This window comes from Odontesthes bonariensis, chromosome 20, assembly GCF_027942865.1.
Source record: "Odontesthes bonariensis isolate fOdoBon6 chromosome 20, fOdoBon6.hap1, whole genome shotgun sequence".
In the NCBI taxonomy this organism is placed as follows: domain Eukaryota; kingdom Metazoa; phylum Chordata; class Actinopteri; order Atheriniformes; family Atherinopsidae; genus Odontesthes; species Odontesthes bonariensis.
Window position 1 is genome coordinate 4,075,356 of NC_134525.1, and position 72,089 is coordinate 4,147,444.

At 45.3% G+C, this 72,089-nt stretch overlaps 4 protein-coding genes across 4 annotated transcripts in view; all 4 read left to right on the plus strand.

Moving 5' to 3' along the window:
* The window catches only part of LOC142370460 (GTPase IMAP family member 9-like), a 10,307-nt gene extending 6,815 nt beyond the window's left edge, over nt 1-3,492 (plus strand). The window contains exon 2 of the mRNA XM_075453039.1: nt 2,711-3,492. Within this exon, the coding sequence (XP_075309154.1) occupies nt 2,711-3,408 (698 nt within the window). The 3' untranslated portion in view covers nt 3,409-3,492. The remainder of the gene's footprint in view (nt 1-2,710) is intronic.
* Nucleotides 3,493-12,896: 9,404 nt separating this feature from the next.
* LOC142370461 (GTPase IMAP family member 9-like) lies at nt 12,897-23,230 on the plus strand. The gene is made up of 2 exons (XM_075453040.1): nt 12,897-13,098; nt 22,449-23,230. Exons 1-2 carry the CDS (start codon nt 12,897-12,899, stop codon nt 23,144-23,146), a joined length of 900 nt encoding a protein of 299 aa, XP_075309155.1. The 3' UTR covers nt 23,147-23,230.
* A 9,016-nt stretch (nt 23,231-32,246) lies between these two features.
* On the plus strand, nt 32,247-46,195 carry LOC142370462 (GTPase IMAP family member 7-like). Its single transcript, XM_075453041.1, has 2 exons — nt 32,247-32,379; nt 45,496-46,195. Exons 1-2 carry the CDS (start codon nt 32,247-32,249, stop codon nt 46,191-46,193), a joined length of 831 nt encoding a protein of 276 aa, XP_075309156.1. The 3' UTR covers nt 46,194-46,195.
* A 9,095-nt stretch (nt 46,196-55,290) lies between these two features.
* LOC142370463 (GTPase IMAP family member 7-like) lies at nt 55,291-69,236 on the plus strand. Its single transcript, XM_075453042.1, has 2 exons — nt 55,291-55,423; nt 68,539-69,236. Exons 1-2 carry the CDS (start codon nt 55,291-55,293, stop codon nt 69,234-69,236), a joined length of 831 nt encoding a protein of 276 aa, XP_075309157.1.
* Nucleotides 69,237-72,089: the final 2,853 nt, after the last annotated feature.

Below are 72,089 nucleotides of genomic sequence, written 5' to 3' on the forward strand. Positions count from 1 at the left end.
GAGTCTCTGTATCAAGGGGAGGAGTCTCTGTTTTAGGGGAGGAGTCTCTGTCTTAGGGGGAGGAGTCTGTCTCAGGGGGAGGAGTCTGTCACATGTGTGTGCACGTGCACATGTACACATGCACATGCACGTACGTTTACGCACAAACACACACCACTACACATGCACACGCAAACATGCACAAACACACACATGCATACGCACGTGCACACACACAAACGCACACTTAGACACGTCTCTTCTGTAGTTCAAACTCCTTTGTCCTTCATATGTATACTTTCGAAGTAGGTTCCACGCATAAAGCCCTTTAAATGACCCTTTTGGAGAAAGAAACACAGGAATAGCCTTCTTTTGCGGAGTTAAGACGAAATACGGATTTTTGCTATAAAAGGAATTCCTTCAGTCAAAACAAGTTCAAACTCCTTTGTCCTTCATATGTATCCATTCGAAGTAGGTTCCACGCATAAAGCCCTTTAAATGACCTTTTTGGAGAAAGAAACACAGGAATAGCCTTCTTTTGCGGAGTTAAGACGAAATACGGATTTTTGCTATAAAAGGAATTCCTTCAGTCAAAACAAGTTCAAACTCCTTTGTCCTTCATATGTATCCATTCGAAGTAGGTTCCACGCATAAAGCCCTTTAAATGACCTTTTTGGAGAAAGAAACACAGGAATAGCCTTCTTTTGCGGAGTTAAGACGAAATACGGATTTTTGCTATAAAAGGAATTCCTTCAGTCAAAACAAGTTCAAACTCCTTTGTCCTTCATATGTATCCATTCGAAGTAGGTTCCACGCACAAACCCCTTTAAATGACCTTTCATTGAGAAAGAAACACAGGAAATCAAATGTAATGTAAAAAAATGACACATGAATGGAAATAATGTATGTCCATTTAAAATTTCAAATAATGTCATGTAAATCGAAATATAATGTAAATACATAAAAAGCTTGTTGCATATCTGCAACTGTGGGTGCTACAAGTTTAAACACTCACCTGGCAGGCCCCTAACCCTAACTCTAACTCTAACTCTAACCCTAACTCTAACTCTAACTCTAACCCTAACTCTAACTCTAACTCTAACTCTAACTCTAACCCTAACTCTAACTCTAACTCTAACTCTAACTCTAACTCTAACCCTAACTCTAACTCTAACTCTAACTCTAACTCTAACTCTAACTCTAACTCTAACCCTAACTCTAACTCTAACTCTAACCCTAACTCTAACTCTAACTCTAACTCTAACCCTAACTCTAACTCTAACTCTAACTCTAACCCTAACTCTAACTCTAACTCTAACTCTAACCCTAACTCTAACTCTAACTCTAACTCTAACCCTAACTCTAACCCTAACTCTAACTCTAACTCTAACTCTAACCCTAACTCTAACCCTAACTCTAACTCTAACTCTAACTCTAACTCTAACCCTAACTCTAACTCTAACTCTAACTCTAACCCTAACTCTAACCCTAACTCTAACTCTAACTCTAACTCTAACCCTAACTCTAACCCTAACTCTAACTCTAACTCTAACTCTAACTCTAACCCTAACTCTAACTCTAACTCTAACTCTAACCCTAACTCTAACTCTAACTCTAACTCTAACTCTAACCCTAACCCTAACCCTAACTCTAACCCTAACCCTAACGGGTCCCATATATATTTACATTATCAATTAATTAATAGCTTAAACCTAATTTTATAACGTTTTGTTTCATTATTGACATTGTTAAGCCCTTATGATGAGTAAAAATGCTGCATGACAATGCTTTATAAATCAAAGTTTTATTACAACCAGTTCAATGATCACAAAATAGCACCACTTCCACAAAAACAACTTCAGATCAATTCAACAGTTAGAAATACCAACAGCCACCACAACACGAAACAGTATCAAAGCAGCTTCATCACCAAAAAAAAGAGGGGGGCCACCATACAGTGATCCAATACGGCGCTATTAAATGAAAGTATGAAACTCTGAAGGATAAAAAACATGTCAACCACTCGAGAGGAAGAACTGACTGTATTAAGCCACTCAAAGAGCGTTGAGAAACACCAGCTGTTTGAGCTTGGAGGGAGAGGGAGAGAAAGGAGAGGGGGGGGGGGGAGAGAGAGGAGAGGAGGAAGAAGAGGAGAGGAGAGGAGAAAAAAAAGAGGGGGAGAGAGAGAAAGAGAAAGAGATTCAGAGCGGAATGTAGCGATTTGCCGAGACGAAGTGGAGGCACATTACGCTACATCCCGCGAAGGGACACGCCCCCGCGCGTGCGGCAGGGTCTTCGCCAGCCGCTCGCTCTATTTATGTCCCTCTGAGCTCGCGCCCCTCTGACTCACGGTTGCGCCAGCAGAGCGGGAAAAGGCTTCAAACTGCCTTTTCATTCACACACAACAGCTCTGCCCCGGCTGGCTGGGAAGTCCTCGCTGGGGCTGCTGCTGCTGCTGCCGCTCCTCCTGCTGCTGCTGCTGCTGCTGCTGCTGCCGCTGCCGCCGCTGCTTCACCTCCTTCGGCTTTTCCTCTGCCACACACAGGCATGATGGGAAATGTAGTCTCTTCTTCTCTTCTTTACAATTGAATTGAGTAAGGTAAGATTGTCCCCCCATCTGTACAAGTCATTTGCATTTTAAAATAATGAACTAACATTCAGTCAGGTATTTATACAACAACCAAGTCACACTGTGAGAGAATTTAAACTGAGTTTGTCCATTGTCTTGCAGCTCTTGATTTGAGAATTGTGATGATTGGAAAAACTGCTGTGGGCAAAAGTGCAGTTGGAAACACCATTCTTGGAGAAACAAAATTCAGATCTAGTCCCGCTGCAAGTTCAGTGACAGAAGCCTGTGAAAAAGGAGTCGCTCTCTGGGGTAACAGAGTAGTTAGTGTGGTTGACACGCCAGGGATCCTGGACACTTCCAAAACGGAAGATTTCATAAAAAGAGAAATAGTGAAATGTGTCAAAGTCTCTTGTCCTGGTCCACATGTCTTCCTGCTGGTGATCCAAATTGGCCGATTCACCAAAGAAGAGAAGAACTCTGTGGAAGCACTACAGGAGCTGTTTGCTCCAAAAGCCAACCAGTTCATGATTGTGCTGTTTACCCGTGCTGGTGATCTTGGAACCATGACCATACAGGAATATGTACGTGAAGGTGACCCGGGGCTTCAACGAGTTATCCAACGTTGTGGCGGAAGGTTCCTAGTCTTTGACAACATGAGCAAGGACAGAAAACAGGTAACGCAACTTCTGGAGATGGTCGACAACGTGGTGGCAGCAAACGGGGGGACACATTACACAGATGCAATGTATAAAGAGGTAGAGTTAGCTCAGAGAATGGGGCGAGGTGACATGGATGAAGAATTCATGATGGCTCTGATCCAACGCATCTTACTTTTTCATTTGATTCTTGCAAGAGAATAAATGACCATGGTGGATTGTCTAGACTCATAATCAAGACCTAGAAAGATTTTGTTTGCTACCTTTGTAAGCAAACAGAGGAGGTTCGGCAAAGTTAGAACACACTGTGTAGACAGAGGGGGAGTACAGCATTGCTTTAAATCATTTATTAGTCAAAATTGAGGAAACCTTAAGCTGTTGATTGTTATGGGGGAAATATGTGGTTTCTATTATACTGAGAGTGTGATATGCTGATAATAAAACATAGTTTAGTTCTGGTAGATATAATGTTAATTTGATAAGAAGCCAATAATCATGGCGGTTTCTGGTATTTTATAATCGTGGTATTCAATATGTTAGGATTTAGCTTTGTGGTGTAGAAAATGACTTATTGATAGAATGTATTCCTTACAAAGTAATACATGATGATGGTGATAGAAAAGTATTTACTATTAATGTTTCTTGTTATTAAATTGAACTGACAAAGTCACAAAAGCAATTAGATTTGATCTAACTGTCTTTCTTTTCCCATATGTTGTAATTTTATCATCCATTCAGCAATAAGAGTAACTGTAAAACTACACGTGTATAATATGTAGATGCAAGTGATGTCAAAGCTAGCAGCTTTTTTAATACGTTGGCTCTGAGCAATTTAAACAATGATCCTTTTTTAAAAAAGTTAGCGAATGCTGTGGCAGACGTCACAAACTTTCACCGGGAAGGAAGCGACCAGAAGTGTCTCCTCCATAGTGATTTATCCACCTCACATTACTGAGCTTCATCCAACCTTCTTAAAGGAGAAGATTTGTGCTTAGCATTGCATTTGAAAATCCTTCAATTTAAAAGACCTTTTAAAGATCAATAAGATAAAATAAGTTTTTTTAAATATTGCATGATAAACTACAGAGAGTATTTTATGAACGCACTTGCATGCACATATACACAGCACAGTGGGATTACACTGATTTGGTTGTTTTAGCTGAGAAACATGTTTATTTTGTTGTACTCATGATTCTGTGATTATTAAAGTCATGTCTGATTTACCTGCTTGTTCTTTACCTTTAAACTAAATAAATGTGAGTGAATATTCAGCTCTCCTACTTCATTTTCTTTATTTGCAATAAGACACATCATTGCACTTGTTCATCAGAGAAACCAGTTGAACATCATGAATCAATTAACTGTTTTGTTTAGAGAACTTTGACATAAACACAGTTATGCTTTGCTTTATGGGTATTTATTTATAATATATTTTGAATTAAATCTTAAGAGCATTATTTAAAAAAGATCTCTCATAAATTTAATTGTTTTATGTATTATTGTCTTTCACAATATCATCTACACACTCAAAAAAAAGATCTGGTTGCCAGTCCAGGGTCACACTCACACTCACTCCCAGGAAGCCAGAGAACCCACGCTTACACGGGGAGAACATGCAAACTCCACACAGAAAGGTCCAAGCTGGGAATCAAACCTTTCTGTGGCTTTTGTTTGTTCTGTTTGGAAACCCTTATTATTGAAATATCAAAGCCACTGCTGCCATCTACTGGCTAACAAAACATTGACATGAAAAAGGATTAGCAGGTGATTTTGTTATTTAGAAAAGCATCTCCATTATTAATCTGATTATTATTAAATAATAATAATAATCGTAATAACACAAGCAAACTATCATAAAACAAATACAAACAATCTTAACCTAAAAGTGCCAAAGGTATGACTTCATCTTGAGGTACAATTGAACTAATAAGATTTTTGTGTCGCAAACGGTTTATTGTTTTGATATTTACAATTTACTATCGGCAAACAACTATTTCATAAACATTCTTTATCAACAATAATGTAATATTTTGTAATATATGACACATATTATATGTAATATAATGCAAAGTTGCCGCTGCACATTTGAAAGTGATCAGTATAAACAACAAACTCTCTCATCTGTCCATCTGCCCACACACTTGATCAAATTCAGGGTTACTATGGTGCTGGTGCATGTTGCAGCTAACACTGGCCGATCTAAATGAATTCAAACTTCATTTCTAATAGTCCTAATATATCAGTCCTTATATTTGTAACAGCTCCCACAGTGAAGTTTAAACATTAGCTAAAGAGAGCAATCACCTACAGACTGAAAGTTCACAGAAAAAGACTCAGTGAGTTGGATTCTTAGTCGTTTTTAATAGCATTTATTTAATTATGACACTTGACATCATGAAACATGTTGCCCAGATAAGTAGAAATTCTGTGCTTTGTCTTATAAAACAATAAGCTCTCCACATCAAACAATGATTTACTGACCAAATTATCTTTATGATCCAGGAATAAATGCCCAGGCAACGTTTGACCTCATGGAAAATCCTGGAAAAGTTACTTTATGTTAATGGTGGACAGTACAGGAAGTCACTCTTACCTAAACTATCCTTGGTGTCGTATTCAAGGACACACAGTAGTGATGTCCATGCAAAGCTTCTTGACATTGAGAGAAAAAAACAACAACAACCAGTTTTCAAGCATTGGTAACAATAACCACACCAACTCCTTGTTATAGGCTTTGTGGTGCAACTTGTTGCGTCTCTCCCTGGAAACTACAGACAATTTTAAGAGCGAGCCAAAGAGGTTTTTACATGTTGAAAAGATTCACCATTGTGAGGAGAAAAATCAGGGAAAACAGACAGACTAGTACTGACTAATCCACCTCGAAGGATGTGTTACTCACCACTTCCTGTTGGGTCAAATATACATCATTAAACATAAATGCAGATCAATTTGGCTTTATTACTGTCCTATATTACCAGTCCTTAAAGTCATCCACCACATTTTGAGCAGGAACATGATTTATTTCAGGCAGTTCATCTCTGTTTTTTTTTTTTAGAAGAGCAGCAACCTTTTAAGGCCAGAAACTGATTTTGCAGGAGAATTCCAGCGCTGGTTCGTCCCTGTGAAATGTAGATTCATCCGCTGGGATCTTTACAAGGAAATATTCCCCAGAGAGTTTCTGAAATACCTACAGATGATCAGAGGCACTGTCGGGGTTCAGAAACCCCTCATGAAGATGTTGAGAGCCATTTATACTTTGTGAGTTTGCGTTCCAGTGTTAGCGTGACGAGTCTGAAATACAGCCGCTCCTCTGGGTTTCCTCCAAAATCCAAAGAATGCCCATTCTGAAATCAGTCATTTTAAGGCAAAGCTGTGATCCTTTTACGAAAAAAATTAAAATAAAATCCTAATGAGACTTTTCTGTTTCTCAGAAACTTGCAGTTCCTCATAAGTGTGTTTTGTTAGTGCCTTGTTAGTTAAGGTGTTTCAGGTTGTTGTGCCTGATAGTGCTCAGTGTGATCGAGTGCCAGTGAGGAGGAATGAGCGTCCATCGGTGCTGCAGACGGCCGAACATGTGCTCTCGTGCAGGTTACTGTCCTGCTGCTGCATCTGAAACACGGCGAACATGTTTAGCATTAGAGGATGAGACACAGAGGCCATAAAGTTCAACAGGAAAATGAATGAAATAAGACCTTTTAACAACCCCATTTCAAAAAGATTGGGATGCTGCGTAAAATGTCAATAAAAATAAATAAAACAAGCTTTTTTTGACATTTGAAGAGGTTTTTAAGCTAATTTTAAGATCACTTTTTATCCCAAAAGTCCTAAATATCACATCTTATTTCAAGAAATCTTTACAAGCCGATTTTCACTAGTTCCACTGGCAGATTTTTTTTGCTTATTTCAAGCAAAAACGTCTTGTATTTGTTGTTTTTTTTACTTATTTTTGGAGGGGCATTTTTAAAAGCCTTTCTGTTATTTGTTTTCTCTGTTTTCAACGGTTGGGCTTGTAAACAGTTTATCAGGAGCTAGCGGAAGTGAACCTCTGGCTCCATCTAGTGTCTGTTTTTATCAGCGCATGTGATGTTTAGTTTTGATGACCAACCTTTGACCAGGTTCAGCTCCGTCACCTCTTCTGGGTCGTTTCTGGGCTTCGAGGTTCTTCCTGCAGATGGAGAGAGATTGAGATTGTGATTGAACCTTTTCATTAAATGCCAGCCTTAAGTAGAAATCAGCCAGAAAACAAGGGGGACCAGAAACAAACAGTGTGACTTGTACATGTATGTTGCAACTGTGCAATTGAAAATCTTTTCTCTCAACATCTTTTACCTCTCAGCTTTAGGTAGGTCAGCATTCCTGCCAGAGCTAGAACCAGCAGTGCAGCCACCAGACCGACGACCCACCAATAAGAGGTTTCCTCTGATGCTCTTTGCTGATCTGCAAAAGGTAACAAACACACACACACACACAGACTTCTAAGAAAAAATGCACTCTCCATCCAAAGGTATATTTCTGTTGGAGCATAAACATCCCCAGAAGCAGGGCTAAATCTCACCAGACTTTCAACTATTCTACTCGGCAGCTCAGTCCAGAACCATTTGGATTATTAAGAAAAAACCCATGGATGGAGCTGAGCATTGAAGCTTTTATTATATACTCCTGTCATAATCTAAAGAAAAATGTTAAACTCTAAAATATTATATGAAATCAGTGTGAAGTCTCTCAGTATACAAATGTCCATTTGAATTGTTTGCTGCCTGCAGTACTGAGAGTTGGTGTTCCTAAAGACTGCTTCAGCAGAGGTTTATAATAACCGTAATCACTTCAAATCCTTCAAACAGACCAGATCCACTTCTGGGTTTCCCTTTGTACTTTCTTAAATACGTATCTGTCATTTAGAGATTCTATAGCAGTCCAACAAGAGTTCAATCATGCAGAGAATTTTCTGATTGTTATTGTGATGCAAGAAAAGTGTAATCCCAAAGGTTTTCTGTCCTTTCAATCTGCTGAGAATCTCAAAGAAAATGAAGCTCCTCATGCTCTGGAAAAAATGCCCCTCCAAAAATAAGTTAAAAAACAGCAAATAAAAGACGTTTTTGCTTGAAATAAGCAAAATAAATCTGCCAATGGAACTAGTGAAAATCGGCTTGTGAAGATTTCTTGAAATAAGATGTGAAATTTAGGACTAAAGAGATAAAAGTGATCTTGAAATGAGCTTAAAAACCTCTTCAAATGTCAAAAAAAAGCTTGTTTCATATGTGACTCAAAACAATTTGTTTTCAAGACTTTTTCATTTAACAAGACATTCCAGATGTATTGTCTTCCAACAAGTCCCTATATCTGGCTGAAATGGTGCTTGTTAGGCAGGTGTGTCTGATATTAAGTGTAATGAGATACTTTGACTAGAAATGAGACAAATATACTCGGTAAGACTTTGATTTTTTTCCAGTGTGCAACAACTGAAGAGGGGCGGAGTCTGAATCTGGGCGCTGTGAAAGTTCTCAAATGTTCTACTGATAGCTGGGGTTAAAATTTGTTCAGATCAGTCTCAAACACAGGGTTTTCCTGACCTCTCAAAGTCTTTACGGGATCAGCAGCAGCCACCCAGATCATAGTTTCACATGTGCGGCTGACAAAAGGGGACTCTGGACACCACAGCAGTAAAAACAGAGCGAATCCTTTAACATGTTTGCGTTGTTGGGTTCATGACCTCACCTTCAGGACCGTGGATGGTCACTTCACTGCGTTCGGTGTGTGAGCTGTACGGCACGGAGAACTCGCAGGTGTAGCTGCCCGTGTGCTCCAAGTGTTTGGGGTCCATCAGTCGTAGGGCGCCGTCTCCAAACGGGACCCTGAAGTTGTCCAGCTCCATGTGGTTGTCCCATGGCGGCGTGGAGATGCTGCGCCCCGACCGGCTGTCGTAGGGGATGATGCGGGAAAACTCCTCGCCGTTGGAGAAGGTCCACTGGAGGGAGGGATTGTTCAGGTAAGTAGGAGCACTGCAGGGGATGGTCAGATCTTTCCCTTGAGTTCCTCTTATTTCTGCCAGGGAGCAAAGGTAGCAGCATATTCAGCACATATGAATGAGGAGTTCTTTTACTGGACTGCATTAGCAATAAAACTACACTATTACATTTTTATAACAAATCTGCGTGGATCTACTTAATAAAGCTGCCTAAGAAACAAAACCAGGGACGAAAAAGTCTGAATATTTTTTGCAGTGATGCAGGTTCATCAAACCCTTCAGAAAATTGGAAAAAGTGAATGCAAATTCTTTCTTATTTTCATTCATTTTCATTTCTGAGACAGAAACAAATAACCCTCCCGTTGTCTCGCGGGTCAAAAGTGAGCCACTACCATGTTTAGCTGTAGAAAAAATACCTTCAACTATCTTTTTCCACCTTGAAATTTTATGACTTTTCCTAAAGAGACCCCGTCATTAGAAAAAGTCACACTTTATTTTTGTTGATGTTTCCATGTGGGCTGTACACCACTAGGGGACAAAGAATGGGCCTCATGCAAGAAGCGTTCGTACGCACAGATTTGTTCTTAAATCGTCCGTACGAGTGATTTAAGAGAATTTGTGCATTCACCAATCTTTTCGTATTTTACGTTTTCTTTCAGGTACGATGATGGGCCAGTTGATGAGTCTGTCAGGGATGGGGTTCTCATTAAACTCCCAACAGCTGAAAATGAATAAGGAAAGAAAGAGGAGAGAAAATGTTTATTTTACATGTATTTTACATTTATTCTACATATTTTACATGGCCAGCTGCCAAACATGACCAATTAATGAGGTTAGATAAATATGATTCATTCTGGTACAACAAACATTTTTACATTAGTATGACGTTAAGAATTAAGACAGAAAAAAAAAAATCTTTCAAACAAATGGACGATAATTAGGAAAGCCTGTTTTAGGAAAGATTCTCGTATTTGTTAGTGTTACTGGATATGATTTACCATTCTCAAAATGAAAAACTGCAAGATGATGCATGTCAAAACCTTCATTCCACGTGCACTAGCACGTGCGCGCGCACACACACACACACACACACACACACACACACACACACACACGTAGCTAGCTAACAACAGTGACGCTTAGCTAGCTAACGACAGTACAGTACAGGTTAGCTAGCTAACGACAGTACAGTACAGGTTAGCTAGCAAACGACAGTACAGTACAGGTTAGCTAGCAAACGACAGTACAGTACACGTTAGCTAGCTAACGACAGTACAGTACAGGTTAGCTAGCTAACGACAGTACAGTACACGTTAGCTAGCAAACGACAGTACAGTACAGGTTAGCTAGCTAACGACAGTACAGTACAGGTTAGCTAGCTAACGACAGTACAGTACAGGTTAGCTAGCAAACGACAGTACAGTACAGGTTAGCTAGCTAACGACAGTACAGTACACGTTAGCTAGCTAACGACAGTACAGTACAGGTTAGCTAGCTAACGACAGTACAGTACACGTTAGCTAGCTAACGACAGTACAGTACACGTTAGCTAGCTAACAACAGTACAGCACATGTTAGCTAGCTCAGTGGTTCCCAAACGGTGTGCCGTGGGATTTTGACAGCCATATATCATTATTGCAATATACAACTACACAAAAACAATATTTTTTTAATTTACTATATCAGTACTTTGTATGCACTCATTTCATAATACAGAGGGAAATTCTATACTAAAAACAATTATTTTAAAAATATAAAGGAGCGTGACACATCAAAGGCTGAAGAACAACATTAAGACAGAGAAACACTCTAGCGAGAAAATGGAGCGCTTTCTTGTGCGGAGCAAACGACCAGCCACCAGTCCAGAGACTGCCGAAAGCCCACCACCACCACCACCACCACAGGAAAACAAAAGAAGGAAACTGTCAGCAGGCAGTATAATGAAAGCTACCTGTCTCATGGTTTCACTTGGACCGCCGGGGATGCTAACCGCCCTCAGCCTGAGCGCGTCCTCTGTCGGGAGAAGTTAGCTAATGCTATGCACGGTGTGGGTGTGTGGTTGCTGCAATACAAGCACAATAATACAGAATGATTGGAAATGAAGTACAACTTAAACATAAGAATACACCTGAGCTACATATATCTAACCAAATAACAACTGAAATACAGCTCAAGATTAGTTTGGAATGTAAAGTCAGCATGAATCAATTAAACTTGAATGAGAATAAATCTATGCTTAGATGCAACAAAAGAGGGGCATGCACTGTGACTGATCAATTAACATACAGTATGCAATGTATAAACCAAAGAGATGAGCAATACAGCTACATACACGTTTCAGGCTATAGCTAGTTAGCGGCTAGCCCCACGTTACTCATTTGTGGCTAAATGTTCCCCATATTATACAAACCGATGGCAAAACTACTGCTAAGTCATCAAAGTAGACTCACGGATAAACACAAACATCAACATAGTGTAACACATAAGTAAATCAACATAACTCACGGCTTAATGGACGCACACACCACAGAGATCGTTCAGCCGATGTTTTGCGCTGAACCGACCTGCGTCTTTGTGGTGCATTCAAGGACCTTGGCAGGGTGGGAATTCACATGCGCAGCAATTATTAACAGAAAGAAACACACAGAGACAACCTTTTGTACATCTTCCACGTTGAGAGAAACTTGGCCTACTTCAAAAGAGCGCGGGATCTGAACCAGAGGCCGTTTGTTGGATTGTGTGAAAGTGTCTGAAAAGGCAATGGAGGCTAGTTACATGCTAGCGGAGCTCATTGCAAAGCAGAAGAAACCTCACACAATAGCGGAGACACTCACCCTCCCCGCTTGCAAAAAAATTGTAGGTGTCATGCTGGGTCCAGATGAGCTATCCAAAGTGCCGTCGTCTGATAACACAATGAAAAGAAGGATCGACGACATGTCAGGAGACATTGAGCAACATTTGACAGAGAAACCACAGGCGAGCGGCAGATTGTCCCTACAACTGGACGCATCTGCTGCCATAAGTGGGGCCGCAGCCCGACTTCTGGCAAACGTCAGATATGTTGATGGTGACTCTATCAAAGAGACTTTTTTTTTCTGGAAAGAAATGGAAAGCCATACAACGGGAGAAGAAATATTCAGGGTTACCGATAAGTATTTAGAAGAGAACAATCTGAGCTGGAATATGTGCGTCAGTCTTTGCGCAGATGGTGCGGCAGGCATGACGGGGAGAGTGAAAGGATTTATTGCTCAGGTGAAAGCACAAAATCCACATATTGTGACAAACCACTGCATTTTGCACCGAGAGGCATTAGTTGCAAAAGCCATGCCCCCGGAGTTGACCGAGGTGCTGAATCAGGCTGTGCAGAGGCGGGTGAATTACACTGAAATCTCGCCTCTTCTCCCAGCTGTGCGCCGAGATGGGAGCCGACCACCAAAGCCTGATCCTCCACACAGAGGTGCGCTGGCTGTCACGGGGGAAAGTCCTATCCCGTCTTTATGAACTTCGGGAAGAGCTTTTTGAATGTTCACCTGAACACGCTGTCCCACATAAGGACAAGCTCGCGGATGAGAGGCGGTGCGCCAGGCTGGCTCACCTTGCGGACATATTTGGACGTCTGAACGAGTTGAACGCCAAGCTTCAGGGCAGGAATGAAAATATTTTATCATCCACAGACAAGATTCTGTGAGGGGTTTATGGGCAAAATGATTCTTTGGGACAGGGCTCCATGGAGATGTTCCCGCTGGCATCAGCTGCGCCACAGGCAGCTATGGAGCGCGCTGTATGTGCCGAACACCTTAAGACCTTAAAAGACAGGTTTGAGCGCTATTTTCCACGTGTGGCTGACATCGAGGACTATGACTGGATCCGAGACCCATTCAACCAGGAATCCTCAACAGAAAAGCTCACTATGAAAGAGAGAGAGAGGAGTGCGCAGAGCTCCGTGTGGACCCCACACTGAAACTCAAATGTAGTGAGCTCCCTCTGGATCAGTTTTGGTTGGCTTCTGCATCGGAGCTTGTCCAACCACGCCATTGAGCAACTGCTTCTTTTCCCCACTACCTGCCTGTGTGAGTTGGCGTTCTCCTCTCTAGTTCACATGAAGAACAACAGGAGGTCGCGGCTCTCGGTTGAACAGGACTTGCGAGTGGCCCTGTCCTCAGTGCCACCGAGGATTAAAGAAACCTGCGCGCCCCGACAGGCACATGTATCTCACTAATTGGAAGTAGGCAAAAATATTTACAATAGCACGTTTCAATGCTGATTACTGAAATGTTACTTTTATCATTTATAGTTCATGGGCAGTGCAGCTTCATTGCATTGGCAGTTCTCTGTGCTGAATTTATGCGTTCTGAGTTTCCTTTGCATAATATTTGATTTTGTAACCTGTCTGGTTTATATGAGTGTGTTGTTGCTTTGATGAAGCCTAATTTGATCAAGTTTCAATTTTTAAAAAATAAATATTTCGTAAATAAACATTTCACGAGTAATATAATTGTCTTTGTCACATTTTTTTGGCATTAGAAAATAATTATGCACATTTACAGATATTTGCACACGCACGTGCACACGCACATGCACACACACGTGCACACATATGCACGTGCACAAACACAAATGCACTAGCACGTGCACAAAAACACGTGCACGTTCAAACACACATGCACACGTACGTGCACACAAACATGAACTAGCACGTGCACACACATGCACACGCACGTGCACACACACATGCACACGCACGCGCGCACACACGTGCACACGCACGTGCACACACACACGTGCACACACACACACACACACACGTACACTAGCACGTGCACACACACGCGCACGTGCACACACACACATGCACACACACACACACGTGCACACGCACAGACGTGCACTAGCATGTGCACACACACATGCACACGCTCGTGCACTACCACGTGCACACACATGCACATGCACACGCACACAAACACACGTGCACTGGCACGTGCACACACACATGCACACGCACACACATGAACACGCACGTGCACTAGCACGTCCACACACATGCACACGCAATTGCACGCACGTGCACACACACGTGCACACGCACGTGCACAAACACACATGCACACGCACTTGCACGCACGTGCACACACACGTGCACACGCACGTGCACACAAACAAATGCACTAGCACGTACACACACACGCACGTGCACAAACACACGTGCACTAGCACGTACACACACATGCACACGCACGTGCACACACACATGCATTAGCACGTGCACACGAACGTGCTTACACACATGCATTAGCACTTGCACGCACGTGCACACACGTGCACACGCACGTGCACACACACATGCACACGCACACACATGAACACGCACGTGCACAAGCACGTCCACACACATGCACACGCACGTGCACACACATGCACACGCACGTGCACTAGCACGTGCACACACACACATGCACACGCACACACACATGCACACGCACAAGCACAGACGTGCACTAGCATGTGCACACACATATGCACACGCTCGTGCACTACCACGTGCACACACACACAAACATGCACACGCACACACATGAACACGCACGTGCACTAGCACGTACACACACATGCACACGCACGTGCACACACACATGCATTAGCACGTGCACACGAACGTGCTTACACACATGCATTAGCACTTGCACGCACGTGCACACACGTGCACACGCACGTGCACACACACATGCACACGCACACAGATGAACACGCACGTGCACTAGCACGTCCACACACATGCACACGCACGTGCACACACATGCACACGCACGTGCACTATTACGTGCACACACACACATGCACACGCACACACATGAACACGCACGTGCACTAGCACGTCCAAACACATGCACACGCACGTGCACACGCACGTGCACACGCACGTGCACACGCACGTGCACACACACATGCATTAGCACGTGCACACGCACGTGCACAAACACACATGCACTAGCACGTGCACACACACAAATGCACTAGCACGTACACACGAACGTGCACACACACATGCACACGCACACACACATGCACACGCACGCGCGCACACACGTGCACACACACACGTACACTAGCACGTGCACACACACGTGCACGTGCACACACACACATGCACACACATGCACACGTGCACACACACAAGCACAGACGTGCACTAGCATGTGCACATGCACACGCTCGTGCACTACCACGTGCACACACATGCACATGCACACACACACATGCACACGCACACAAACACACGTGCACTAGCACGTGCACACACACATGCACACGCACACAAATGAACAGGCACGTGCACTAGCACGTCCACACACATGCACACGCACGTGCACACACATGCACACGCATGTGCACACACATGCACACGCACGTGCGCACACAAACATGCACACGCACGTGCACACACACATGCACTAGCACGTGCACACGAACGTGCTTAGACACATGCACACACACTTGCACGCACGTGCACACGCACGTGCACACACACACATGAACACGCACGTGCACACACACGTGCACACACACGTACACTAGCATGTGCACACACACAAATGCACACACACACGTGCACACGCACAAGCACAGACGTGCACTAGCATGTGCACACACACATGCACACGCTCGTGCACTACCACGTGCACACACATGCACATGCACACACACACACATGCACACGCACACAAACACACGTGCACTAGCACGTGCACACACACATGCACGTGCACACACACAAATGCACACACACACACACATGCACACGCACAATACAGACGTGCACACGCTCGTGCACTACCACGTGCACACACATGCACATGCGCACACACACACACGCACACAAACACACGTGCACTAGCACGTGCACACACACATGCACACGCACACACATGAACACGCACGTGCACTAGCACGTCCACACACATGCACACGCACGTGCACACGAACGTGCTTACACACATGCACACGCACTTGCACGCACGTGCACACACACGTGCACACGCACGTGCACAAACACACATGCACTAGCACGTGCACACACACAAATGCACTAGCACGTACACACACACGCACATGCACAAACACACGTGCACTAGCACGTGCACACACAGACGCACGCACACAAACACACGTGCACTAGCACGTGCACACACATGCACACGCACACACATGAACACGCACGTGCACTAGCACGTCCACACAAATGCACACGCACGTGCACACACATGCACACGCACGTGCACTAGCACGTGCACACACACATGCACACGTGCACACACGTGCACACGCACGTGCACACACACACGTACACTAGCACGTGCACACACACGCGCACGTGCACACACACACATGCACACACACACGTGCACACGCACATGCACAGACGTGCACTAGCATGTGCAAAAACATGCACACGCACGTGCACTACCACGTGCACACACACATGCACACGCACACACACACGTGCACTAGCACGTGCACACACACAAATGCACTAGCACACACATACGCACTTGCACAAACACACGCGCACTGGCACGTGCACACACACACATGCACACGCACGTGCACACACATGTGCACACACGTGCACACACACGTGCACACACACAAATACACAAGCACGTGCACACACACGTATACTAGCACGTGCACATAGATGCACACGCATACACATACGCACGTGCACACACGTACACTAGCACGTGCACACACACACGCGCACGTGCACACACACACATGCACACACACACATGCACACGCACATGCACAGACGTGCACTAGCATGTGCACACACATGCACACGCACGTGCACTACCACGTGCACACACATGCACACGCACGTGCACTACCACGTGCACACACATGCACACACACACGTGCACTAGCACGTGCACACACACAAATGCACGAGCACACACATACGCACGTGCACAAACATGCACACGCACGTGCACACACACGTGCACTAGCACGTGCACACACACGTGCACAAGCACGTGCAAAAACACACATGCACTACCACGTGCACACACATGCACTAGCACGTTCACACATACACGAGGAGTCTATGCCTAAGGAAGGAGGAGTCTCTGTATCAAGGGGAGGAGTCTCTGTATTAGGGGGAGGAGTCTCTGTCTTAGGGGAGGAGTCTCTTTGTCAGGGGGAAGAGTCTTTGGGGAGGAGTCTCTTTCTTGGGGGAGGAGTTTTAGGGGGAGGAGTCTCTTCCTAGGGAGGGAGGAGTCTCTGTCTTGGGGGAGGAGTCTCTGTATTAGGGGGAGGAGTCTCTTTGTCAGGGGGAGGAGTCTCTGTATCAGGGGGGAGGAGTCTCTGTCTTAGGGGTGGAGTCTCTTTCTTGGGGGAGGAGTCTTAGGGGGAGGAGTCTCTTCCTAGGGAGTATGTATCAAGGGGTGGAGTCTCTGTCTTAGGGGGAGGAGTCTCTGTTTTAGGGGGAGGAGTCTCTGTCATGGGGTGGAGTCTCTCTATCAGGGGGAGGAGTCTCTGTATCAAGGGGAGGAGTCTCTGTTTTAGGGGGAGGAGTCTCTGTCTAGGGGAGGAGTCTCTGTTTTAGGGGGAGGAGTCTCTGTATCAAGGGGAGGAGTCTCTGTATCAGGGGGAGGAGTCTCTGTTTTAGGGGAGGAGTCTCTGTATCAGGGGGAGGAGTCTCTGTCTTAGGGGAGGAGTCTCTGTATCAGGGGGAGGAGTCTCTGTTTTAGGGGGAGGAGTCTCTGTTTTAGGGGGAGGAGTCTCTGTATCAAGGGGAGGAGTCTCTGTATCAGGGGGAGGAGTCTCTGTTTTAGGGGGAGGAGTCTCTGTATCAGGGGGAGGAGTCTCTGTATCAGGGGGAGGAGTCTCTGTATCAGGGGGTGGAGTCTCTGTCATGGGGTGGAGTCTCTCTATCAGGGGGAGGAGTCTCTGTCTTAGGGGAGGAGTCTATGTATCAAGGGGTGGAGTCTCTGTCTTAGGGGGAGGAGTCTCTGTATCAGGGGGAGGAGTCTATGTATCAGGGGGAGGAGTCTCTGTATCAGGGGGAGGAGTCTCTGTTTTAGGGGGAGGAGTCTATGTATCGGGGGAGGAGTCTCTGTTTTAGGGGGAGGAGTCTCTGTATCAAGGGGAGGAGTCTCTGTTTTAGGGGGAGGAGTCTCTGTCTAGGGGAGGAGTCTCTGTTTTAGGGGGAGGGGTCTCTGTACCAGGGGGAGGAGTCTCTGTTTTAGGGGGAGGAGTCTCTGTATCAAGGGGAGGAGTCTCTGTATCAGGGGGAGGAGTCTCTGTTTTAGGGGGAGGAGTCTATGTATCAGGAGGAGGAGTCTATGTATCAAGGGGTGGAGTCTCTGTCTTAGGGGGAGGAGTCTCTGTCTTAGGGGAGGAGTCTATGTATAAGGGGGAGGAGTCTCTGTCTTAGGGGGAGGAGTCTATGTATCAAGGGGTGGAGTCTCTGTCTTAGGGGAGGAGTCTCTGTTTTAGGGGGAGGGGTCTCTGTATCAGGGGGAGGAGTCTATGTATAAGGGGGAGGAGTCTCTGTATCAAGGGGTGGAGTCTCTGTCTTAGGGGGAGGAGTCTATGTATCAGGGGGAGGAGTCTCTGTTTTAGGAGGAGGAGTCTATGTATCAAGGGGTGGAGTCTCTGTCTTAGGGGAGGAGTCTCTGTTTTAGGGGGAGGAGTCTCTGTATCAAGGGGAGGAGTCTCTGTATCAGGGGGAGGAGTCTCTGTTTTAGGGGAGGAGTCTCTGTATCAGGGGGAGGAGTCTCTGTCTTAGGGGAGGAGTCTCTGTATCAGGGGGAGGAGTCTCTGTTTTAGGGGGAGGAGTCTCTGTTTTAGGGGGTGGAGTCTATGTATCAAGGGGTGGAGTCTCTGTCTTAGGGGGAGGAGTCTCTGTTTTAGGGGGAGGAGTCTCTGTCATGGGGTGGAGTCTCTCTATCAGGGGGAGGAGTCTCTGTCTTAGGGGAGGAGTCTATGTATCAAGGGGTGGAGTCTCTGTCTTAGGGGGAGGAGTCTCTGTATCAGGGGGAGGAGTCTATGTATAAGGGGGAGGAGTCTCTGTATCAGGGGGAGGAGTCTATGTATCAGGGGGAGGAGTCTCTGTCTTAGGGGGTGGAGTCTATGTATCAAGGGGTGGAGTCTCTGTCTTAGGGGGAGGAGTCTCTGTTTTAGGGGGAGGAGTCTTTGTCTTAGGGGAGGAGTCTCTGTTTTAGGGGGAGGAGTCTATGTATAAGGGGGAGGAGTCTCAGTATCAAGGGGTGGAGTCTCTGTATCAGGGGTGGAGTCTCTGTTTTAGGGGGAGGAGTCTTTGTCTTAGGGGGTGGAGTCTATGTATAAGGGGGAGGAGTCTCTGTATCACGGGGTGGAGTCTCTGTCTTAGGGGGAGGAGTCTCTGTTTTAGGGGGAGGGGTCTCTGTATCAGGGGAGGAGTCTCTGTTTTAGGAGGAGGGGTCTCTGTATCAGGGGGAGGAGTCTCTGTATCAGGGGGAGGAGTCTCTGTTTTAGGGGGAGGGGTCTCTGTATCAGGGGGAGGAGTCTCTGTATAAGGGGGTGGAGTCTCTGTATCAAGGGGAGGAGTCTCTGTTTTAGGGGAGGAGTCTCTGTCTTAGGGGGAGGAGTCTGTCTCAGGGGGAGGAGTCTGTCACATGTGTGTGCACGTGCACATGTACACATGCACATGCACGTACGTTTACGCACAAACACACACCACTACACATGCACACGCAAACATGCACAAACACACACATGCATACGCACGTGCACACACACAAACGCACACTTAGACACGTCTCTTCTGTAGTTCAAACTCCTTTGTCCTTCATATGTATACTTTCGAAGTAGGTTCCACGCATAAAGCCCTTTAAATGACCCTTTTGGAGAAAGAAACACAGGAATAGCCTTCTTTTGCGGAGTTAAGACGAAATACGGATTTTTGCTATAAAAGGAATTCCTTCAGTCAAAACAAGTTCAAACTCCTTTGTCCTTCATATGTATCCATTCGAAGTAGGTTCCACGCATAAAGCCCTTTAAATGACCTTTTTGGAGAAAGAAACACAGGAATAGCCTTCTTTTGCGGAGTTAAGACGAAATACGGATTTTTGCTATAAAAGGAATTCCTTCAGTCAAAACAAGTTCAAACTCCTTTGTCCTTCATATGTATCCATTCGAAGTAGGTTCCACGCATAAAGCCCTTTAAATGACCTTTTTGGAGAAAGAAACACAGGAATAGCCTTCTTTTGCGGAGTTAAGACGAAATACGGATTTTTGCTATAAAAGGAATTCCTTCAGTCAAAACAAGTTCAAACTCCTTTGTCCTTCATATGTATCCATTCGAAGTAGGTTCCACGCACAAACCCCTTTAAATGACCTTTCATTGAGAAAGAAACACAGGAAATCAAATGTAATGTAAAAAAATGACACATGAATGGAAATAATGTATGTCCATTTAAAATTTCAAATAATGTCATGTAAATCGAAATATAATGTAAATACATAAAAAGCTTGTTGCATATCTGCAACTGTGGGTGCTACAAGTTTAAACACTCACCTGGCAGGCCCCTAACCCTAACTCTAACTCTAACTCTAACCCTAACTCTAACTCTAACTCTAACCCTAACTCTAACTCTAACTCTAACTCTAACTCTAACCCTAACTCTAACTCTAACTCTAACTCTAACTCTAACTCTAACCCTAACTCTAACTCTAACTCTAACTCTAACTCTAACTCTAACTCTAACTCTAACCCTAACTCTAACTCTAACTCTAACCCTAACTCTAACTCTAACTCTAACTCTAACCCTAACTCTAACTCTAACTCTAACTCTAACCCTAACTCTAACTCTAACTCTAACTCTAACCCTAACTCTAACTCTAACTCTAACTCTAACCCTAACTCTAACCCTAACTCTAACTCTAACTCTAACTCTAACCCTAACTCTAACCCTAACTCTAACTCTAACTCTAACTCTAACTCTAACCCTAACTCTAACTCTAACTCTAACTCTAACCCTAACTCTAACCCTAACTCTAACTCTAACTCTAACTCTAACCCTAACTCTAACCCTAACTCTAACTCTAACTCTAACTCTAACTCTAACCCTAACTCTAACTCTAACTCTAACTCTAACCCTAACTCTAACTCTAACTCTAACTCTAACTCTAACCCTAACCCTAACCCTAACTCTAACCCTAACCCTAACGGGTCCCATATATATTTACATTATCAATTAATTAATAGCTTAAACCTAATTTTATAACGTTTTGTTTCATTATTGACATTGTTAAGCCCTTATGATGAGTAAAAATGCTGCATGACAATGCTTTATAAATCAAAGTTTTATTACAACCAGTTCAATGATCACAAAATAGCACCACTTCCACAAAAACAACTTCAGATCAATTCAACAGTTAGAAATACCAACAGCCACCACAACACGAAACAGTATCAAAGCAGCTTCATCACCAAAAAAAAGAGGGGGGCCACCATACAGTGATCCAATACGGCGCTATTAAATGAAAGTATGAAACTCTGAAGGATAAAAAACATGTCAACCACTCGAGAGGAAGAACTGACTGTATTAAGCCACTCAAAGAGCGTTGAGAAACACCAGCTGTTTGAGCTTGGAGGGAGAGGGAGAGAAAGGAGAGGGGGGGGGGGGAGAGAGAGGAGAGGAGGAAGAAGAGGAGAGGAGAGGAGAAAAAAAAGAGGGGGAGAGAGAGAAAGAGAAAGAGATTCAGAGCGGAATGTAGCGATTTGCCGAGACGAAGTGGAGGCACATTACGCTACATCCCGCGAAGGGACACGCCCCCGCGCGTGCGGCAGGGTCTTCGCCAGCCGCTCGCTCTATTTATGTCCCTCTGAGCTCGCGCCCCTCTGACTCACGGTTGCGCCAGCAGAGCGGGAAAAGGCTTCAAACTGCCTTTTCATTCACACACAACAGCTCTGCCCCGGCTGGCTGGGAAGTCCTCGCTGGGGCTGCTGCTGCTGCTGCCGCTCCTCCTGCTGCTGCTGCTGCTGCTGCTGCTGCCGCTGCCGCCGCTGCTTCACCTCCTTCGGCTTTTCCTCTGCCACACACAGGCATGATGGGAAATGTAGTCTCTTCTTCTCTTCTTTACAATTGAATTGAGTAAGGTAAGATTGTCCCCCCATCTGTACAAGTCATTTGCATTTTAAAATAATGAACTAACATTCAGTCAGGTATTTATACAACAACCAAGTCACACTGTGAGAGAATTTAAACTGAGTTTGTCCATTGTCTTGCAGCTCTTGATTTGAGAATTGTGATGATTGGAAAAACTGCTGTGGGCAAAAGTGCAGTTGGAAACACCATTCTTGGAGAAACAAAATTCAGATCTAGTCCCGCTGCAAGTTCAGTGACAGAAGCCTGTGAAAAAGGAGTCGCTCTCTGGGGTAACAGAGTAGTTAGTGTGGTTGACACGCCAGGGATCCTGGACACTTCCAAAACGGAAGATTTCATAAAAAGAGAAATAGTGAAATGTGTCAAAGTCTCTTGTCCTGGTCCACATGTCTTCCTGCTGGTGATCCAAATTGGCCGATTCACCAAAGAAGAGAAGAACTCTGTGGAAGCACTACAGGAGCTGTTTGCTCCAAAAGCCAACCAGTTCATGATTGTGCTGTTTACCCGTGCTGGTGATCTTGGAACCATGACCATACAGGAATATGTACGTGAAGGTGACCCGGGGCTTCAACGAGTTATCCAACGTTGTGGCGGAAGGTTCCTAGTCTTTGACAACATGAGCAAGGACAGAAAACAGGTAACGCAACTTCTGGAGATGGTCGACAACGTGGTGGCAGCAAACGGGGGGACACATTACACAGATGCAATGTATAAAGAGGTAGAGTTAGCTCAGAGAATGGGGCGAGGTGACATGGATGAAGAATTCATGATGGCTCTGATCCAACGCATCTTACTTTTTCATTTGATTCTTGCAAGAGAATAAATGACCATGGTGGATTGTCTAGACTCATAATCAAGACCTAGAAAGATTTTGTTTGCTACCTTTGTAAGCAAACAGAGGAGGTTCGGCAAAGTTAGAACACACTGTGTAGACAGAGGGGGAGTACAGCATTGCTTTAAATCATTTATTAGTCAAAATTGAGGAAACCTTAAGCTGTTGATTGTTATGGGGGAAATATGTGGTTTCTATTATACTGAGAGTGTGATATGCTGATAATAAAACATAGTTTAGTTCTGGTAGATATAATGTTAATTTGATAAGAAGCCAATAATCATGGCGGTTTCTGGTATTTTATAATCGTGGTATTCAATATGTTAGGATTTAGCTTTGTGGTGTAGAAAATGACTTATTGATAGAATGTATTCCTTACAAAGTAATACATGATGATGGTGATAGAAAAGTATTTACTATTAATGTTTCTTGTTATTAAATTGAACTGACAAAGTCACAAAAGCAATTAGATTTGATCTAACTGTCTTTCTTTTCCCATATGTTGTAATTTTATCATCCATTCAGCAATAAGAGTAACTGTAAAACTACACGTGTATAATATGTAGATGCAAGTGATGTCAAAGCTAGCAGCTTTTTTAATACGTTGGCTCTGAGCAATTTAAACAATGATCCTTTTTTAAAAAAGTTAGCGAATGCTGTGGCAGACGTCACAAACTTTCACCGGGAAGGAAGCGACCAGAAGTGTCTCCTCCATAGTGATTTATCCACCTCACATTACTGAGCTTCATCCAACCTTCTTAAAGGAGAAGATTTGTGCTTAGCATTGCATTTGAAAATCCTTCAATTTAAAAGACCTTTTAAAGATCAATAAGATAAAATAAGTTTTTTTAAATATTGCATGATAAACTACAGAGAGTATTTTATGAACGCACTTGCATGCACATATACACAGCACAGTGGGATTACACTGATTTGGTTGTTTCTGCTGAGAAACATGTTTATTTTGTTGTACTCATGATTCTGTGATTATTAAAGTCATGTCTGATTTACCTGCTTGTTCTTTACCTTTAAACTAAATAAATGTGAGTGAATATTCAGCTCTCCTACTTCATTTTCTTTATTTGCAATAAGACACATCATTGCACTTGTTCATCAGAGAAACCAGTTGAACATCATGAATCAATTAACTGTTTTGTTTAGAGAACTTTGACATAAACACAGTTATGCTTTGCTTTATGGGTATTTATTTATAATATATTTTGAATTAAATCTTAAGAGCATTATTTAAAAAAGATCTCTCATAAATTTAATTGTTTTATGTATTATTGTCTTTCACAATATCATCTACACACTCAAAAAAAAGATCTGGTTGCCAGTCCAGGGTCACACTCACACTCACTCCCAGGAAGCCAGAGAACCCACGCTTACACGGGGAGAACATGCAAACTCCACACAGAAAGGTCCAAGCTGGGAATCAAACCTTTCTGTGGCTTTTGTTTGTTCTGTTTGGAAACCCTTATTATTGAAATATCAAAGCCACTGCTGCCATCTACTGGCTAACAAAACATTGACATGAAAAAGGATTAGCAGGTGATTTTGTTATTTAGAAAAGCATCTCCATTATTAATCTGATTATTATTAAATAATAATAATAATCGTAATAACACAAGCAAACTATCATAAAACAAATACAAACAATCTTAACCTAAAAGTGCCAAAGGTATGACTTCATCTTGAGGTACAATTGAACTAATAAGATTTTTGTGTCGCAAACGGTTTATTGTTTTGATATTTACAATTTACTATCGGCAAACAACTATTTCATAAACATTCTTTATCAACAATAATGTAATATTTTGTAATATATGACACATATTATATGTAATATAATGCAAAGTTGCCGCTGCACATTTGAAAGTGATCAGTATAAACAACAAACTCTCTCATCTGTCCATCTGCCCACACACTTGATCAAATTCAGGGTTACTATGGTGCTGGTGCATGTTGCAGCTAACACTGGCCGATCTAAATGAATTCAAACTTCATTTCTAATAGTCCTAATATATCAGTCCTTATATTTGTAACAGCTCCCACAGTGAAGTTTAAACATTAGCTAAAGAGAGCAATCACCTACAGACTGAAAGTTCACAGAAAAAGACTCAGTGAGTTGGATTCTTAGTCGTTTTTAATAGCATTTATTTAATTATGACACTTGACATCATGAAACATGTTGCCCAGATAAGTAGAAATTCTGTGCTTTGTCTTATAAAACAATAAGCTCTCCACATCAAACAATGATTTACTGACCAAATTATCTTTATGATCCAGGAATAAATGCCCAGGCAACGTTTGACCTCATGGAAAATCCTGGAAAAGTTACTTTATGTTAATGGTGGACAGTACAGGAAGTCACTCTTACCTAAACTATCCTTGGTGTCGTATTCAAGGACACACAGTAGTGATGTCCATGCAAAGCTTCTTGACATTGAGAGAAAAAAACAACAACAACCAGTTTTCAAGCATTGGTAACAATAACCACACCAACTCCTTGTTATAGGCTTTGTGGTGCAACTTGTTGCGTCTCTCCCTGGAAACTACAGACAATTTTAAGAGCGAGCCAAAGAGGTTTTTACATGTTGAAAAGATTCACCATTGTGAGGAGAAAAATCAGGGAAAACAGACAGACTAGTACTGACTAATCCACCTCGAAGGATGTGTTACTCACCACTTCCTGTTGGGTCAAATATACATCATTAAACATAAATGCAGATCAATTTGGCTTTATTACTGTCCTATATTACCAGTCCTTAAAGTCATCCACCACATTTTGAGCAGGAACATGATTTATTTCAGGCAGTTCATCTCTGTTTTTTTTTTTTAGAAGAGCAGCAACCTTTTAAGGCCAGAAACTGATTTTGCAGGAGAATTCCAGCGCTGGTTCGTCCCTGTGAAATGTAGATTCATCCGCTGGGATCTTTACAAGGAAATATTCCCCAGAGAGTTTCTGAAATACCTACAGATGATCAGAGGCACTGTCGGGGTTCCGAAACCCCTCATGAAGATGTTGAGAGCCATTTATACTTTGTGAGTTTGCGTTCCAGTGTTAGCGTGACGAGTCTGAAATACAGCCGCTCCTCTGGGTTTCCTCCAAAATCCAAAGAATGCCCATTCTGAAATCAGTCATTTTAAGGCAAAGCTGTGATCCTTTTACGAAAAAAATAAAATAAAATCCTAATGAGACTTTTCTGTTTCTCAGAAACTTGCAGTTCCTCATAAGTGTGTTTTGTTAGTGCCTTGTTAGTTAAGGTGTTTCAGGTTGTTGTGCCTGATAGTGCTCAGTGTGATCGAGTGCCAGTGAGAAGGAATGAGCGTCCATCGGTGCTGCAGACGGCCGAACATGTGCTCTCGTGCAGGTTACTGTCCTGCTGCTGCATCTGAAACACGGCGAACATGTTTAGCATTAGAGGATGAGACACAGAGGCCATAAAGTTCAACAGGAAAATGAATGAAATAAGACCTTTTAACAACCCCATTCCAAAAAGATTGGGATGCTGCGTAAAATGTCAATAAAAATAAATAAAACAAGCTTTTTTTGACATTTGAAGAGGTTTTTAAGCTAATTTCAAGATCACTTTTTATCCCAAAAGTCCCAAATATCACATCTTATTTCAAGAAATCTTTACAAGCCGATTTTCACTAGTTCCATTTGCAGATTTTTTTGCTTATTTCAAGCAAAAACGTCTTGTATTTGTTGGTTTTTTTACTTATTTTTGGAGGGGCATTTTTTCCAGTGCAGTTTAAACAAACTATAATTCAACAGTCATATGATAAAAGCCTTTCTGTTATTTGTTTTCTCTGTTTTCAACGGTTGGGCTTGTAAACAGTTTATCAGGAGCTAGCGGAAGTGAACCTCTGGCTCCATCTAGTGTCTGTTTTTATCAGCGCATGTGATGTTTAGTTTTGATGACCAACCTTTGACCAGGTTCAGCTCCGTCACCTCTTCTGGGTCGTTTCTGGGCTTCGAGGTTCTTCCTGCAGATGGAGAGAGATTGAGATTGTGATTGAACCTTTTCATTAAATGCCAGCCTTAAGTAGAAATCAGCCAGAAAACAAGGGGGACCAGAAACAAACAGTGTGACTTATACATGTATGTTGCAACTGTGCAATTGAAAATCTTTTCTCTCAACATCTTTTACCTCTCAGCTTTAGGTAGGTCAGCATTCCTGCCAGAGGTAGAACCAGCAGTGCAGCCACCAGACCGATGACCCACCAATAAGAGCTTTCCTCTGATGCTCTTTGCTGATCTGCAAAAGGTAACAAACACACACACACACAGACTTCTAAGAAAAAATGCACTCTCCATCCAAAGGTATATTTCTGTTGTAGCATAAACATCCCCAGAAGCAGGGCTAAATCTCACCAGACTTTCAACTATTCTACTCGGCAGCTCAGTCCAGAACGATTTGGATTATTAAGAAAAAACCCATGGAAAGAGCTGAGCATTGAAGCTTTTATTATATACTCCTGTCATAATCTAAAGAAAAATGTTAAACTCTAAAATATTACATGAAATCAGTGTAAAGTCTCTCAGTCTACAAATGTCCATTTGAATTGTTTGCTGCCTGCAGTACTGAGAGTTGGTGTTCCTAAAGACTGCTTCAGCAGAGGTTTATAATAACCGTAATCACTTCAAATCCTTCAAACAGACGAGATCCACTTCTGGGTTTCCCTTTGTACTTTCTTAAATACGTATCTGTAATTTAGAGATTCTATAGCAGTCCAACAAGAGTTCAATCATGCAGAGAATTTTCTGATTGTTATTGTGATGCAAGAAAAGCGTAATCCCAAAGGTTTTCTGTCCTTTGAATCTGCTGAGAATCTCAAAGAAAATGAAGCTCCTCATACACTGGAAAAAATGCCCCTCCAAAAATAAGTTAAAAAACAGCAAATAAAAGACGTTTTTGCTTGAAATAAGCAAAATAAATCTGCCAATGGAACTAGTGAAAATCGGCTTGTGAAGATTTCTTGAAATAAGATGTGAAATTTAAGACTTTTGAGATAAAAGTGATCTTGAAATGAGCTTAAAAACCTCTTCAAATGTAAAAAAAAAAAGCTTGTTTCATATGAAATGTGACTCAAAACTATTTGTTTTCAAGACTTTTTCATTTAACAAGATATTCCAGATGTATTGTCTTCAAACCAGTCCCTATATCTGGCTGAAATAGCACTTGTTAGGCAGTTGTGTCTTATATTAAGTGTAATGAGATATTTTGACTAGAAATGAGACAAATATTAAGACTTTGATTTTTTTCCAGTGTGCAACAACTGAAGAGGGACGGAGTCTGAATCTGGGCGCTGTGAAAGTTCTCAAATGTTCTACTGATAGCTGGGGTTAAAATTTGTTCAGATCAGTCTCAAACACAGGGTTTTCCTGACCTCTCAAAGTGTTTATGGGATCAGCAGCAGCCACTCAGATCATAGTTTCACATGTGCGGCTGACAAAAGGGGACTCTGGACACCACAGCAGTAAAAACAGAGCGAATCCTTCAACATGTTTGCGTTGTTGGGTTCATGACCTCACCTTCAGGACCGTGGATGGTCACTTCACTGCGTTCGGTGTGTGAGCTGTACGGCACGGAGAACTCGCAGGTGTAGCTGCCCGTGTGCTCCAAGTGTTTGGGGTCCATCAGTCGTAGGGCGCCGTCTCCAAACGGGACCCTGAAGTTGTCCAGCTCCATGTGGTTGTCCCATGGCGGCGTGGAGATGCTGCGCCCCGACCGGCTGTCGTAGGGGATGATGCGGGAAAACTCCTCGCCGTTGGAGAAGGTCCACTGGAGGGAGGGATTGTTCAGGTAAGTAGGAGCACTGCAGGGGATGGTCAGATCTTTCCCTTGAGTTCCTCTTATTTCTGCCAGGGAGCAAAGGTAGCAGCATATTCAGCACATATGAATGAGGAGTTCTTTTACTGGACTGCATTAGCAATAAAACTACACTATTACATTTTTATAACAAATCTGCGTGGATCTATTTAATAAAGCTGCCTAAGAAACAAAACCAGGGACGAAAAGTCTGAATATTTTTTGCAGTGATGCAGGTTCATCAAACCCTTCAGAAAATTGGAAAAAGTGAATGCAAATTCTTTCTTATTTTCATTCATTTTCATTTCTGAGACAGAAACAAATAACCCTCCCGTTGTCTCGCGGGTCAAAAGTGAGCCACTACCATGTTTAGCTGTAGAAAAAATACCTTCAACTATCTTTTTCCACCTTGAAATTTGATGACTTTTCCTAAAGAGACCCCGTCATTAGAAAAAGTCATACTTTATTTTTGTTGATGTTTCCATGTGGGCTGTACACCACTAGGGGACAAAGAATGGGCCTCATGCAAGAAGCGTTCGTACGCACAGATTTGTTCTTAAATCGTCCGTACCAGTGATTTAAGAGAATTTGTGCATTCACCAATCTTTTCGTATTTGACGTTTTCTTTCAGGTACGATGATGGGCCAGTTGATGAGTCTGTCAGGGATGGGGTTCTCATTAAACTCCCAACAGCTGAAAATGAATAAGGAAAGAAAGAGGAGAGAAAATGTTTATTTTACATGTATTTTACATTTATTCTACATATTTTACATGGCCAGCTGCCAAACATGACCAATTAATGAGGTTAGATAAATATGATTCATTCTGGTACAACAAACATTTTTACATTAGTATGACGTTAAGAATTAAGACAGAAAAAAAAAAATCTTTCAAACAAATGGACGATAATTAGGAAAGCCTGTTTTAGGAAAGATTCTCGTATTTGTTAGTGTTACTGGATATGATTTACCATTCTCAAAATGAAAAACTGCAAGATGATGCATGTCAAAACCTTCATTCCACGTGCACTAGCACGTGCGCGCACACACACACACACACACACACACACACACACACACACACACACACACGTAGCTAGCTAACAACAGTGACGCTTAGCTAGCTAACGACAGTACAGTACAGGTTAGCTAGCAAACGACAGTACAGTACAGGTTAGCTAGCTAACGACAGTACAGTACAGGTTAGCTAGCAAACGACAGTACAGTACAGGTTAGCTAGCAAACGACAGTACAGTACAGGTTAGCTAGCTAACGACAGTACAGTACAGGTTAGCTAGCTAACGACAGTACAGTACAGGTTAGCTAGCTAACGACAGTACAGTACAGGTTAGCTAGCAAACGACAGTACAGTACAGGTTAGCTAGCAAACGACAGTACAGTACAGGTTAGCTAGCTAACGACAGTACAGTACACGTTAGCTAGCTAACGACAGTACAGTACAGGTTAGCTAGCTAACGACAGTACAGTACACGTTAGCTAGCTAACAACAGTACAGCACATGTTAGCTAGCTCAGTGGTTCCCAAACGGTGTGCCGTGGGATTTTGACAGCCATATATCATTATTGCAATATACAACTACACAAAAACAATATTTTTTTAATTTACTATATCAGTACTTTGTATGCACTCATTTCATAATACAGAGGGAAATTCTATACTAAAAACAATTATTTTAAAAATATAAAGGAGCGTGACACATCAAAGGCTGAAGAACAACATTAAGACAGAGAAACACTCTAGCGAGAAAATGGAGCGCTTTCTTGTGCGGAGCAAACGACCAGCCACCAGTCCAGAGACTGCCAAAAGCACACCACCACCACCACCACCACAGGAAAACAAAAGAAGGAAACTGTCAGCAGGCAGTATAATGAAAGCTACCTGTCTCATGGTTTCACTTGGACCGCCGGGGATGCTAACCGCCCTCAGCCTGAGCGCGTCCTCTGTCGGGAGAAGTTAGCTAATGCTATGCACGGTGTGGGTGTGTGGTTGCTGCAATACAAGCACAATAATACAGAATGATTGGAAATGAAGTACAACTTAAACATAAGAATACACCTGAGCTACATATATCTAACCAAATAACAACTGAAATACAGCTCAAGATTAGTTTGGAATGTAAAGTCAGCATGAATCAATTAAACTTGAATGAGAATAAATCAATGCTTAGATGCAACAAAAGAGGGGCATGCACTGTGACTGATCAATTAACATACAGTATGCAATGTATAAACCAAAGAGATGAGCAATACAGCTACATACACGTTTCAGGCTATAGCTAGTTAGCGGCTAGCCCCACGTTACTCATTTGTGGCTAAATGTTCCCCATATTATACAAACCGATGGCAAAACTACTGCTAAGTCATCAAAGTAGACTCACGGATAAACACAAACATCAACATAGTGTAACACATAAGTAAATCAACATAACTCACGGCTTAATGGACGCACACACCACAGAGATCGGTTCAGCCGATGTTTTGCGCTGAACCGATCTGCGTCTTTGTGGTGCATTCAAGGACCTTGGCAGGGTGGGAATTCACATGCGCAGCAATTATTAACAGAAAGAAACACACAGAGACAACCTTTTGTACATCTTCCACGTTGAGAGAAACTTGGCCTTCTTCAAAAGAGCGCGGGATCTGAACCAGAGGCCGTTTGTTGGATTGTGTGAAAGTGTCTGAAAAGGCAATGGAGGCTAGTTACATGCTAGCGGAGCTCATTGCAAAGCAGAAGAAACCTCACACAATAGCGGAGACACTCACCCTCCCCGCTTGCAAAAAAATTGTAGGTGTCATGCTGGGTCCAGATGAGCTATCCAAAGTGCCGTCGTCTGATAACACAATGAAAAGAAGGATCGACGACATGTCAGGAGACATTGAGCAACATTTGACAGAGAAACCACAGGCGAGCGGCAGATTGTCCCTACAACTGCACGCATCTGCTGCCATAAGTGGGGCCGCAGCCCGACTTCTGGCAAACGTCAGATATGTTGATGGTGACTCTATCAAAGAGACTTTTTTTTTCTGGAAAGAAATGGAAAGCCATACAACGGGAGAAGAAATATTCAGGGTTACCAATAAGTATTTAGAAGAGAACAATCTGAGCTGGAATATGTGCGTCAGTCTTTGCGCAGATGGTGCGGCAGGCATGACGGGGAGAGTGAAAGGATTTATTGCTCAGGTGAAAGCACAAAATCCACATATTGTGACAAACCACTGCATTTTGCACCGAGAGGCATTAGTTGCAAAAGCCATGCCCCCGGAGTTGACCGAGGTGCTGAATCAGGCTGTGCAGAGGCGGGTGAATTACACTGAAATCTCGCCTCTTCTCCCAGCTGTGCGCCGAGATGGGAGCCGGCCCCCAAAGCCTGATCCTCCACACAGAGGTGCGCTGGCTGTCACGAGGGAAACTCCTATCCCGTCTTTATGAACTTCGGGAAGAGCATTTTGAATGTTCACCTGAACACGCTGTCCCACATAAGGACAAGCTCGCGGATGAGAGGCGGTGCGCCAGGCTGGCTCACCTTGCGGACATATTTGGACATCTGAACGAGTTGAACGTCAAGCTTCAGGGCAGGAATGAAAATATTTTATCATCCACAGACAAGATTCTGTGGGGGGGTTTATGGGCAAAATGATTCTTTGGGACAGGGCTCCATGGAGATGTTCCCGCTGGCATCAGCTGCGCCACAGGCAGCTATGGAGCGCGCTGTATGTGCCGAACACCTTAAGACCTTAAAAGACAGGTTTGAGCGCTATTTTCCACGTGTGGCTGACATCGAGGACCATGATTGGATCCGAGACCCATTCAACCAGGAATCCTCAACAGAAAAGCTCACTATGAAAGAGAGAGAGAGGAGTGCGCAGAGCTCCGTGTGGACCGCACACTGAAACTCAAATGTAGTGAGCTCCCTCTGGATCAGTTTTGGTTGGCTTCTGCATCGGAGCTTGTCCAACCACGCCATTGAGCAACTGCTTCTTTTCCCCACTACCTGCCTGTGTGAGTTGGCGTTCTCCTCTCCAGTTCACATGAAGAACAACAGGAGGTCGCGGCTCTCGGTTGAACAGGACTTGCGAGTGGCCCTGTCCTCAGTGCCACCGAGGATTAAAGAAACCTGCGCGCCCCGACAGGCACATGTATCTCACTAATTGGAAGTAGGCAAAAATATTTACAATAGCACGTTTCAATGCTGATTACTGAAATGTTACTTTTATCATTTATAGTTCATGGGCAGTGCAGCTTCATTGCATTGGCAGTTCTCTGTGCTGAATTTATGCGTTCTGAGTTTCCTTTGCATAATATTTGATTTTGTAACCTGTCTGGTTTATATGAGTGTGTTGTTGCTTTGATGAAGCCTAATTTGATCAAGTTTCAATTTTTAAAAAATAAATATTTCGTAAATAAACATTTCACGAGTAATATAATTGTCTTTGTCACATTTTTTTGGCATTAGAAAATAATTATGCACATTTACAGATATTTGCACACACACGTGCACACGCACATGCACACACACGTGCACACATATGCACGTGCACAAACACAAATGCACTAGCACGTGCACAAAAACACGTGCACGTTCATACACACATGCACACGTACGTGCACACAAACATGAACTAGCACGTGCACACACATGCACACGCACGTGCACACACACATGCACACGCACGCGCGCACACACGTGCACACGCACGCGCGCACACACGTGCACACACGTGCACACACACACGTGCACACACACACGTACACTAGCACGTGCACACACACGCGCACGTGCACACACACACATGCACACACACACACACGTGCACACGCACATGCACAGACGTGCACTAGCATGTGCACACACACATGCACACGCTCGTGCACTACCACGTGCACACACATGCACATGCACATGCACACGCACACAAACACACGTGCACTAGCACGTGCACACACACATGCACACGCACACACATGAACACGCACGTGCACTAGCACGTCCACACACATGCACACGCACGTGCACACACATGCACACGCACGTGCACACACACATGCACTAGCACGTGCACACGAACGTGCTTACACACATGCACACGCAATTGCACGCACGTGCACACACACGTGCACACGCACGTGCACAAACACACATGCACACGCACTTGCAAGCACGTGCACACACACGTGCACACGCACGTGCACACAAACAAATGCACTAGCACGTACACACACACACACGTAGACAAACACACGTGCACTAGCACGTGCACACACAGACGCACGCACACAAACACACGTGCACTAGCACGTGCACACACATGCACACGCACACATATGAACACGCACGTGCACTAGCACGTCCACACACTTGCACACGCACGTGCACACACATGCACACGCACGCGCACACACATGCACACGCATGTGCACACACACATGCACACGCGCGCGCGCACACGTTCACACACACACGTACACTAGCACGTGCACACGCACGTGCACACACACACATGCACACGCACAAGCACAGACGTGCACTAGCATGTGCACACACACATGCACACGCACGTGCACACGCACGTGCACACACATGCACACGCACGTGCACACACACATGCACTAGCACGTGCACACGAACGTGCTTACACACATGCACACACACTTGCACGCACGTGCACACACACGTGCACACGCACGTGCACACACACATGCACTAGCACGTGCACACGAACGTGCTTACACACATGCACACACACTTGCACGCACGTGCACACACACGTGCACAAGCACGTGCACAAACACACATGCACTAGCACGTGCACACACAAATGCACTAGCACGTACAAACGAACGTGCTTACACACGTGCACACGCACATGCACAGACGTGCACTAGCATGTGCACACACACATGCACACGCTCGTGCACTACCACGTGCACACACATGCACATGCACATGCACACGCACACGCACACAAACACACGTGCACTAGCACGTGCACACACACATGCACACGCACACACATGAACACGCACGTGCACTAGCACGTCCACACACATGCACTAGCACGTGCACACGAACGTGCTTACACACATGCACACGCAATTGCACGCACGTGCACACACACGTGCACACGCACGTGCACACGCACGTGCACAAACACACATGCACACGCACTTGCACGCACGTGCACACACACGTGCACACAAACAAATGCACTAGCACGTACACACACACGCACGTGCACAAACACACGTGCACTAGCACGTGCACACACAGACGCACGCACACAAACACACGTGCACTAGCACGTGCACACACATGCACACGCAAACATATGAACACGCACGTGCACTAGCACGTCCACACACATGCACACGCACGTGCACACACATGCACACGCACGCGCACACACATGCACACGCATGTGCACACACACATGCACACGCACGCGCGCGCACACGTGCACACACACGTACACTAGCACGTGCACACGCACGTGCACACACACACATGCACACGCACAAGCACAGACGTGCACTAGCATGTGCACACACACATGCACACGCTCGTGCACTACCACGTGCACACACATGCACATGCACACACACACACATGCACACGCACACAAACACACGTGCACTAGCACGTGCACACACACATGCACACGTACGTGCACACGCACGTGCACACACATGCACACGCACGTGCACACACACATGCACTAGCACGTGCACACGAACGTGCTTACACACATGCACACACACTTGCACGCACGTGCACACACACGTGCACACGCACGTGCACAAACACACATGCACTAGCACGTGCACACACACAAATGCACTAGCACGTACACACGAACGTGCTTACACACATGCACACGCACTTGCACACAAACGTGCTCAGACACATGCACACGCACGTGCACACACACATGCACACGCACAAACACACATGCACACACACATACGCACGTGCACAAACACAATTGCACTAGCACGTGCACACACACGTGCACTAGCACGTGCACACGAACGTGCTTACACACATGCACACGCACTTGCACGCACGTGCACACACACGTGCACACGCACGTGCACAAACACACATGCACTAGCACGTGCACACACACAAATGCACTAGCACGTACACACGAACGTGCTTACACACATGCACACGCACTTGCACACACACAAACGTGCTCAGACACATGCACACGCACGTGCACGCACACATGCACACGCACAAACACACATGCACACACACATACGCACGTGCACAAACACAATTGCACTAGCACGTGCACACACACGTGCACTAGCACGTGCACACAAATGCACACGCACAAACACGTGCACAAAAACACGTGCACGTTTAAACACACACGCACGTGCACACAAACATGAACTAGCACGTGCACACAAACGTGCTTACACACATGCACACGCACTTGCACGCACGTGCACACACACGTGCACACACACATGCACACGCACGCGCACACACACATGCACGCGCGCAAACACGTGCACACACACACGTAAACTAGCACGTGCACACACAAGAGCACGTGCACACACACGTGCACAAGCACAAGCACAGACGTGCACTAGCACGTGCACACACACATGCACACGCTCGTGCACTACCACGTGCACACACATGCACATGCACACAAACACATGCACACGCACACAAACACACGTGCACTAGCACGTGCACACACACATGCACACGCAAACACATGAACACGCACGTGCACTAGCACGTGCACACACATGCACACGCACGTGCACACACACACGTACACTAGCACGTGCACACACACGCGCACGTGCACACACACACATGCACACGCACAAGCACAGACGTGCACTAGCATGTGCACAAACACATGCACATGCTCGTGCACTACCACGTGCACACACATGCACATGCACACACACACATGCACACGCACACAAACACACGTGCACTAGCACGTGCACACACACATGCACACGCACACACATGAACACGCACGTGCACTAGCACGTCCACACACATGCACACGCACTTGCACGCAAGTGCACACACACGTGCACACGCACGTGCACAAACACACATGCACTAGCACGTGCACACACACAAATGCACTAGCACGTACACACACACGCACGTGCACAAACACACGTGCACTAGCACGTGCACACACAGACGCACGCACACAAACACACGTGCACTAGCACGTGCACACACACATGCACACGCACACACATGAACACCCACGTGCACTAGCACGTCCACACACATGCACACACACACACGCGCACGTGCACACACACACATGCACACACACACACACATGCACACGCACAAGCACAGACGTGCACTAGCATGTGCACACACATATGCACACGCTCGTGCACTACCACGTCTACACACACACACACACACACATGAACACGCACGTGCACTAGCACGTACACACACATGCACACGCACGTGCACACACACATGCATTAGCACGTGCACACGAACGTGCTTACACACATGCATTAGCACTTGCACGCACGTGCACACACGTGCACACGCACGTGCACACACACATGCACACGCACACACATGAACACGCACGTGCACTAGCACGTCCACACACATGCACACGCACGTGCACACACATGCACACGCACGTGCACTAGCACGTGCACACACACACATGCACACGCACACACACATGCACACGCACAAGCACAGACGTGCACTAGCATGTGCACACACATATGCACACGCTCGTGCACTACCACGTGCACACACACACAAACATGCACACGCACACACATGAACACGCACGTGCACTAGCACGTACACACACATGCACACGCACGTGCACACACACATGCATTAGCACGTGCACACGAACGTGCTTACACACATGCATTAGCACTTGCACGCACGTGCACACACGTGCACACGCACGTGCACACACACATGCACACGCACACACATGAACACGCACGTGCACTAGCACGTCCACACACATGCACACGCACGTGCACACACACGTACACTAGCATGTGCACACACACAAATGCACACACACACGTGCACACGCACAAGCACAGACGTGCACTAGCATGTGCACACACACATGCACACGCTCGTGCACTACCACGTGCACACACATGCACATGCACACACACACACATGCACACGCACACAAACACACGTGCACTAGCACGTGCACACACAAATGCACAAGCACGTGCACACACACGTACACTAGCACGTGCACACACACGCGCACGTGCACACACACACATGCACTAGCACGTGCACACACACAAATGCACTAGCACACACATACGCACGTGCACAAACACACGTGCACTGGCACGTGCACACACACACATGCACACGCACGTGCACACACACGTGCACACACACGTACACTAGCATGTGCACACACACAAATGCACACACACACGTGCACACGCACAAGCACAGACGTGCACTAGCATGTGCACACACACATGCACACGCTCGTGCACTACCACGTGCACACACATGCACATGCACACACACACACATGCACACGCACACAAACACACGTGCACTAGCACGTGCACACACACATGCACGTGCACACACACAAATGCACACACACACACACACATGCACACGCACAATACAGACGTGCACACGCTCGTGCACTACCACGTGCACACACATGCACAAGCACACACACACACACACGCACACAAACACACGTGCACTAGCACGTGCACACACAAATGCACAAGCACGTGCACACACACGTACACTAGCACGTGCACACACACGCGCACGTGCACACACACACATGCACTAGCACGTGCACACACACAAATGCACTAGCACACACATACGCACGTGCACAAACACACGTGCACTGGCACGTGCACACACACACATGCACACGCACGTGCACACACACGTGCACACACACGTACACTAGCATGTGCACACACACAAATGCACACACACACGTGCACACGCACAAGCACAGACGTGCACTAGCATGTGCACACACACATGCACACGCTCGTGCACTACCACGTGCACACACATGCACATGCACACACAAACACATGCACACGCACACAAACACACGTGCACTAGCACGTGCACACACAAATGCACAAGCACGTGCACACACACGTACACTAGCACGTGCACACACACGCGCACGTGCACACACACACATGCACTAGCACACACATACGCACGTGCACAAACACACGTGCACTGGCACGTGCACACACACACATGCACACGCACGTGCACACACACGTGCACACACACGTACACTAGCATGTGCACACACACAAATGCACACACACACGTGCACACTCACAAGCACAGACGTGCACTAGCATGTGCACACACACATGCACACGCTCGTGCACTACCACGTGCACACACATGCACATGCACACACACACACATGCACACGCACACAAACACACGTGCACTAGCACGTGCACACACACATGCACGTGCACACACACAAATGCACACACACACACACATGCACACGCACAATACAGACGTGCACACGCTCGTGCACTACCACGTGCACACACATGCACAAGCACACACACACACGCACACAAACACACGTGCACTAGCACGTGCACACACACATGCACACGCACACACATGAACACGCACGTGCACTAGCACGTCAAAACACATGCACACGCACGTGCACACGAACGTGCTTACACACATGCACACGCACTTGCACGCACGTGCACACACACGTGCACACGCACGTGCACAAACACACATGCACTAGCACGTGCACACACACAAATGCACTAGCACGTACACACACACGCACATGCACAAACACACGTGCACACACAGACGCACGCACACAAACACACGTGCACTAGCACGTGCACACACATGCACACGCACACACATGAACACGCACGTGCACTAGCACGTCCACACAAATGCACACGCACGTGCACACACATGCACACGCACGTGCACTAGCACGTGCACACACACATGCACACGTGCACACGCACGTGCACACACACACGTGCACACACACACGTACACTAGCACGTGCACACACACGCGCACGTGCACACACACACATGCACACACACACGTGCACACGCACATGCACAGACGTGCACTAGCATGTGCAAAAACATGCACACGCACGTGCACTACCACGTGCACACACACATGCACACGCACACACACACACGTGCACTAGCACGTGCACACACACAAATGCACTAGCACACACATACGCACTTGCACAAACACACGCGCACTGGCACGTGCACACACACACATGTGCACACACGTGCACACACACGTGCACACACACAAATACACAAGCACGTGCACACACACGTATACTAGCACGTGCACATAGATGCACACGCATACACATACGCACATGCACACACGTACACTAGCACGTGCACACACACGCGCACGTGCACACACACACATGCACACACACGTGCACACGCACATGCACAGACGTGCACTAGCATGTGCACACACATGCACACGCACGTGCACTACCACGTGCACACACATGCACACACACACGTGCACTAGCACGTGCACACACACAAATGCACGAGCACACACATACGCACGTGCACAAACACACGCGCACTGGCACGTGCACACACAAACATGCACACGCACGTGCACACACACACGTGCACAAGCACGTGCAAAAACACACATGCACTACCACGTGCACACACATGCACTAGCACGTTCACACATACACGAGGAGTCTATGCCTAAGGAAGGAGGAGTCTCTGTATCAAGGGGAGGAGTCTCTGTATTAGGGGGAGGAGTCTCTGTCTTAGGGGAGGAGTCTCTTTGTCAGGGGGAAGAGTCTTTGGGGAGGAGTCTCTTTCTTGGGGGAGGAGTCTCTGTATTAGGGGGAGGAGTCTCTTTGTCAGGGGGAGGAGTCTCTGTATCAGGGGGGAGGAGTCTCTGTCTTAGGGGTGGAGTCTCTTTCTTGGGGGAGGAGTCTTAGGGGGAGGAGTCTCTTCCTAGGGAGTATGTATCAAGGGGTGGAGTCTCTGTCTTAGGGGGAGGAGTCTCTGTTTTAGGGGGAGGAGTCTCTGTCATGGGGTGGAGTCTCTCTATCAGGGGGAGGAGTCTCTGTATCAAGGGGAGGAGTCTCTGTTTTAGGGGGAGGAGTCTCTGTCTAGGGGAGGAGTCTCTGTTTTAGGGGGAGGAGTCTCTGTATCAAGGGGAGGAGTCTCTGTTTTAGGGGGAGGAGTCTCTGTCTAGGGGAGGAGTCTCTGTTTTAGGGGGAGGAGTCTCTGTATCAAGGGGAGGAGTCTCTGTATCAGGGGGAGGAGTCTCTGTTTTAGGGGGAGGAGTCTCTGTATCAGGGGGAGGAGTCTCTGTATCAAGGGGAGGAGTCTCTGTATCAGGGGGAGGAGTCTATGTATCAGGAGGAGGAGTCTATGTATCAAGGGGTGGAGTCTCTGTCTTAGGGGGAGGAGTCTCTGTCTTAGGGGAGGAGTCTATGTATCAAGGGGTGGAGTCTCTGTCTTAGGGGGAGGAGTCTCTGTATCAGGGGGAGGAGTCTATGTATCAGGGGAGGAGTCTATGTATAAGGGGGAGGAGTCTCTGTTTTAGGGGGAGGAGTCTATGTATAAGGGGGAGGAGTCTATGTATCAGGAGGAGGAGTCTCTGTCTTAGGGGGAGGAGTCTATGTATCAAGGGGTGGAGTCTCTGTCTTAGGGGAGGAGTCTCTGTTTTAGGGGGAGGGGTCTCTGTATCAGGGGGAGGAGTCTATGTATAAGGGGGAGGAGTCTCTGTATCAAGGGGTGGAGTCTCTGTCTTAGGGGGAGGAGTCTATGTATCAGGGGGAGGAGTCTCTGTTTTAGGAGGAGGAGTCTATGTATCAAGGGGTGGAGTCTCTGTCTTAGGGGAGGAGTCTCTGTTTTAGGGGGAGGAGTCTCTGTATCAAGGGGAGGAGTCTCTGTATCAGGGGGAGGAGTCTCTGTTTTAGGGGAGGAGTCTCTGTATCAGGGGGAGGAGTCTCTGTCTTAGGGGAGGAGTCTCTGTTTTAGGGGGTGGAGTCTATGTATCAAGGGGTGGAGTCTCTGTCTTAGGGGGAGGAGTCTCTGTTTTAGGGGGAGGAGTCTCTGTCATGGGGTGGAGTCTCTCTATCAGGGGGAGGAGTCTCTGTCTTAGGGGAGGAGTCTATGTATCAAGGGGTGGAGTCTCTGTCTTAGGGGGAGGAGTCTCTGTATCAGGGGGAGGAGTCTATGTATAAGGGGGAGGAGTCTCTGTATCAGGGGGAGGAGTCTATGTATCAGGGGGAGGAGTCTCTGTCTTAGGGGGTGGAGTCTATGTATCAAGGGGTGGAGTCTCTGTCTTAGGGGGAGGAGTCTCTGTTTTAGGGGGAGGAGTCTTTGTCTTAGGGGAGGAGTCTCTGTTTTAGGGGGAGGAGTCTATGTATAAGGGGGAGGAGTCTCAGTATCAAGGGGTGGAGTCTCTGTATCAGGGGTGGAGTCTCTGTTTTAGGGGGAGGAGTCTTTGTCTTAGGGGGTGGAGTCTATGTATCAAGGGGTGGAGTGTCTGTCTTAGGGGAGGAGTCTATGTATAAGGGGGAGGAGTCTCTGTATCAGGGGGTGGAGTCTCTGTCTTAGGGGGAGGAGTCTCTGTTTTAGGGGGAGGGGTCTCTGTATCAGGGGAGGAGTCTCTGTTTTAGGAGGAGGGGTCTCTGTATCAGGGGGAGGAGTCTCTGTTTTAGGGGGAGGGGTCTCTGTATCAGGGGGAGGAGTCTATGTATAAGGGGGTGGAGTCTCTGTATCAAGGGGAGGAGTCTCTGTTTTAGGGGAGGAGTCTCTGTCTTAGGGGGAGGAGTCTGTCTCAGGGGGAGGAGTCTGTCACATGTGTGTGCACGTGCACATGTACACATGCACATGCACGTACGTTTACGCACAAACACACACCACTACACATGCACACGCAAACATGCACAAACACACACATGCATACGCACGTGCACACACACAAACGCACACTTAGACACGTCTCTTCTGTAGTTCAAACTCCTTTGTCCTTCATATGTATCCTTTCGAAGTAGGTTCCACGCATAAAGCCCTTTAAATGACCCTTTTGGAGAAAGAAACACAGGAATAGCCTTCTTTTGCGGAGTTAAGACGAAATACGGATTTTTGCTATAAAAGGAATTCCTTCAGTCAAAACAAGTTCAAACTCCTTTGTCCTTCATATGTATCCATTCGAAGTAGGTTCCACGCATAAAGCCCTTTAAATGACCTTTTTGGAGAAAGAAACACAGGAATAGCCTTCTTTTGCGGAGTTAAGACGAAATACGGATTTTTGCTATAAAAGGAATTCCTTCAGTCAAAACAAGTTCAAACTCCTTTGTCCTTCATATGTATCCATTCGAAGTAGGTTCCACGCATAAAGCCCTTTAAATGACCTTTTGTGGAGAAAGAAACACAGGAATAGCCTTCTTTTGCGGAGTTAAGACGAAATACGGATTTTTGCTATAAAAGGAATTCCTTCAGTCAAAACAAGTTCAAACTCCTTTGTCCTTCATATGTATCCATTCGAAGTAGGTTCCACGCATAAAGCCCTTTAAATGACCTTTTTGGAGAAAGAAACACAGGAATAGCCTTCTTTTGCGGAGTTAAGACGAAATACGGATTTTTGCTATAAAAGGAATTCCTTCAGTCAAAACAAGTTCAAACTCCTTTGTCCTTCATATGTATCCATTCGAAGTAGGTTCCACGCATAAAGCCCTTTAAATGACCTTTTGTGGAGAAAGAAACACAGGAATAGCCTTCTTTTGCGGAGTTAAGACGAAATACGGATTTTTGCTATAAAAGGAATTCCTTCAGTCAAAACAAGTTCAAACTCCTTTGTCCTTCATATGTATCCATTCGAAGTAGGTTCCACGCATAAAGCCCTTTAAATGACCTTTTTGGAGAAAGAAACACAGGAATAGCCTTCTTTTGCGGAGTTAAGACGAAATACGGATTTTTGCTATAAAAGGAATTCCTTCAGTCAAAACAAGTTCAAACTCCTTTGTCCTTCATATGTATCCATTCGAAGTAGGTTCCACGCATAAAGCCCTTTAAATGACCTTTTTGGAGAAAGAAACACAGGAATAGCCTTCTTTTGCGGAGTTAAGACGAAATACGGATTTTTGCTATAAAAGGAATTCCTTCAGTCAAAACAAGTTCAAACTCAATTTGAAATTTCAAATTTCAAATAATGTCATGTAAATCGAAATATAATGTTAATACATAAAAAGCTTGTTGCATAGTTTGCAAGTTTAAACACTCACCTGGCAGGCCCCTAACTCTAACCCTAACCCCAGCCTTAACCCTAACCCTAACTCTAACTCTAACCCTAACTCTAACCCTAACCCTAACCCTAACCCCAGCCTTAACCCCAGCCTTAACCCTAACCCTAACCGGTCCCATATATATTTACATGATCAATTAATTAATAGCTTAAACCTCATTTTATAACGTTTTGTTTCATTATTGACATTGTTAAGCCCTTATGATGAGTAAAAATGCTGCATGACAATGCTTTATAAATCAAAGTTTTATTACAACCAGTTCAATGATCACAAAATAGCACCACTTCCACAAAAACAACTTCAGATCAGTTCAACAGTTAGAAATACCAACAGCCACCACAACACGAAACAGTATCAAAGCAGCTTCATCACCAAAAGAAAAGGGGGGGGGGGGGGGGCACCATACAGTGATCCAATACGGCGCTATTAATGAAAGTATGAAACTCTGAAGGATAAAAAACATGTCAACCACTCGAGAGGAAGAACTGACTGTATTAAGCCACTCAAAGAGCGTTGAGAAACACCAGCTGTTTGAGCTTGGAGGGAGAGGGAGAGGGAGGGAGAGGAGAGGGGGAGGAAGAGAGGAGAGGAGAAAAAAAAGAGCGGGGGAGAGAGAAAGAGAAAGAGATTCGGAGCGGAATGTAGCGATTTGCCGAGACGAAGTCTCGGCACATTACGCTACATCCCGCGAAGGGACACGCCCCCGCGCGTGCGGCAGGGTCTTCGCCAGCCGCTCGCTCTATTTATGTCCCTCTGAGCTCGCGCCCCTCTGACTCACGGTTGCGCCAGCAGAGCGGGAAAAGGCTTCAAACTGCCTTGTTCATTCACACACAACAGCTCTGCCCCGGCTGGCTGGGAAGTCCTCGCTGGGGCTGCTGCTGCTGCTGCTGCTGCTGCTGCCGCTGCCGCCGCTGCTTCACCTCCTTCGGCTTTTCCTCTGCCACACACAGGCATGATGGGAAATGTAGTCTCTTCTTCTCTTCTTTACAATTGAATTAAGTAAGGTAAGATTTCCCCCCCATCTGTACAAGTCATTTGCATTTTAAAATAATGAACTAACATTCAGTCAGGTATTTATACAACAACCAAGTCACACTGTAAGAGAATTTAAACTGAGTTTGTCAATTGTCTTGCAGCTCTTGATTTGAGAATTGTGATGATTGGAAAAACTGCTGTGGGCAAAAGTGCAGTTGGAAACACCATTCTTGGAGAAACGAAATTCAAATCTAGTCCCGCTGCAAGTTCAGTGACAGAAGCCTGTGAAAAAGGAGTCGCTCTCTGGGGTAACAGAGCAGTTAGTGTGGTTGACACGCCAGGGATCCTGGACACTTCCAAAACGGAAGATTTCATAAAAAGAGAAATAGTGAAATGTGTCAAAGTCTCCTGTCCTGGTCCACATGTCTTCCTGCTGGTGATCCAAATTGGCCGATTCACCAAAGAAGAGAAGAACTCTGTGGAAGCACTACAGGAGCTGTTTGCTCCAAAAGCCAACCAGTTCATGATTGTGCTGTTTACCCGTGGTGGTGATCTTGGAGCCATGACCATACAGGAATATGTACGTGAAGGTGACCCGGGGCTTCAACGAGTTATCCAACGTTGTGGCGGAAGGTTCCTAGTCTTTGACAACATGAGCAAGGACAGAAAACAGGTAACACAACTTCTGGAGATGGTCGACAACGTGCTGGCAGCAAACGGGGGGACACATTACACAGATGCAATGTATAAAGAGGTAGAGTTAGCTCAGAAAATGGGGCGAGGTGACATGGATGAAGAATTCATGAAGGCTCTGATCCAACGCATCTTACTTTTTCATTTGATTCTTGCAAGAGAATAAATGACCATGGTGGATTGTCTAGACTCATAATCAAGACCTAGAAAGATTTTGTTTGCTACCTTTGTAAGCAAACAGAGGAGGTTCGGCAAAGTTAGAACACACTGTGTAGACAGAGGGGGAGTACAGCATTGCTTTAAATAATTTATTAGTCAAAATTGAGGAAACCTTGAGCTGTTGATTGTTATGGGGGAAATATGTGGTTTCTATTATACTGAGAGTGTGATATGCTGATAATAAAACATAGTTTAGTTCTGGTAGATATAATGTTAATTTGATAAGAAGCCAATAATCATGGCGGTTTCTCGTATTTTATAATCGTGGTATTCAATATGTTAGGATTTAGCTTTGTGGTGTAGAAAATGACTTATTGATAGAATGTATTCCTTACAAATTAATACATGATGATGGTGATAGAAAAGTATTTACTATTAATGTTTCTTGTTATTAAATTGAACTGACAAAGTCACAAAAGCAATTAGATTTGATCTAACTGTCTTTCTTTTCCCATATGTTGTAATTTTATCATCCATTCAGCAATAAGAGTAACTGTAAAACTACACGTGTATAATATGTAGATGCAAGTGATGTCTAAGCTAGCAGCCTTTTTAATACGTTGGCTCTGAGCAATTTAAATAATGATCCTTTTTTTAAAAAGTTAGCGAATGCTGTGGCAGACGTCACAAACTTTCACCGGGAAGGAAGCGACCAGAAGTGTCTCCTCCATAGTGATTTATCCACCTCACATTACTGAGCTTCATCCAACCTTCTTAAAGGAGAAGATTTGTGCTTAGCATTGCATTTAAAAATCCTTCAATTTAAAAGACCTTTTAAAGATCAATAAGATAAAATACGTTTTTTTAAATATTGCATGATAAACTACAGAGAGTATTTTATGAACGCACTTGCATGCACATATACACAGCACAGTGGGATTAAACTGATTTGGTTGTTTTAGCTGAGAAACATGTTTATTTTGTTGTACTCATGATTCTGTGATTATTAAAGTCATGTCTGATTTACCTGCTTGTTCTTTACCTTTAAACTAAATAAATGTGAGTGAATATTCAGCTCTCCTACTTCATTTTCTTTATTTGCAATAAGACACATCATTGCACTTGTTCATCAGAGAAACCAGTTGAACATCATGAATCAATTAACTGTTTTGTTTAGAGAACTTTGACATAAACACAGTTATGCTTTACTTTATGGGTATTTATTTATAATATATTTTGAATTAAATCTTAAGAGCATTATTTAAAAAAGATCTCTCATAAATTTAATTGTTTTATGTATTATTGTCTTTCACAATATCATCTACACACTCAAAAAAAAGATCTGGTTGCCAGTCCAGGGTCACACTCACACTCACTCCCAGGAAGCCAGAGAACCCACGCTTACACGGGGAGAACATGCAAACTCCACACAGAAAGGTCCAAGCTGGGAATCAAACCTTTCTGTGGCTTTTGTTAGTTCTGTTTGGAAACCCTTATTATTGAAATATCAAAGCCACTGCTGCCATCTACTGGCTAACAAAACATTGACATGAAAAAGGCAGAAAAAATCTCAGCAGGTGATTTTGTTATTTAGAAAAGCATCTCCATTATTAATCTGATTATTATTAAATAATAATAATAATCGTAATAACACAAGCAAACTATCATAAAACAAATACAAACAATCTTAACCTAAAAGTGCCAAAGGTATGACATCATCTTGAAGTACAATTGAATTAATAAGATTTTTGTGTCGCAAACGGTTTATTGTTTTGATGTTTACAATTTAATATCGGCAAACAACTATTTCATAAACATTCTTTATAAACAATAATGTAATATTTTGTAATATATGTAATATAATGCAAAGTTGCCGCTGCACATTTGAAAGTGATCAGTATAAACAACAAACTCTCTCATCTGTCCATCTTCCCACACACTTGATCAAATTCAGGGTTACTATGGTGCTGGAGCATGTTGCAGCTAACACTGGCCGATCTAAATGAATTCAAACTTCATTTCTAATAGTCCTAATATATCAGTCCTTATATTTGTAACAGCTCCCACAGTGAAGTTTAAACATTAGCTAAAGAGAGCAATCACCTACAGACTGAAAGTTCACAGAAAAAGACTCAGTAAGTTGGATTCTTAGTCGTTTTTAATAGCATTTATTTAATTATGACACTTGACATCATGAAACAGGCTGCCCAGATGAGTAGAAATTCTGTGCTTTGTCTTATAAAACAATAAGCTCTCCACATCAAACAATGATTTACTGACCAAATTATCTTTATGATCCAGGAATAAATGCCCAGGCAACGTTTGACCTCATGGAAAATCCTGGAAAAGTTACTTTATGTTAATGGTGGACAGTACAGGAAGTCACTCTTACCTAAACTATCCTTGGTGTCGTATTCAAGGACACACAGTAGTGATGTCCATGCAAAGCTTCTTGACATTGAGAGAAAAAAACAACAACAACCAGTTTTCAAGCATTGGTAACAATAACCACACCAACTCCTTGTTATAGGCTTTATGGTGCAACTTGTTGCGTCTCTCCCTGGAAACTACAGACAATTTTAAGAGCGAGCCAAAGAGGTTTTTACATGTTGAAAAGATTCACCATTGGGAGGAGAAAAATCAGGGAAAACAGACAGACTAGTACTGACTAATCCACCTCGAAGGATGTGTTACTCACCACTTCCTGTTGGCTCAAATATACAGCATTAAACATAAATGCAGATCAATTTGGCTTTATGACTGTCCTATATTACCAGTCCTTAAAGTCATCCACCACATTTTGAGCAGGAACATGATTTATTTCAGGCAGTTCATCTCTGTTTTTTTTTTTTTAGAAGAGCAGCAACCTTTTAAGGCCAGAAACTGATTTTGCAGGAGAATTCCAGCGCTGGTTCGTCCCTGTGAAATGTAGATTCATCCGCTGGGATCTTTACAAGGAAATATTCCCCAGAGAGTTTCTGAAATACCTACAGATGATCAGAGGCACTGTCGGGGTTCAGAAACCCCTCATGAAGATGTTGAGAGCCATTTATACTTTGTGAGTTTGCGTTCCAGTGTTAGCGTGACGAGTCTGAAATACAGCCGCTCCTCTGGGTTTCCTCCAAAATCCAAAGAATGCCCATTCTGAAATCAGTCATTTTAAGGCAAAGCTGTGATCCTTTTACGAAAAAAATAAAATAAAATCCTAATGAGACTTTTCTGTTTCTCAGAAACTTGCAGTTCCTCATAAGTGTGTTTTGTTAGTGCCTTGTTAGTTAAGGTGTTTCAGGTTGTTGTGCCTGATAGTGCTCAGTGTGATCGAGTGCCAGTGAGAAGGAATGAGCGTCCATCGGTGCTGCAGACGGCCGAACATGTGCTCTCGTGCAGGTTACTGTCCTGCTGCTGCATCTGAAACACGGCGAACATGTTTAGCATTAGAGGATGAGACACAGAGGCCATAAAGTTCAACAGGAAAATGAATGAAATAAGACCTTTTAACAACCCCATTCCAAAAAGATTGGGATGCTGCGTAAAATGTCAATAAAAATAAATAAAACAAGCTTTTTTTGACATTTGAAGAGGTTTTTAAGCTAATTTCAAGATCACTTTTTATCCCAAAAGTCCCAAATATCACATCTTATTTCAAGAAATCTTTACAAGCCGATTTTCACTAGTTCCATTTGCAGATTTTTTTGCTTATTTCAAGCAAAAACGTCTTGTATTTGTTGGTTTTTTTACTTATTTTTGGAGGGGCATTTTTTCCAGTGCAGTTTAAACAAACTATAATTCAACAGTCATATGATAAAAGCCTTTCTGTTATTTGTTTTCTCTGTTTTCAACGGTTGGGCTTGTAAACAGTTTATCAGGAGCTAGCGGAAGTGAACCTCTGGCTCCATCTAGTGTCTGTTTTTATCAGCGCATGTGATGTTTAGTTTTGATGACCAACCTTTGACCAGGTTCAGCTCCGTCACCTCTTCTGGGTCGTTTCTGGGCTTCGAGGTTCTTCCTGCAGATGGAGAGAGATTGAGATTGTGATTGAACCTTTTCATTAAATGCCAGCCTTAAGTAGAAATCAGCCAGAAAACAAGGGGGACCAGAAACAAACAGTGTGACTTATACATGTATGTTGCAACTGTGCAATTGAAAATCTTTTCTCTCAACATCTTTTACCTCTCAGCTTTAGGTAGGTCAGCATTCCTGCCAGAGGTAGAACCAGCAGTGCAGCCACCAGACCGATGACCCACCAATAAGAGCTTTCCTCTGATGCTCTTTGCTGATCTGCAAAAGGTAACAAACACACACACACACAGACTTCTAAGAAAAAATGCACTCTCCATCCAAAGGTATATTTCTGTTGTAGCATAAACATCCCCAGAAGCAGGGCTAAATCTCACCAGACTTTCAACTATTCTACTCGGCAGCTCAGTCCAGAACGATTTGGATTATTAAGAAAAAACCCATGGAAAGAGCTGAGCATTGAAGCTTTTATTATATACTCCTGTCATAATCTAAAGAAAAATGTTAAACTCTAAAATATTACATGAAATCAGTGTAAAGTCTCTCAGTCTACAAATGTCCATTTGAATTGTTTGCTGCCTGCAGTACTGAGAGTTGGTGTTCCTAAAGACTGCTTCAGCAGAGGTTTATAATAACCGTAATCACTTCAAATCCTTCAAACAGACGAGATCCACTTCTGGGTTTCCCTTTGTACTTTCTTAAATACGTATCTGTAATTTAGAGATTCTATAGCAGTCCAACAAGAGTTCAATCATGCAGAGAATTTTCTGATTGTTATTGTGATGCAAGAAAAGCGTAATCCCAAAGGTTTTCTGTCCTTTGAATCTGCTGAGAATCTCAAAGAAAATGAAGCTCCTCATACACTGGAAAAAATGCCCCTCCAAAAATAAGTTAAAAAACAGCAAATAAAAGACGTTTTTGCTTGAAATAAGCAAAATAAATCTGCCAATGGAACTAGTGAAAATCGGCTTGTGAAGATTTCTTGAAATAAGATGTGAAATTTAAGACTTTTGAGATAAAAGTGATCTTGAAATGAGCTTAAAAACCTCTTCAAATGTAAAAAAAAAAAGCTTGTTTCATATGAAATGTGACTCAAAACTATTTGTTTTCAAGACTTTTTCATTTAACAAGATATTCCAGATGTATTGTCTTCAAACCAGTCCCTATATCTGGCTGAAATAGCACTTGTTAGGCAGTTGTGTCTTATATTAAGTGTAATGAGATATTTTGACTAGAAATGAGACAAATATTAAGACTTTGATTTTTTTCCAGTGTGCAACAACTGAAGAGGGACGGAGTCTGAATCTGGGCGCTGTGAAAGTTCTCAAATGTTCTACTGATAGCTGGGGTTAAAATTTGTTCAGATCAGTCTCAAACACAGGGTTTTCCTGACCTCTCAAAGTGTTTATGGGATCAGCAGCAGCCACTCAGATCATAGTTTCACATGTGCGGCTGACAAAAGGGGACTCTGGACACCACAGCAGTAAAAACAGAGCGAATCCTTCAACATGTTTGCGTTGTTGGGTTCATGACCTCACCTTCAGGACCGTGGATGGTCACTTCACTGCGTTCGGTGTGTGAGCTGTACGGCACGGAGAACTCGCAGGTGTAGCTGCCCGTGTGCTCCAAGTGTTTGGGGTCCATCAGTCGTAGGGCGCCGTCTCCAAACGGGACCCTGAAGTTGTCCAGCTCCATGTGGTTGTCCCATGGCGGCGTGGAGATGCTGCGCCCCGACCGGCTGTCGTAGGGGATGATGCGGGAAAACTCCTCGCCGTTGGAGAAGGTCCACTGGAGGGAGGGATTGTTCAGGTAAGTAGGAGCACTGCAGGGGATGGTCAGATCTTTCCCTTGAGTTCCTCTTATTTCTGCCAGGGAGCAAAGGTAGCAGCATATTCAGCACATATGAATGAGGAGTTCTTTTACTGGACTGCATTAGCAATAAAACTACACTATTACATTTTTATAACAAATCTGCGTGGATCTATTTAATAAAGCTGCCTAAGAAACAAAACCAGGGACGAAAAGTCTGAATATTTTTTGCAGTGATGCAGGTTCATCAAACCCTTCAGAAAATTGGAAAAAGTGAATGCAAATTCTTTCTTATTTTCATTCATTTTCATTTCTGAGACAGAAACAAATAACCCTCCCGTTGTCTCGCGGGTCAAAAGTGAGCCACTACCATGTTTAGCTGTAGAAAAAATACCTTCAACTATCTTTTTCCACCTTGAAATTTGATGACTTTTCCTAAAGAGACCCCGTCATTAGAAAAAGTCATACTTTATTTTTGTTGATGTTTCCATGTGGGCTGTACACCACTAGGGGACAAAGAATGGGCCTCATGCAAGAAGCGTTCGTACGCACAGATTTGTTCTTAAATCGTCCGTACCAGTGATTTAAGAGAATTTGTGCATTCACCAATCTTTTCGTATTTGACGTTTTCTTTCAGGTACGATGATGGGCCAGTTGATGAGTCTGTCAGGGATGGGGTTCTCATTAAACTCCCAACAGCTGAAAATGAATAAGGAAAGAAAGAGGAGAGAAAATGTTTATTTTACATGTATTTTACATTTATTCTACATATTTTACATGGCCAGCTGCCAAACATGACCAATTAATGAGGTTAGATAAATATGATTCATTCTGGTACAACAAACATTTTTACATTAGTATGACGTTAAGAATTAAGACAGAAAAAAAAAAATCTTTCAAACAAATGGACGATAATTAGGAAAGCCTGTTTTAGGAAAGATTCTCGTATTTGTTAGTGTTACTGGATATGATTTACCATTCTCAAAATGAAAAACTGCAAGATGATGCATGTCAAAACCTTCATTCCACGTGCACTAGCACGTGCGCGCACACACACACACACACACACACACACACACACACACACACACACACACGTAGCTAGCTAACAACAGTGACGCTTAGCTAGCTAACGACAGTACAGTACAGGTTAGCTAGCAAACGACAGTACAGTACAGGTTAGCTAGCTAACGACAGTACAGTACAGGTTAGCTAGCAAACGACAGTACAGTACAGGTTAGCTAGCAAACGACAGTACAGTACAGGTTAGCTAGCTAACGACAGTACAGTACAGGTTAGCTAGCTAACGACAGTACAGTACAGGTTAGCTAGCTAACGACAGTACAGTACAGGTTAGCTAGCAAACGACAGTACAGTACAGGTTAGCTAGCAAACGACAGTACAGTACAGGTTAGCTAGCTAACGACAGTACAGTACACGTTAGCTAGCTAACGACAGTACAGTACAGGTTAGCTAGCTAACGACAGTACAGTACACGTTAGCTAGCTAACAACAGTACAGCACATGTTAGCTAGCTCAGTGGTTCCCAAACGGTGTGCCGTGGGATTTTGACAGCCATATATCATTATTGCAATATACAACTACACAAAAACAATATTTTTTTAATTTACTATATCAGTACTTTGTATGCACTCATTTCATAATACAGAGGGAAATTCTATACTAAAAACAATTATTTTAAAAATATAAAGGAGCGTGACACATCAAAGGCTGAAGAACAACATTAAGACAGAGAAACACTCTAGCGAGAAAATGGAGCGCTTTCTTGTGCGGAGCAAACGACCAGCCACCAGTCCAGAGACTGCCAAAAGCACACCACCACCACCACCACCACAGGAAAACAAAAGAAGGAAACTGTCAGCAGGCAGTATAATGAAAGCTACCTGTCTCATGGTTTCACTTGGACCGCCGGGGATGCTAACCGCCCTCAGCCTGAGCGCGTCCTCTGTCGGGAGAAGTTAGCTAATGCTATGCACGGTGTGGGTGTGTGGTTGCTGCAATACAAGCACAATAATACAGAATGATTGGAAATGAAGTACAACTTAAACATAAGAATACACCTGAGCTACATATATCTAACCAAATAACAACTGAAATACAGCTCAAGATTAGTTTGGAATGTAAAGTCAGCATGAATCAATTAAACTTGAATGAGAATAAATCAATGCTTAGATGCAACAAAAGAGGGGCATGCACTGTGACTGATCAATTAACATACAGTATGCAATGTATAAACCAAAGAGATGAGCAATACAGCTACATACACGTTTCAGGCTATAGCTAGTTAGCGGCTAGCCCCACGTTACTCATTTGTGGCTAAATGTTCCCCATATTATACAAACCGATGGCAAAACTACTGCTAAGTCATCAAAGTAGACTCACGGATAAACACAAACATCAACATAGTGTAACACATAAGTAAATCAACATAACTCACGGCTTAATGGACGCACACACCACAGAGATCGGTTCAGCCGATGTTTTGCGCTGAACCGATCTGCGTCTTTGTGGTGCATTCAAGGACCTTGGCAGGGTGGGAATTCACATGCGCAGCAATTATTAACAGAAAGAAACACACAGAGACAACCTTTTGTACATCTTCCACGTTGAGAGAAACTTGGCCTTCTTCAAAAGAGCGCGGGATCTGAACCAGAGGCCGTTTGTTGGATTGTGTGAAAGTGTCTGAAAAGGCAATGGAGGCTAGTTACATGCTAGCGGAGCTCATTGCAAAGCAGAAGAAACCTCACACAATAGCGGAGACACTCACCCTCCCCGCTTGCAAAAAAATTGTAGGTGTCATGCTGGGTCCAGATGAGCTATCCAAAGTGCCGTCGTCTGATAACACAATGAAAAGAAGGATCGACGACATGTCAGGAGACATTGAGCAACATTTGACAGAGAAACCACAGGCGAGCGGCAGATTGTCCCTACAACTGCACGCATCTGCTGCCATAAGTGGGGCCGCAGCCCGACTTCTGGCAAACGTCAGATATGTTGATGGTGACTCTATCAAAGAGACTTTTTTTTTCTGGAAAGAAATGGAAAGCCATACAACGGGAGAAGAAATATTCAGGGTTACCAATAAGTATTTAGAAGAGAACAATCTGAGCTGGAATATGTGCGTCAGTCTTTGCGCAGATGGTGCGGCAGGCATGACGGGGAGAGTGAAAGGATTTATTGCTCAGGTGAAAGCACAAAATCCACATATTGTGACAAACCACTGCATTTTGCACCGAGAGGCATTAGTTGCAAAAGCCATGCCCCCGGAGTTGACCGAGGTGCTGAATCAGGCTGTGCAGAGGCGGGTGAATTACACTGAAATCTCGCCTCTTCTCCCAGCTGTGCGCCGAGATGGGAGCCGGCCCCCAAAGCCTGATCCTCCACACAGAGGTGCGCTGGCTGTCACGAGGGAAACTCCTATCCCGTCTTTATGAACTTCGGGAAGAGCATTTTGAATGTTCACCTGAACACGCTGTCCCACATAAGGACAAGCTCGCGGATGAGAGGCGGTGCGCCAGGCTGGCTCACCTTGCGGACATATTTGGACATCTGAACGAGTTGAACGTCAAGCTTCAGGGCAGGAATGAAAATATTTTATCATCCACAGACAAGATTCTGTGGGGGGGTTTATGGGCAAAATGATTCTTTGGGACAGGGCTCCATGGAGATGTTCCCGCTGGCATCAGCTGCGCCACAGGCAGCTATGGAGCGCGCTGTATGTGCCGAACACCTTAAGACCTTAAAAGACAGGTTTGAGCGCTATTTTCCACGTGTGGCTGACATCGAGGACCATGATTGGATCCGAGACCCATTCAACCAGGAATCCTCAACAGAAAAGCTCACTATGAAAGAGAGAGAGAGGAGTGCGCAGAGCTCCGTGTGGACCGCACACTGAAACTCAAATGTAGTGAGCTCCCTCTGGATCAGTTTTGGTTGGCTTCTGCATCGGAGCTTGTCCAACCACGCCATTGAGCAACTGCTTCTTTTCCCCACTACCTGCCTGTGTGAGTTGGCGTTCTCCTCTCCAGTTCACATGAAGAACAACAGGAGGTCGCGGCTCTCGGTTGAACAGGACTTGCGAGTGGCCCTGTCCTCAGTGCCACCGAGGATTAAAGAAACCTGCGCGCCCCGACAGGCACATGTATCTCACTAATTGGAAGTAGGCAAAAATATTTACAATAGCACGTTTCAATGCTGATTACTGAAATGTTACTTTTATCATTTATAGTTCATGGGCAGTGCAGCTTCATTGCATTGGCAGTTCTCTGTGCTGAATTTATGCGTTCTGAGTTTCCTTTGCATAATATTTGATTTTGTAACCTGTCTGGTTTATATGAGTGTGTTGTTGCTTTGATGAAGCCTAATTTGATCAAGTTTCAATTTTTAAAAAATAAATATTTCGTAAATAAACATTTCACGAGTAATATAATTGTCTTTGTCACATTTTTTTGGCATTAGAAAATAATTATGCACATTTACAGATATTTGCACACACACGTGCACACGCACATGCACACACACGTGCACACATATGCACGTGCACAAACACAAATGCACTAGCACGTGCACAAAAACACGTGCACGTTCATACACACATGCACACGTACGTGCACACAAACATGAACTAGCACGTGCACACACATGCACACGCACGTGCACACACACATGCACACGCACGCGCGCACACACGTGCACACGCACGCGCGCACACACGTGCACACACGTGCACACACACACGTGCACACACACACGTACACTAGCACGTGCACACACACGCGCACGTGCACACACACACATGCACACACACACACACGTGCACACGCACATGCACAGACGTGCACTAGCATGTGCACACACACATGCACACGCTCGTGCACTACCACGTGCACACACATGCACATGCACATGCACACGCACACAAACACACGTGCACTAGCACGTGCACACACACATGCACACGCACACACATGAACACGCACGTGCACTAGCACGTCCACACACATGCACACGCACGTGCACACACATGCACACGCACGTGCACACACACATGCACTAGCACGTGCACACGAACGTGCTTACACACATGCACACGCAATTGCACGCACGTGCACACACACGTGCACACGCACGTGCACAAACACACATGCACACGCACTTGCAAGCACGTGCACACACACGTGCACACGCACGTGCACACAAACAAATGCACTAGCACGTACACACACACACACGTAGACAAACACACGTGCACTAGCACGTGCACACACAGACGCACGCACACAAACACACGTGCACTAGCACGTGCACACACATGCACACGCACACATATGAACACGCACGTGCACTAGCACGTCCACACACTTGCACACGCACGTGCACACACATGCACACGCACGCGCACACACATGCACACGCATGTGCACACACACATGCACACGCGCGCGCGCACACGTTCACACACACACGTACACTAGCACGTGCACACGCACGTGCACACACACACATGCACACGCACAAGCACAGACGTGCACTAGCATGTGCACACACACATGCACACGCACGTGCACACGCACGTGCACACACATGCACACGCACGTGCACACACACATGCACTAGCACGTGCACACGAACGTGCTTACACACATGCACACACACTTGCACGCACGTGCACACACACGTGCACACGCACGTGCACACACACATGCACTAGCACGTGCACACGAACGTGCTTACACACATGCACACACACTTGCACGCACGTGCACACACACGTGCACAAGCACGTGCACAAACACACATGCACTAGCACGTGCACACACAAATGCACTAGCACGTACAAACGAACGTGCTTACACACGTGCACACGCACATGCACAGACGTGCACTAGCATGTGCACACACACATGCACACGCTCGTGCACTACCACGTGCACACACATGCACATGCACATGCACACGCACACGCACACAAACACACGTGCACTAGCACGTGCACACACACATGCACACGCACACACATGAACACGCACGTGCACTAGCACGTCCACACACATGCACTAGCACGTGCACACGAACGTGCTTACACACATGCACACGCAATTGCACGCACGTGCACACACACGTGCACACGCACGTGCACACGCACGTGCACAAACACACATGCACACGCACTTGCACGCACGTGCACACACACGTGCACACAAACAAATGCACTAGCACGTACACACACACGCACGTGCACAAACACACGTGCACTAGCACGTGCACACACAGACGCACGCACACAAACACACGTGCACTAGCACGTGCACACACATGCACACGCAAACATATGAACACGCACGTGCACTAGCACGTCCACACACATGCACACGCACGTGCACACACATGCACACGCACGCGCACACACATGCACACGCATGTGCACACACACATGCACACGCACGCGCGCGCACACGTGCACACACACGTACACTAGCACGTGCACACGCACGTGCACACACACACATGCACACGCACAAGCACAGACGTGCACTAGCATGTGCACACACACATGCACACGCTCGTGCACTACCACGTGCACACACATGCACATGCACACACACACACATGCACACGCACACAAACACACGTGCACTAGCACGTGCACACACACATGCACACGTACGTGCACACGCACGTGCACACACATGCACACGCACGTGCACACACACATGCACTAGCACGTGCACACGAACGTGCTTACACACATGCACACACACTTGCACGCACGTGCACACACACGTGCACACGCACGTGCACAAACACACATGCACTAGCACGTGCACACACACAAATGCACTAGCACGTACACACGAACGTGCTTACACACATGCACACGCACTTGCACACAAACGTGCTCAGACACATGCACACGCACGTGCACACACACATGCACACGCACAAACACACATGCACACACACATACGCACGTGCACAAACACAATTGCACTAGCACGTGCACACACACGTGCACTAGCACGTGCACACGAACGTGCTTACACACATGCACACGCACTTGCACGCACGTGCACACACACGTGCACACGCACGTGCACAAACACACATGCACTAGCACGTGCACACACACAAATGCACTAGCACGTACACACGAACGTGCTTACACACATGCACACGCACTTGCACACACACAAACGTGCTCAGACACATGCACACGCACGTGCACGCACACATGCACACGCACAAACACACATGCACACACACATACGCACGTGCACAAACACAATTGCACTAGCACGTGCACACACACGTGCACTAGCACGTGCACACAAATGCACACGCACAAACACGTGCACAAAAACACGTGCACGTTTAAACACACACGCACGTGCACACAAACATGAACTAGCACGTGCACACAAACGTGCTTACACACATGCACACGCACTTGCACGCACGTGCACACACACGTGCACACACACATGCACACGCACGCGCACACACACATGCACGCGCGCAAACACGTGCACACACACACGTAAACTAGCACGTGCACACACAAGAGCACGTGCACACACACGTGCACAAGCACAAGCACAGACGTGCACTAGCACGTGCACACACACATGCACACGCTCGTGCACTACCACGTGCACACACATGCACATGCACACAAACACATGCACACGCACACAAACACACGTGCACTAGCACGTGCACACACACATGCACACGCAAACACATGAACACGCACGTGCACTAGCACGTGCACACACATGCACACGCACGTGCACACACACACGTACACTAGCACGTGCACACACACGCGCACGTGCACACACACACATGCACACGCACAAGCACAGACGTGCACTAGCATGTGCACAAACACATGCACATGCTCGTGCACTACCACGTGCACACACATGCACATGCACACACACACATGCACACGCACACAAACACACGTGCACTAGCACGTGCACACACACATGCACACGCACACACATGAACACGCACGTGCACTAGCACGTCCACACACATGCACACGCACTTGCACGCAAGTGCACACACACGTGCACACGCACGTGCACAAACACACATGCACTAGCACGTGCACACACACAAATGCACTAGCACGTACACACACACGCACGTGCACAAACACACGTGCACTAGCACGTGCACACACAGACGCACGCACACAAACACACGTGCACTAGCACGTGCACACACACATGCACACGCACACACATGAACACCCACGTGCACTAGCACGTCCACACACATGCACACACACACACGCGCACGTGCACACACACACATGCACACACACACACACATGCACACGCACAAGCACAGACGTGCACTAGCATGTGCACACACATATGCACACGCTCGTGCACTACCACGTCTACACACACACACACACACACATGAACACGCACGTGCACTAGCACGTACACACACATGCACACGCACGTGCACACACACATGCATTAGCACGTGCACACGAACGTGCTTACACACATGCATTAGCACTTGCACGCACGTGCACACACGTGCACACGCACGTGCACACACACATGCACACGCACACACATGAACACGCACGTGCACTAGCACGTCCACACACATGCACACGCACGTGCACACACATGCACACGCACGTGCACTAGCACGTGCACACACACACATGCACACGCACACACACATGCACACGCACAAGCACAGACGTGCACTAGCATGTGCACACACATATGCACACGCTCGTGCACTACCACGTGCACACACACACAAACATGCACACGCACACACATGAACACGCACGTGCACTAGCACGTACACACACATGCACACGCACGTGCACACACACATGCATTAGCACGTGCACACGAACGTGCTTACACACATGCATTAGCACTTGCACGCACGTGCACACACGTGCACACGCACGTGCACACACACATGCACACGCACACACATGAACACGCACGTGCACTAGCACGTCCACACACATGCACACGCACGTGCACACACACGTACACTAGCATGTGCACACACACAAATGCACACACACACGTGCACACGCACAAGCACAGACGTGCACTAGCATGTGCACACACACATGCACACGCTCGTGCACTACCACGTGCACACACATGCACATGCACACACACACACATGCACACGCACACAAACACACGTGCACTAGCACGTGCACACACAAATGCACAAGCACGTGCACACACACGTACACTAGCACGTGCACACACACGCGCACGTGCACACACACACATGCACTAGCACGTGCACACACACAAATGCACTAGCACACACATACGCACGTGCACAAACACACGTGCACTGGCACGTGCACACACACACATGCACACGCACGTGCACACACACGTGCACACACACGTACACTAGCATGTGCACACACACAAATGCACACACACACGTGCACACGCACAAGCACAGACGTGCACTAGCATGTGCACACACACATGCACACGCTCGTGCACTACCACGTGCACACACATGCACATGCACACACACACACATGCACACGCACACAAACACACGTGCACTAGCACGTGCACACACACATGCACGTGCACACACACAAATGCACACACACACACACACATGCACACGCACAATACAGACGTGCACACGCTCGTGCACTACCACGTGCACACACATGCACAAGCACACACACACACACACGCACACAAACACACGTGCACTAGCACGTGCACACACAAATGCACAAGCACGTGCACACACACGTACACTAGCACGTGCACACACACGCGCACGTGCACACACACACATGCACTAGCACGTGCACACACACAAATGCACTAGCACACACATACGCACGTGCACAAACACACGTGCACTGGCACGTGCACACACACACATGCACACGCACGTGCACACACACGTGCACACACACGTACACTAGCATGTGCACACACACAAATGCACACACACACGTGCACACGCACAAGCACAGACGTGCACTAGCATGTGCACACACACATGCACACGCTCGTGCACTACCACGTGCACACACATGCACATGCACACACAAACACATGCACACGCACACAAACACACGTGCACTAGCACGTGCACACACAAATGCACAAGCACGTGCACACACACGTACACTAGCACGTGCACACACACGCGCACGTGCACACACACACATGCACTAGCACACACATACGCACGTGCACAAACACACGTGCACTGGCACGTGCACACACACACATGCACACGCACGTGCACACACACGTGCACACACACGTACACTAGCATGTGCACACACACAAATGCACACACACACGTGCACACTCACAAGCACAGACGTGCACTAGCATGTGCACACACACATGCACACGCTCGTGCACTACCACGTGCACACACATGCACATGCACACACACACACATGCACACGCACACAAACACACGTGCACTAGCACGTGCACACACACATGCACGTGCACACACACAAATGCACACACACACACACATGCACACGCACAATACAGACGTGCACACGCTCGTGCACTACCACGTGCACACACATGCACAAGCACACACACACACGCACACAAACACACGTGCACTAGCACGTGCACACACACATGCACACGCACACACATGAACACGCACGTGCACTAGCACGTCAAAACACATGCACACGCACGTGCACACGAACGTGCTTACACACATGCACACGCACTTGCACGCACGTGCACACACACGTGCACACGCACGTGCACAAACACACATGCACTAGCACGTGCACACACACAAATGCACTAGCACGTACACACACACGCACATGCACAAACACACGTGCACACACAGACGCACGCACACAAACACACGTGCACTAGCACGTGCACACACATGCACACGCACACACATGAACACGCACGTGCACTAGCACGTCCACACAAATGCACACGCACGTGCACACACATGCACACGCACGTGCACTAGCACGTGCACACACACATGCACACGTGCACACGCACGTGCACACACACACGTGCACACACACACGTACACTAGCACGTGCACACACACGCGCACGTGCACACACACACATGCACACACACACGTGCACACGCACATGCACAGACGTGCACTAGCATGTGCAAAAACATGCACACGCACGTGCACTACCACGTGCACACACACATGCACACGCACACACACACACGTGCACTAGCACGTGCACACACACAAATGCACTAGCACACACATACGCACTTGCACAAACACACGCGCACTGGCACGTGCACACACACACATGTGCACACACGTGCACACACACGTGCACACACACAAATACACAAGCACGTGCACACACACGTATACTAGCACGTGCACATAGATGCACACGCATACACATACGCACATGCACACACGTACACTAGCACGTGCACACACACGCGCACGTGCACACACACACATGCACACACACGTGCACACGCACATGCACAGACGTGCACTAGCATGTGCACACACATGCACACGCACGTGCACTACCACGTGCACACACATGCACACACACACGTGCACTAGCACGTGCACACACACAAATGCACGAGCACACACATACGCACGTGCACAAACACACGCGCACTGGCACGTGCACACACAAACATGCACACGCACGTGCACACACACACGTGCACAAGCACGTGCAAAAACACACATGCACTACCACGTGCACACACATGCACTAGCACGTTCACACATACACGAGGAGTCTATGCCTAAGGAAGGAGGAGTCTCTGTATCAAGGGGAGGAGTCTCTGTATTAGGGGGAGGAGTCTCTGTCTTAGGGGAGGAGTCTCTTTGTCAGGGGGAAGAGTCTTTGGGGAGGAGTCTCTTTCTTGGGGGAGGAGTCTCTGTATTAGGGGGAGGAGTCTCTTTGTCAGGGGGAGGAGTCTCTGTATCAGGGGGGAGGAGTCTCTGTCTTAGGGGTGGAGTCTCTTTCTTGGGGGAGGAGTCTTAGGGGGAGGAGTCTCTTCCTAGGGAGTATGTATCAAGGGGTGGAGTCTCTGTCTTAGGGGGAGGAGTCTCTGTTTTAGGGGGAGGAGTCTCTGTCATGGGGTGGAGTCTCTCTATCAGGGGGAGGAGTCTCTGTATCAAGGGGAGGAGTCTCTGTTTTAGGGGGAGGAGTCTCTGTCTAGGGGAGGAGTCTCTGTTTTAGGGGGAGGAGTCTCTGTATCAAGGGGAGGAGTCTCTGTTTTAGGGGGAGGAGTCTCTGTCTAGGGGAGGAGTCTCTGTTTTAGGGGGAGGAGTCTCTGTATCAAGGGGAGGAGTCTCTGTATCAGGGGGAGGAGTCTCTGTTTTAGGGGGAGGAGTCTCTGTATCAGGGGGAGGAGTCTCTGTATCAAGGGGAGGAGTCTCTGTATCAGGGGGAGGAGTCTATGTATCAGGAGGAGGAGTCTATGTATCAAGGGGTGGAGTCTCTGTCTTAGGGGGAGGAGTCTCTGTCTTAGGGGAGGAGTCTATGTATCAAGGGGTGGAGTCTCTGTCTTAGGGGGAGGAGTCTCTGTATCAGGGGGAGGAGTCTATGTATCAGGGGAGGAGTCTATGTATAAGGGGGAGGAGTCTCTGTTTTAGGGGGAGGAGTCTATGTATAAGGGGGAGGAGTCTATGTATCAGGAGGAGGAGTCTCTGTCTTAGGGGGAGGAGTCTATGTATCAAGGGGTGGAGTCTCTGTCTTAGGGGAGGAGTCTCTGTTTTAGGGGGAGGGGTCTCTGTATCAGGGGGAGGAGTCTATGTATAAGGGGGAGGAGTCTCTGTATCAAGGGGTGGAGTCTCTGTCTTAGGGGGAGGAGTCTATGTATCAGGGGGAGGAGTCTCTGTTTTAGGAGGAGGAGTCTATGTATCAAGGGGTGGAGTCTCTGTCTTAGGGGAGGAGTCTCTGTTTTAGGGGGAGGAGTCTCTGTATCAAGGGGAGGAGTCTCTGTATCAGGGGGAGGAGTCTCTGTTTTAGGGGAGGAGTCTCTGTATCAGGGGGAGGAGTCTCTGTCTTAGGGGAGGAGTCTCTGTTTTAGGGGGTGGAGTCTATGTATCAAGGGGTGGAGTCTCTGTCTTAGGGGGAGGAGTCTCTGTTTTAGGGGGAGGAGTCTCTGTCATGGGGTGGAGTCTCTCTATCAGGGGGAGGAGTCTCTGTCTTAGGGGAGGAGTCTATGTATCAAGGGGTGGAGTCTCTGTCTTAGGGGGAGGAGTCTCTGTATCAGGGGGAGGAGTCTATGTATAAGGGGGAGGAGTCTCTGTATCAGGGGGAGGAGTCTATGTATCAGGGGGAGGAGTCTCTGTCTTAGGGGGTGGAGTCTATGTATCAAGGGGTGGAGTCTCTGTCTTAGGGGGAGGAGTCTCTGTTTTAGGGGGAGGAGTCTTTGTCTTAGGGGAGGAGTCTCTGTTTTAGGGGGAGGAGTCTATGTATAAGGGGGAGGAGTCTCAGTATCAAGGGGTGGAGTCTCTGTATCAGGGGTGGAGTCTCTGTTTTAGGGGGAGGAGTCTTTGTCTTAGGGGGTGGAGTCTATGTATCAAGGGGTGGAGTGTCTGTCTTAGGGGAGGAGTCTATGTATAAGGGGGAGGAGTCTCTGTATCAGGGGGTGGAGTCTCTGTCTTAGGGGGAGGAGTCTCTGTTTTAGGGGGAGGGGTCTCTGTATCAGGGGAGGAGTCTCTGTTTTAGGAGGAGGGGTCTCTGTATCAGGGGGAGGAGTCTCTGTTTTAGGGGGAGGGGTCTCTGTATCAGGGGGAGGAGTCTATGTATAAGGGGGTGGAGTCTCTGTATCAAGGGGAGGAGTCTCTGTTTTAGGGGAGGAGTCTCTGTCTTAGGGGGAGGAGTCTGTCTCAGGGGGAGGAGTCTGTCACATGTGTGTGCACGTGCACATGTACACATGCACATGCACGTACGTTTACGCACAAACACACACCACTACACATGCACACGCAAACATGCACAAACACACACATGCATACGCACGTGCACACACACAAACGCACACTTAGACACGTCTCTTCTGTAGTTCAAACTCCTTTGTCCTTCATATGTATCCTTTCGAAGTAGGTTCCACGCATAAAGCCCTTTAAATGACCCTTTTGGAGAAAGAAACACAGGAATAGCCTTCTTTTGCGGAGTTAAGACGAAATACGGATTTTTGCTATAAAAGGAATTCCTTCAGTCAAAACAAGTTCAAACTCCTTTGTCCTTCATATGTATCCATTCGAAGTAGGTTCCACGCATAAAGCCCTTTAAATGACCTTTTTGGAGAAAGAAACACAGGAATAGCCTTCTTTTGCGGAGTTAAGACGAAATACGGATTTTTGCTATAAAAGGAATTCCTTCAGTCAAAACAAGTTCAAACTCCTTTGTCCTTCATATGTATCCATTCGAAGTAGGTTCCACGCATAAAGCCCTTTAAATGACCTTTTGTGGAGAAAGAAACACAGGAATAGCCTTCTTTTGCGGAGTTAAGACGAAATACGGATTTTTGCTATAAAAGGAATTCCTTCAGTCAAAACAAGTTCAAACTCCTTTGTCCTTCATATGTATCCATTCGAAGTAGGTTCCACGCATAAAGCCCTTTAAATGACCTTTTTGGAGAAAGAAACACAGGAATAGCCTTCTTTTGCGGAGTTAAGACGAAATACGGATTTTTGCTATAAAAGGAATTCCTTCAGTCAAAACAAGTTCAAACTCCTTTGTCCTTCATATGTATCCATTCGAAGTAGGTTCCACGCATAAAGCCCTTTAAATGACCTTTTGTGGAGAAAGAAACACAGGAATAGCCTTCTTTTGCGGAGTTAAGACGAAATACGGATTTTTGCTATAAAAGGAATTCCTTCAGTCAAAACAAGTTCAAACTCCTTTGTCCTTCATATGTATCCATTCGAAGTAGGTTCCACGCATAAAGCCCTTTAAATGACCTTTTTGGAGAAAGAAACACAGGAATAGCCTTCTTTTGCGGAGTTAAGACGAAATACGGATTTTTGCTATAAAAGGAATTCCTTCAGTCAAAACAAGTTCAAACTCCTTTGTCCTTCATATGTATCCATTCGAAGTAGGTTCCACGCATAAAGCCCTTTAAATGACCTTTTTGGAGAAAGAAACACAGGAATAGCCTTCTTTTGCGGAGTTAAGACGAAATACGGATTTTTGCTATAAAAGGAATTCCTTCAGTCAAAACAAGTTCAAACTCAATTTGAAATTTCAAATTTCAAATAATGTCATGTAAATCGAAATATAATGTTAATACATAAAAAGCTTGTTGCATAGTTTGCAAGTTTAAACACTCACCTGGCAGGCCCCTAACTCTAACCCTAACCCCAGCCTTAACCCTAACCCTAACTCTAACTCTAACCCTAACTCTAACCCTAACCCTAACCCTAACCCCAGCCTTAACCCCAGCCTTAACCCTAACCCTAACCGGTCCCATATATATTTACATGATCAATTAATTAATAGCTTAAACCTCATTTTATAACGTTTTGTTTCATTATTGACATTGTTAAGCCCTTATGATGAGTAAAAATGCTGCATGACAATGCTTTATAAATCAAAGTTTTATTACAACCAGTTCAATGATCACAAAATAGCACCACTTCCACAAAAACAACTTCAGATCAGTTCAACAGTTAGAAATACCAACAGCCACCACAACACGAAACAGTATCAAAGCAGCTTCATCACCAAAAGAAAAGGGGGGGGGGGGGGGCACCATACAGTGATCCAATACGGCGCTATTAATGAAAGTATGAAACTCTGAAGGATAAAAAACATGTCAACCACTCGAGAGGAAGAACTGACTGTATTAAGCCACTCAAAGAGCGTTGAGAAACACCAGCTGTTTGAGCTTGGAGGGAGAGGGAGAGGGAGGGAGAGGAGAGGGGGAGGAAGAGAGGAGAGGAGAAAAAAAAGAGCGGGGGAGAGAGAAAGAGAAAGAGATTCGGAGCGGAATGTAGCGATTTGCCGAGACGAAGTCTCGGCACATTACGCTACATCCCGCGAAGGGACACGCCCCCGCGCGTGCGGCAGGGTCTTCGCCAGCCGCTCGCTCTATTTATGTCCCTCTGAGCTCGCGCCCCTCTGACTCACGGTTGCGCCAGCAGAGCGGGAAAAGGCTTCAAACTGCCTTGTTCATTCACACACAACAGCTCTGCCCCGGCTGGCTGGGAAGTCCTCGCTGGGGCTGCTGCTGCTGCTGCTGCTGCTGCTGCCGCTGCCGCCGCTGCTTCACCTCCTTCGGCTTTTCCTCTGCCACACACAGGCATGATGGGAAATGTAGTCTCTTCTTCTCTTCTTTACAATTGAATTAAGTAAGGTAAGATTTCCCCCCCATCTGTACAAGTCATTTGCATTTTAAAATAATGAACTAACATTCAGTCAGGTATTTATACAACAACCAAGTCACACTGTAAGAGAATTTAAACTGAGTTTGTCAATTGTCTTGCAGCTCTTGATTTGAGAATTGTGATGATTGGAAAAACTGCTGTGGGCAAAAGTGCAGTTGGAAACACCATTCTTGGAGAAACGAAATTCAAATCTAGTCCCGCTGCAAGTTCAGTGACAGAAGCCTGTGAAAAAGGAGTCGCTCTCTGGGGTAACAGAGCAGTTAGTGTGGTTGACACGCCAGGGATCCTGGACACTTCCAAAACGGAAGATTTCATAAAAAGAGAAATAGTGAAATGTGTCAAAGTCTCCTGTCCTGGTCCACATGTCTTCCTGCTGGTGATCCAAATTGGCCGATTCACCAAAGAAGAGAAGAACTCTGTGGAAGCACTACAGGAGCTGTTTGCTCCAAAAGCCAACCAGTTCATGATTGTGCTGTTTACCCGTGGTGGTGATCTTGGAGCCATGACCATACAGGAATATGTACGTGAAGGTGACCCGGGGCTTCAACGAGTTATCCAACGTTGTGGCGGAAGGTTCCTAGTCTTTGACAACATGAGCAAGGACAGAAAACAGGTAACACAACTTCTGGAGATGGTCGACAACGTGCTGGCAGCAAACGGGGGGACACATTACACAGATGCAATGTATAAAGAGGTAGAGTTAGCTCAGAAAATGGGGCGAGGTGACATGGATGAAGAATTCATGATGGCTCTGATCCAACGCATCTTACTTTTTCATTTGATTCTTGCAAGAGAATAAATGACCATGGTGGATTGTCTAGACTCATAATCAAGACCTAGAAAGATTTTGTTTGCTACCTTTGTAAGCAAACAGAGGAGGTTCGGCAAAGTTAGAACACACTGTGTAGACAGAGGGGGAGTACAGCATTGCTTTAAATAATTTATTAGTCAAAATTGAGGAAACCTTGAGCTGTTGATTGTTATGGGGGAAATATGTGGTTTCTATTATACTGAGAGTGTGATATGCTGATAATAAAACATAGTTTAGTTCTGGTAGATATAATGTTAATTTGATAAGAAGCCAATAATCATGGCGGTTTCTCGTATTTTATAATCGTGGTATTCAATATGTTAGGATTTAGCTTTGTGGTGTAGAAAATGACTTATTGATAGAATGTATTCCTTACAAATTAATACATGATGATGGTGATAGAAAAGTATTTACTATTAATGTTTCTTGTTATTAAATTGAACTGACAAAGTCACAAAAGCAATTAGATTTGATCTAACTGTCTTTCTTTTCCCATATGTTGTAATTTTATCATCCATTCAGCAATAAGAGTAACTGTAAAACTACACGTGTATAATATGTAGATGCAAGTGATGTCTAAGCTAGCAGCCTTTTTAATACGTTGGCTCTGAGCAATTTAAATAATGATCCTTTTTTTAAAAAGTTAGCGAATGCTGTGGCAGACGTCACAAACTTTCACCGGGAAGGAAGCGACCAGAAGTGTCTCCTCCATAGTGATTTATCCACCTCACATTACTGAGCTTCATCCAACCTTCTTAAAGGAGAAGATTTGTGCTTAGCATTGCATTTAAAAATCCTTCAATTTAAAAGACCTTTTAAAGATCAATAAGATAAAATACGTTTTTTTAAATATTGCATGATAAACTACAGAGAGTATTTTATGAACGCACTTGCATGCACATATACACAGCACAGTGGGATTAAACTGATTTGGTTGTTTTAGCTGAGAAACATGTTTATTTTGTTGTACTCATGATTCTGTGATTATTAAAGTCATGTCTGATTTACCTGCTTGTTCTTTACCTTTAAACTAAATAAATGTGAGTGAATATTCAGCTCTCCTACTTCATTTTCTTTATTTGCAATAAGACACATCATTGCACTTGTTCATCAGAGAAACCAGTTGAACATCATGAATCAATTAACTGTTTTGTTTAGAGAACTTTGACATAAACACAGTTATGCTTTACTTTATGGGTATTTATTTATAATATATTTTGAATTAAATCTTAAGAGCATTATTTAAAAAAGATCTCTCATAAATTTAATTGTTTTATGTATTATTGTCTTTCACAATATCATCTACACACTCAAAAAAAAGATCTGGTTGCCAGTCCAGGGTCACACTCACACTCACTCCCAGGAAGCCAGAGAACCCACGCTTACACGGGGAGAACATGCAAACTCCACACAGAAAGGTCCAAGCTGGGAATCAAACCTTTCTGTGGCTTTTGTTAGTTCTGTTTGGAAACCCTTATTATTGAAATATCAAAGCCACTGCTGCCATCTACTGGCTAACAAAACATTGACATGAAAAAGGCAGAAAAAATCTCAGCAGGTGATTTTGTTATTTAGAAAAGCATCTCCATTATTAATCTGATTATTATTAAATAATAATAATAATCGTAATAACACAAGCAAACTATCATAAAACAAATACAAACAATCTTAACCTAAAAGTGCCAAAGGTATGACATCATCTTGAAGTACAATTGAATTAATAAGATTTTTGTGTCGCAAACGGTTTATTGTTTTGATGTTTACAATTTAATATCGGCAAACAACTATTTCATAAACATTCTTTATAAACAATAATGTAATATTTTGTAATATATGTAATATAATGCAAAGTTGCCGCTGCACATTTGAAAGTGATCAGTATAAACAACAAACTCTCTCATCTGTCCATCTTCCCACACACTTGATCAAATTCAGGGTTACTATGGTGCTGGAGCATGTTGCAGCTAACACTGGCCGATCTAAATGAATTCAAACTTCATTTCTAATAGTCCTAATATATCAGTCCTTATATTTGTAACAGCTCCCACAGTGAAGTTTAAACATTAGCTAAAGAGAGCAATCACCTACAGACTGAAAGTTCACAGAAAAAGACTCAGTAAGTTGGATTCTTAGTCGTTTTTAATAGCATTTATTTAATTATGACACTTGACATCATGAAACAGGCTGCCCAGATGAGTAGAAATTCTGTGCTTTGTCTTATAAAACAATAAGCTCTCCACATCAAACAATGATTTACTGACCAAATTATCTTTATGATCCAGGAATAAATGCCCAGGCAACGTTTGACCTCATGGAAAATCCTGGAAAAGTTACTTTATGTTAATGGTGGACAGTACAGGAAGTCACTCTTACCTAAACTATCCTTGGTGTCGTATTCAAGGACACACAGTAGTGATGTCCATGCAAAGCTTCTTGACATTGAGAGAAAAAAACAACAACAACCAGTTTTCAAGCATTGGTAACAATAACCACACCAACTCCTTGTTATAGGCTTTATGGTGCAACTTGTTGCGTCTCTCCCTGGAAACTACAGACAATTTTAAGAGCGAGCCAAAGAGGTTTTTACATGTTGAAAAGATTCACCATTGGGAGGAGAAAAATCAGGGAAAACAGACAGACTAGTACTGACTAATCCACCTCGAAGGATGTGTTACTCACCACTTCCTGTTGGCTCAAATATACAGCATTAAACATAAATGCAGATCAATTTGGCTTTATGACTGTCCTATATTACCAGTCCTTAAAGTCATCCACCACATTTTGAGCAGGAACATGATTTATTTCAGGCAGTTCATCTCTGTTTTTTTTTTTTTAGAAGAG

What these genes read in the sequence shown, in the direction of transcription:
- LOC142370461 (XM_075453040.1), top strand. Translation starts at nt 12,897, where the DNA reads ATGGAGATGTTCCCGCTGGCATCAGCTGCGCCACAGGCAGCTATGGAG. An exon ending in TATGAAAGAGAGAGAGAGGA is followed by an intron (nt 13,099 to 22,448) that starts GTGCGCAGAGCT and finishes ATTGTCTTGCAG; the next exon opens with CTCTTGATTTGAGAATTGTG.
- LOC142370462 (XM_075453041.1), top strand. Translation starts at nt 32,247, where the DNA reads ATGCCCCCGGAGTTGACCGAGGTGCTGAATCAGGCTGTGCAGAGGCGG. An exon ending in GCCTGATCCTCCACACAGAG is followed by an intron (nt 32,380 to 45,495) that starts GTGCGCTGGCTG and finishes ATTGTCTTGCAG; the next exon opens with CTCTTGATTTGAGAATTGTG.
- LOC142370463 (XM_075453042.1), top strand. Translation starts at nt 55,291, where the DNA reads ATGCCCCCGGAGTTGACCGAGGTGCTGAATCAGGCTGTGCAGAGGCGG. An exon ending in GCCTGATCCTCCACACAGAG is followed by an intron (nt 55,424 to 68,538) that starts GTGCGCTGGCTG and finishes ATTGTCTTGCAG; the next exon opens with CTCTTGATTTGAGAATTGTG.